General features: G+C 36.1%; 1 protein-coding gene across 1 annotated transcript; it reads left to right on the forward strand.

The window, feature by feature from the left end:
- The first annotated feature begins 22749 nt into the window (after positions 1-22749).
- On the forward strand, positions 22750-59664 carry DPT (dermatopontin). The gene is made up of 4 exons (XM_051999003.1): positions 22750-23074; positions 38571-38696; positions 54420-54527; positions 58376-59664. The coding sequence occupies exons 1-4, from the start codon at positions 22779-22781 to the stop codon at positions 58440-58442; spliced, it is 597 nt and encodes a 198-aa protein (XP_051854963.1). The 5' UTR covers positions 22750-22778; the 3' UTR covers positions 58443-59664.
- Positions 59665-72089: the final 12425 nt, after the last annotated feature.

Here is a 72089-nt window from a genome sequence, read left to right on the forward strand (position 1 = left end):
TATGTATTTTAGGACTATGTCTTCTGGGAGGGAAGTGATTTTGCATTACTCTAATTTTATTCATCCATCTGAATTGATATGTCTTAACAAGCTTACTGGTGGACAGTACAATGTTTTAGCAAAGAGCTATGTGACAGTCTAAAATGAACAGAAACCAATAGACATGTAATTGGTTTTTCCAGGCAATAAATAGAGTTTCCTGAAAGGACTTATATACTACAGAGATAAATTCTGAGTGGGGAAAAACCCCAAATGTCCTTAGTATAATAGACTATCATTTGTCATTGGGTTTGATAACAAATATTGGGTTGGTTTTGTAATAAATTTTTTTTGTTTGTTTTGTTTTTCTATCCTGGAAGCTCAGAATAGGCAATTATTAGTGTTCTTTATTTTTTCTTTTTCAGATTCCTAGAAGTCAAAGGCTCTTCCATCATGGATACCTTACATCCTTTATTCCTCCTCTCAGCTTAGTGAAAGAAATGATTATTAATTCTTTTATTGATAGCTAATTGAGATTAATATTTTTTCCCTTCTATTCCCTCATTCTAAATTAAGGTTCCCAAGGACACTTCTAACATTGCTGCAAAATTTACCCCACTTAGACTATTTTATCTTGGTGGAATTCTTGCTGCACCCAACTAGAAAAGTTACAAAGAGAATCTAATCTAGCATAATTCAGACTCATTGTGTTCTCCTCAGTCCTGGGTGGGGAGTAGATCCTTTTATATAGATTGCCCAAAGGTATCTGTCTAGACAAGAGACTCTCCTTGTCCCTGAATGAGATAATCAAAGTCAAGTTCCCCTTACCCAATCTCTCATTAGAACAGGTCCACATCTCTTTATAATATTCTTTTTTTTTTTTCATTATTAACTAGCCAGAGTTGATTTCTGCCGGACAAGAATATTCATTCTTCCAAGGGCATATAAGCATCCAGAAACTTCCATGATTCATCTTTGGTTTATGTGAGAAAGCCAAATGACCATACTTTTATTATTTACTAGCCATAATTAATAAAATTACCAACTACCCCAAAATTGTTTCTTTTGGACTTTTCATACATCACACCAGGATGACTAAATATTTTAATCAAGTACACAAAATGAAGATCATTGAAGAAGGACACTTTTCCCAAAGTCATCAAAGAAGAGTAGGAGCTCAAAGTTAGAAGGGTACTCAAAGGTTAATGACCTCTAAAACATCCCAGATAAATACTTACCTATCTACTTCTTGGAATACCTTTTAAAGATCAGTTTATTATTTATTTATTTATGTTATTATTTATTATTTTTTAAATAAGTTTTTGATGCATTTTGTTTTAACATAAATTTTGTTGGCAATCTTAGATTACCCAGATCTTTTTTTTTTTTTTAAATAATAACTTTTTATTGACAGAACTCATGCCAGGGTAATTTTTTAACAGCGTTACCCTTGCACTCACTTCTGTTCCAATTTTTCCCCTCCCTCCCTCCACCCACTCTCCCAGATGGTAAGCAGTCTTTTACATGTTAAATAGGTTACAGTATATCCTAGAAACAATATATGTGTGCAGAACCAAGCAGTTCTCTTGTTGCACAGGGAGAATTGGATTCAGAAGGTATAAATAACCCGGGAAGAAAAACAAAAAATGCAAGCAGTTTACATTCATTTCCCAGTGTTCTTTCTTTGGGTGTAGCTGCTTCTGTCCATCCTTGATCAATTGAAACTGAATTAGCTCTATTTATAGAAGAGCTCCACTTCCATCAGAACACATCCTCAAATAGTATCGTTGTTGAGGTATATAATGATCTCCTGGTTCTGCTCATTTCACTCAGCATCAGTTCATGTAAGTCTCACCAGTCCTCCCTGTATTCATCCTGCTGGTCATTCCTTACAGAACAATAATATTCCATAACATTCATATACCACAATTTACTCAACCATTCTCCAATTGATGGGCATCCATTCATTTTCCAGCTTCTAGCTACTACAAACAGGGCTGCCACAAACATTTTGGCACATACAGTCCTTTTCCCTTCTTTAGTATCTCTTTGGGATATAAGCCCAGTAGAAACACTGCTGGATCAAAGTATACACAGTTTGATAACTTTTTGAGCATAGTTCCAAATTGCTCTCCAGAATGGCTGGATATATTCACAATTCCACCAACAATGTATCAGTGTCCCTGTTTTTCCACATCCCCTCCAACATTCTGCTTTATCTTTCCCTGTCATTCTAGCCAATCTGACAGGTGGGTAGTGGTATCTCAGAGTTGTCTTAATTTGCATTTCTGATTAATAATGATTTGGAGCATATTTTCATATGGTTATAACTAGTTTTAATTTCTTTGTCTGAGAATTGTCTGTTCATATCCTTTGACCATTTATCAATTGGAGAATGGCTTGATTTCTTATGTGAGTCAGTTCTCTATATATTTTGGAAATGAGGCCTTTATCAGAACCTTTAACTGTGAAGATGTTTTCCCAGTTTATTGTTTCCCTTCTAATCTTGTCTGCATTAGTTTTGTTTGTACAAAAACTTTTCAATTTCATATAATCAAAATTTTCTATTTTGTGGTCAATAGTGATCTCTAGTTCTTCTTCGGTCACAAATTTCTCCCTCTTCCACAAGTCTGAGAGGTAAACTCCCTATGTTCTTCCAATTTATTTATAATTGCATTCTTTATGCCTAAGTCATGAACCCAGTTTGATCTTATCTTGATATACGGTGTTCAGTGTGGGTCAATGCCTAATTTCTGCCACATTAATTTCCAATTTTCCCAGCAATTTTTGTCAAATAATGTGTTCTTATCCCCAAAACTGGGATCTTTGGGTTTGTCAAACACTATATTATTAAAGTTATTGGCTATTTTGTCCTTTGAACCTAACCTATTCCATTGATCAACTAGTCTATTTCTTAGCCAATACCAGATGGTTTTAGTAACTGCTGCTTTATAATATAATTTTAGATCTGGTACAGCTAGGCCACCTTCATTTGATTTTTTTTTTCATTAATTCCCTTGAAATTCTTGACCTTTTGTTTTTCCATATGAACTTTGTTGTTATTTTTTCTAAGTCATCAAAGTAGTTTTTTGGCAGTCTGATTGGTATAGCGCTAAATAAATAGATTAGTTTAGGTAGTATTGTCATCTTTATTATATTTGCTTGCCCTGTCCAAGAGCATTTAATATTTTTCCAGTTGGTTAGATCAGACTTAATTTGTGTGGAAAGTGTTTTGTAGTTTTGTTCATAAAGTTTCTGATTTTCCCTTGGCAGATAGATTCCTAAATATTTTATACAATCAATAATTACTTTAAATGGAATTTCTCTTTGTAACTCTAACTGTTGTGTTTTGTTAGTGATATATAAGAATGCTGATGATTTATGTGGGTTTATTTTGTATCCTGCAACTTTGCTAAAGGTGTGGATTGTTTCTAATAACTTTTTAGTAGAGTCTCTGGGGTTATCTAAGTATACCATCATATCATCAGCAAAGAGTGATAATTTGGTTTCCTCATTGCCTATTCTTATTCCTTTAATTTCTTTCTCAACTCTTATTGCCAAAGCTAGCATTTCTAATACAATATTAAATACTAACGGTGATAGTGGGCAACCTTGTTTCACTCCTGATCTTATTGGGAATGGTTGCAGTTTGTCCCCATTACATATGATGCTTACTGCTGGTTTTAAGTAGATGCTACTGATTATTTTAAGGAAAAGTCCACTTATTCCTATCTCTCAAGAGTTTTTAATAGGAATGGATGTTGGATTTTATCAAATGCTTTTTCTGCATCTATTGAGATGATCATATGGTTTTTGTTAATTTGATTATTAATATGGCCAATTATACTGATAGTTTTCCTAATATTGAACCAGCCCTGCATTCCTGGTATAAATCCTATTTGATCATGGTGTATTATCCTGGGGATGATTTTCTGTAGTCTTTTTGCTAATATCTTATTTAAAATTTTAGCATCAATATTCATTAGGGAGATTGGTCTATAATTTGCTTTCTCTGTTTTCAACCTACCTGGTTTAGGTATCAGTATCATGTCTGTGTCATAAAAGGAATTTAGATTGCCCAGATCTTGAAAAACCTCTGATTTTTTTTCTTACAATCATTTTTGAAAATGCTTTCCTTTCCTTCTAAGTTAAACCCTCCTTTCTAACAAAGAAAAACAAGCAAGTATAAATACCCAGTACAATGGTTGTGGCTGATGATTTACACATTAAATTACATTGAATCAAGTCTGTATTGGTACCTAGAGATGTTTGGAGGGTAGGGGGGAAGTGATCATTTGCAGAAAATATGGATCACAAATAAGAAATAAGAAATGAGAGATCAAGTCTTGTACATGATTCAGAAACCTCATGCCCATATATCATAAATATTTTATTTGAAATAGAATTAAGAGGTGCTACACATAGATGGTACCAAACAGCATCATAAAAATGAAATTATTTATATATTAAACAAATAGGAAAAGATTCATTAATGATAGGGAATTCATCCCTGAATCAGCTGTCTAGTCAAATTATCATTTCTGGAGTAGAGATAATGATTAAAATTTTTAAACCTGAAAGAATAATAATGAGGAATAATATGGCAATAGAAAGTGCTCGATTTTCACATTTAAACAAATAACTTAAAATGAATAATGGATAATAGATAACAAAAATGACATTGACATTATTTTATAAAGAAGTTTACACAACATAAATCAATTGCTATAACAAAACAACTCCCCCCCCACTTCCTTAATCATTTCATTTACTTGCCAATCTGAAAGACATGACAACTAAAGACATCAATTTAGAATATAAATGCATTTATAAAATTGTACTTAGAAGCATCAGGGATATTTATAAATAGCAACACAACATTGAAGGCTAGATCAAGTTTAAAGAAGCACTGAAAAGAGAATTAATCAAATAAATTCTTGAGGATATTTAAAAATGAGAATAAAGGGCAACAACAAGTAGAAGAAAACAGAGCAGATATGCATAAATTTTTAGAGCAGTTTTCACCATCAAGGACAGTAGGGCTACCATATTTGGAGTTCTTGTTGACTGGCAGTGCCAGCTATGTTTCCAGAGACATAATGGTGCTAGGGAGAACAAAAATGGGCAAGACTGTCAGATGAGGCCTTCAAGTGTGCAGAGTCAATCTGTGTTGAAGATGAATGTTGTGAAGATGTGGAAAGTTATCTAAAGAAAAGAAAGATAATAGAGATACAGGGAAATTAAAAAAAAATCTTTAATATTACCAAAAATTATAATGACAAGGAAAACATTAATCATTATTGACTTATAAGTCTACTTACCCATTTATGCAAAATATTTATGAAACTCACTTACACAACTATTGAGGATATCTTTGTTGAAGATATTAGTAGGGAACCAGACCAGCTTTGGCAAGAAAAACTCTATATCATTACCATCTTGTAATTAATTGTAAAAGTAAAGAGTATTTAGATATAGAGAATATGGAATTCCTTTGTGTTTCTTGTTTTGGATTATGAAAAAGCAGAAGAAAACATTCCCTAAAATATCTTTACCCCAAAACAGGTCTTCTTGTCTTTACATTAAAATCACTTAAGATTTTTTGAAAGGCTGGAGAAAAGAAATAATAATACTATTCAACAAACTTCTGATCTTGAAAGTCAGTCAAGTTCCTAAAACAGAGTGATATATGTTAAGCAAAGGTATTTGTTATTATGATGGAGGAAAAACAGTTCAGAATCCAATTAAAGAGCAATGTCTTATAGATACCAAGCTCCCCCAATACTCCTGTTTGTGACTGACATTATGCTGGCTTGCTAAAGGCCCCAGAATTTTACAGAGCTTTCTAGAAGAAATATTTAACTATTTAATGGAGGTTAACTTCACCATCCAAAAAAGAAAGGATGAAGAATATCTATTGTTCCAATTAATATTTAAAATTGAAAAGATAACCTTTATATGTGTGCATATATTTATGTATAATTAAATATATGCACAAGTATATGCATGTGTACATACAGCATATACAGTGTATTCTATGTACGTGTGTACATATACATACACATATGGATAAGTATGTGTGTATTAATTCCTAGGAGGATAATGGAGAAGTTAGATCAGGAGAATGTGGTTATGATTACTGTTAGTTCACCTTATAGGTTAATGATAGGGGGCTGAGTAAGTTTGTCACGCTAGCAAGTAGTCATCAGGTGCACATAAGTGGAAGAATCATTTGGAGGCTTCGGGCTAGGATTAAGGTTCAGCTGTGGTTGTATATATGTACATACATATATGTACACTAGAAATTACAAATGGACAATATATTAGGTCCAGAATTAAACAGCAAAGAGTGGATAGTAGTGATGTAAAAGCTGGTTTGTCTTTTAATTGTAGAGCTTTAATGACCTCTTTCAGAGACAAGTACTCATCTTTTAATATCACTATTACACAAGTATTGCAATATACCTGTGAAGCATGAAAGACTAATGTAAAATTGAAATGAACATCATATGGAGGTTATAGAAAGATACTCAGTGGGAATACATAGGAATACACCAATAGGGAATATACCAGGGAAGAATTTCAAAGGACAGAAACAAAAAATATCACTAATCTAATGCTAGAAGGGACCTTGGGGATGATCTAATTTATTCCCCTAATTTTACAATTGAGAAAACTTAGGCCCAGGGAAATTAAGTGCCTCAAGTTCATTCAGAAAGGAAATATCAGAGGTGGGGACAGACTGAGTTTCTCATATTCCAGAGACACTGCCCTTTGTCCTGTGTCTCAGTGTTATCAGAGAAATGTGATCAGAAAAGAAGACAAACTGGCTAAAAGTTGATGACAAAGGATGATGGATAAGGAACCCAAGTGTTCCAATGATATCATCATGACATCAGAGAAAAAGAAAAAAAATAAGGAAAACCTCTGGGACATTGGGTAAATACCCCATGGTAAACTTAAGGAAAGTCATGAACAAGAGATATCCAGGATAAGCAGTGATAAAAATGAGAAAAATCCAAATTGATTATATCACTAACCGATTTGAATATGAGAATGCTACAGATTTTGTTCCTCTGTGATTTAATTCTCTATATAATAGATTTCTCAAAGTAATTTAGCTGAGGGCTTTTGTGCTGAGTACATAGCAGGTATTCAATTAAAATTTCTGATTTACTTCTCCATAATACTTATTTTTCCAATAATACAAATATTTCAATCAAAAAGCAGAATGTAAGTTTTTTCTCATTATTTCTGGGATTTAAACCAAAGAGGACTTTAGAAATTATTTAGTATAGTTCACTTGTTTTACAGATGAGAAAATTGAAGTAGAGAGGGGATAATGTGACTTTCTCACTATCATTCTGGTAGCAAGGAGACTTAAATGAAGGTCATTTGGTTCTATATCTTAAGTTATTGTTGGTGTTGTTTACAACATGACACCTCTTCCTTTAAAGACTGCTTATGGGAATAGAGAAAGCTTCAAGAAAACTGACCTCTTCATCAATAACCCAAACTTATTTTTTTCCCCTCACCTGTATATTGGTATATTGGTGCCCCTTTTCCTGAAAGTAAATCTACATTTCCTTTAGAGAGATAACCCCAAAATAAAATAAAAAAGCAAGCCATAGCTTTGTATCATTTCCATTTTCTTCCTGTTGCTTAGCAATCTTCACCCCTCCCCAGATTGTACTTGCCACTATCCTTCTCTGGCCTTACTGATGTACTTGATTACTCAACACATCGGGACCATTTATTTTGTGGTAAACAGAATAAATCAGTCCTCACTTGAGAGATTTGGTTCTTTTGCCTTTCTAATGTAACAAAATAAGACTTTCAAAGCCTGAATATTTCAGGAGAGACTTACTGTTTGGTTTCTGCTGCTTCTCAGAAGTCAAAAGTATTTAAATATTTGCTTTGCTAATAGGACTCTTTCAGTGTGAGTTGTTTCTGAATAACCCAAGCAAGTAGGTCAGTTGATTCCTATAGATATCTCTATGTAAATGAATGTTTCCCATATGGCATACAGCCACCCACATATAAGAATAAGTATGGCATAATGGATAAAATATTAGCCTTGGAGTCAGGATGACCTGGTTTCTGACACATGGTTGGTTGTTTGGTTGTTGTCCTTCATTTTCAAAGAAGATCAAAATAACAGCATTATGTTAGAGTTGAGTTACAGTATGTCTAACTGATCAGATCAATATGAGCTCAGAATGCTCTGCCACAGGTCAGCACAAATCGTCCCTATGAATATTTGGGGTAAATTCTCTTAACTTTGTGCATCTTGCATTCCTTCTTGGCTACTACAGTTCCACTTTGCTCTTAAATCACAGTTCCTTCTCTGAGAAGTGCATGCTATGTGGGAAGGCCCTGTGCCAGTGGTTCCCATGTTGTATAATCAATTCTGAAGTTCTTAAGAGTGTTCTTGAATCACTTTTCCTGACCACCTTGTGAGTGCTTACCATGTGTGAGTTCTCCATAAAATAATCTTTTTGGCAAGTATACATTTGGCATTTAAACAGTGCAGATAATCCAACAAAGCTGTGCTCTCTACAATAGAGTTGGACTACTTGGCATTTTAGTTCAAAAAAGGGTCTCAGGGTCTGGTAACTTCAGAATCTTCCTAAGGCATTTCCAATGGAAGTAATTCAGTTTTCTGGCATGGCACTGGTATACTATCCAGATTTCATAGGCATGTATCAATGAGGTTACCATAATGGCTCTGTAAACCTACAGTTTGGTTCTCAGTCTAATACCTCTAGTCTCCCACACTTTCCTTTGGAACCTCCCAAATACTAAACTAGGCAATGACACATACTGACTATTGGACCCTATGTAAGTTCCTCAGTTCCCAAGCATGCAGTGATAAGGGGAATTTTCTACACTAATGAAATTAAAGTTCCTAATAAATGCATGTACACATTTGTACCTATACATATTTATAATTATATATATATATATATGTAAAACACATTAGAGAGAAATTAAAATGCCTACTATTTTGGTGCCTCATTTTATGGTGGAGGAGACCCTAGTTTCTCAAAATCTGAGCTCTTAGGACTTTTCAAGAATTAAAACATGGACTTGGCAACCAATTTGGCATGCAGGTCTATCATCTGAAAAACAGGTTTGGTAAATAAAGAAAAGATTCTCACCAGACTATTTGTTAATATAAATAATAATCTTTGGCTACAGAAGCTAATGAAAAGTATCTACCATAACTGTAACTAGGGTAGAATAATATGATATTAACTTTTGACACCAAAATTTAGAGGGTACTGACAGGACTTAAATTCTTTTAGTTTTATAGAAACAACAGAAAATGAAAGTTAATTAGTTTAAAATAGCTAGTTAAAAATAGGAAGCCACCAGAGAGTACTTGAATTTCTCCTTAAAAAACTAATTCAAAAATGCTTTTGTTAAGCTTGCCATGCACATAAAAATCCATAGTTCTAGAAGCCCCTAAGATAAAGAAGAGTCTCAGTCTCTATGTCTCTATTATACACCCACAATGTTATAACCATAGATCTAACAGCAGGAAGGCTCACACATTTTAAAACAAACTTTATTATCTTAAAATAATATTACTCTGTTATTGCTACAGAGACAGAAAGGTAGTTCAGTGGACAGAACATTTGGTCTAAAATCAGGAAGTCATGAGTTAAAGTCAAACCAAAGTCACTCACTAAAAAGACGACTCTGGAAAAGTCATTTAACTTATATTTACTTCAGTTGTCTCATCTATAAAAATGGGGATAATAATAGACCCTCCCTTCAAAGGTTGTTGTGAGGATCACTTGAGATGATATTTGTAAAGTACTTTGTAAATATTAAGGTACTATATAAATGATAGCTAATAAAAAACACACAGTAGTAAAAAAAAAAACACACAGATATAATATAAATTATACATATATGGGCAGCTAAAAGATGCAGTGGGTAGAACATTTGACTTGGATCCAGGAAGTCCATTCTTGAGGTCGAATCTGGCCTCAGATACTTACTAGCTGTACGATCCTGGGCAAGTCACTTTACCCTCTTTGCCTTAATTTCTTCATCTGTTAAATAAGCTGGTGAAGGAAATTGCAAGTTGCTTTAGCATCTTTGTTAAGAAGACTCCAAAGGGGGATATAAAAAGATACAACTTAAAAATGACTGAACAACAAATGATTACATATATATATATATATTATTTGATGTTATATCATATACTTATATATTATACATATGCCATATATATTATTGCTTATATTCATATCATGATGACTAATTGGGACTATAGTTAGCTAGAGGTTCTTTCCAATACTGCCTTTTTTGAAAGAGTGTCCTTGGGGTACAATTGTTGTTTGTAAACTTGTTAGTGTTTGTAGTTCGGCCTCTAGACTTATGAATTTCAGTCTATTAGGAATGTCAATAAGATCAGCCAAGTGATTTAGATCTTTCCACCACTAACACTTCTTCTAACCAATGTATCTAGTCGTATCTAGCTGCTTCCATATTACCTTACAGCAATTTTCCCCTACTCATATTCCTTATAGTTTCCATTTCTGTTTTTATGTAGTTGCCACTTAATCATTTTACAGACATCCATCCATTCCTATTAGTTCAAATATCAATGATATTTGTGAAACTGTAGGTCAGAATTCTATGTTAGTGTTTGTGTTTGTTGAAGGGTAGGGAGAGCTACTTCTCTTCCTTTCACTCACAGAAAAAAAGAACTGGAAAGAATTTTTAGAAATCAGTGCCTGGGACATAATATATGTGGTTATTGACTGACTTACCTTTCCCCCAGACAAAAAGTTATCCAGGGACAAAAACTGCACAGCATAGTAGAAAAGGCATGACCAACTCATTTAAAAACATTTAGCAAAGGTCCCTAACTTTTTAAAAATCAATTTTATTGATATCTTTTCTTTTATGTCATCTACATTTTTCCTTCCCTGTAAGCCATTACTTATAACAAGAAATAATATTTTTGAAAAAGGAAGGAAGAAAAGAAGAGAGAAAAAATAATGAAGGAAGAAAAAAGTAAGGAAAGAAGCAAAGAAGGAAGGGGAAAAAGGAGGGAGGGAGAGAGAGAAGGAAGGTAGAAAAGAATGAAGGAAGGAAGGAAGGAAAGAAAGAAGGAAAGAAGGAAGGAAGGACAAAAAAGAAGGAAGAAAGGAAGGGAAAAAAGAAGGAAGGAAAAAGGTAGAAAAGAAGGAAAGAAGGAAGGAATGAAGGAAGGTAGAAGAGAAGAAAGGAAGGAAAGAAGATTAAAAAAGAAGAAAGTAAATGAAGGAAGATGGGAAGGAATGTAGGAAGCAAAGAAGGTAGGAAAGAAGGAAGGGAGGGAGGAAAGGAATGAGGGAGGGAGAAGTAATGGAGGAAGAAAAGGATGAATGTAATGAGAAACGTCAGAAGGCACACAACTAACTAAATGTGATACTTTGGGAAGGGTTACTTCTCTGCATCTTCTCATTTGTAGATTTAGGAGAGTGAACTATGTATTCTTTAATTCTTTCCCACTTCCAAAGTCACAGAATCATGCAATTTGAGAGATGGAAAGGACTTAGGCAACCATTTTAACCACCACATAAACAAAAGAAATCCCTATTATAACCTACCCAATACGTGATTCTCTAATCTCTACTCGTTGACTTCCAAGGAGGGAGAACTCTCCATCTCTGTCAGCAGCCCATTGTACTTCTAGATTCTCTGTTAGAAAGTTTTGCTGTTTTTGTCATTACTGTTGTTTTTTGACTGGGTGGTTTTGTCTGCTTGAGGCTAAATTTCCTGAAACAGGCTAAATTCTTTGCAACTTCCAACCATTGTTTCTGTTTCTGTCTTCTGTGAACAAACAGAGGAGAGTAACATGTCAGTTGTTGCCAACTAAATAGAGGCTGCTTACTTAAGAACACATTGAATCCAGATGAATCACCACTGTTGAGTTCAAAGCAGAACCTTCTCTGTCCAAGGTCACTCATCACTTTCTACCTGGAATATCTAAATAACTTTCTAAAGGAATCATGGAATATTAGAGCTAGCAGGCAATTAAGGGATCATTTTGCTCTAATCTTGTATTTTATGGTTGGAGAAACTGATTGAGACTCAGGTCTTGAACTTGAACTCAGGTTTTCTTATTCTAAGATAGGCATTTCTTCTTCTTGTATACAATATTCACTGACCTCTTGCATTTGAGTCTCCAATTTCCAGAGCAGCTAATGAAAACCCAAAATATTTCATATTTCCCTGTATGTAAACTGAAATGTAATGGCAACAATTTCTTTTCCCAAGCTAGGAGACTTTTCCCGCTCCTTGAAGAAGAATATGAAATAGGAGCAGCAGAAGTACCATAGAAACTTGTGGGAGAGGAAGGAAAAAGAAGAAGTAGCCAGATGTCTGCCCTGGAAACTTGAGACCTTGAGACTGATCTTCATTTTATTGAATCATGTCAATCTAAATTTTTCCTGGTGCAATAAAAATTAAAATGAGGATGATAAAATACTTCCATATTGTGGAGACATCAAAAGGAAGGCCGTACCCTATAAGCATCTTCCTGCTTAGGTGTAATCTCCTGCTAAACAGCATTCTATTTTGGAAGGTATTAATATTCCAGCATTTTTACAGCCTGGCTAGAACATAGTACTAATTAATGTGCAATGAGTCTGACTCCAGGCTGCTGTCAGGAAGGGGGAAAAAGCCCTTAGCTTCTGCCTTTTAATGCAGCACTCGTTCCTGCTCAGTCACTCTGTGCGTAGGAGTGTGAGAGCTGCAAACCACAAAGCAGGCAGCCGACTCTGACTCCTTCCAAACAAAATGATGGTGCAGAGCACTTAGCCTGGTTCACATGCCTCAGAAACAGGAGAGGCTTTGCAGGGTGGTGAGAATGGGGCTAGTCTACTTAGAGATCTCAGCACTGGCTCTATCCTGTACTGGATAGGCAGCACAGCTGGATGAGCTAAGACATGCTTTGTGGAAAATACGTACACATGATAATTGGCTAAGTCTGTGTAAGATGTGATACAATATGGTGTGTGTGTGTGTGAGAGAGAGAGAGACAGCAGAGACAGACAGAGAAAAGAGAGAGACATCTTAGAGAGAGGGAGAGAAAGAAGACATAGGCAAAGAAAGAAAGAAAGAAAGAAAGAAAGAAAGAAAGAAAGAAAGAAAGAAAGAAAGAAAGAAAGAAAGAAGGAAGGAAGGAAGGAAGGAAGGAAGGAAGGAAGGAAGGAAGGAAGGAAGGAAGGAAGGAAGGAAGGAAGGAAGGAAGGAAGGAAGGGAAAGAGAAAGAAAGAAAAAGAAAGAAAGAAAAGAGATACAGAGGCAAGAGGCAGAGAAACAGAGAAGGAGAGACAGAGACACAGGGAGAGAGAGAGTGGGGGTATATAGGTTTATACTGTTTGTATTATTGATTTTCATGTGATAATTTATATGCAATAGTGTGTGGGCGGATCACTGTGTGACTGGATGGATGAGTATTTGTGTGCCTGTCTATGGCAATTCATCACCTTGATTGGCAGGATCATAGATTTCATGTTAGAAGGAATCTTAGAATCCATTAAATGTAACCCCCACATTTTTATAGTTGGACAAGCTAAATTCCAGAGAAATAAAATCAGGTCAACTCATCTAGTATTTAAGCTCTTACCTTCTACCAGGCCTTGAACTAAGTGTTAGGGATAAAAAAAAAGGAAAAAGATCCTGCTTCAAAGATCTCAGAAACAGTTTAAAGAAAGAGACTATGGATGCTTTAGGCCTGAACACTGAAGTTTTAGGGCATTTGTTAGGGGCAAATAGCTCAATCCATTGTTCAGGAGAACTGGCTCCTTCTGCTGAAAGCACCTAACATCTCTGTTGGAACTGAGGGCAAACATATGTCCAAGATGACTCATTCAAAGTGCTCCAGGAATAGATGGTCTCTCAGTAAACCTACTAAAATCTTCTCTGAAGCCTCCTTGTACCAACAATCACTTATCCCCTGGAAACCCAGTGATTGCCTCCATGGAGCCTCTAGGGCTGGAGCCACAGTTCAGAAAGGTCTGCAGATGGATGGGGAAAACGGGCCTGGTACTGAAGCACTATTGAGTGCTTATGACCTAAAAAGAAAAAAAAAATGAGACAAGGCAACTCTCCTGATACTTCTAGGCTCCAGGCTGTAGTGATTATCCTGTGTCTGTGCTGCTTTCATTTATAGGCACATCATGTACTCTACAATGTAATAGAGTGATTTTTTTTATTTTATTTATTTATTTTTTTTAGTAGTTGGCACTTCTGGGCCTCATTCATTCTAATGGATCCCCAAGTACAAATTAGCCACTCAATTCTCCTGTAATCTGTGGACTATTAGTTTTCCCAAGATAATCATCCCATTAGCATTGGAAGGGGCCCTAGAAATAAATAATCTAGTCATATTTCTTCATGTTTAAAGATGAAAAAACTGAGGCACAAAAAGATGATGAATTATTTGACCAAAGCCATATAGATAGTAAGTTGAAGAACCAGAATTCAAACATAGGCAGCTTTTGATTCTAAATCTAGTTCTCTTTGTATGGTGGCATATTGCTTGGAATCCTTCTTATCTTTTGTTTGCTGTCCAGAGCAATCAGTTCCTCTTCCCCAAGGGGACATAAAACATTCATTCTTGATTTGAGAGTTAAGGGCTTCCCTCCTTCCTGCATTTTTTTTCCTTTTATCTTTACTTACATGCCTTTAGAGTGCCCCTGAATGCTGCCACCCTTTAACCTCCTCACTTTTGTATGAGTTGTGTAACCCAGTTGTTCTCAAAATGTCTCAGGCACTCTTTTAAGTGCCTCTAATTGTTTTGCACCATCAAGTCAGGTTAATGAAGATTATTATTGTTTCTATTATGACATATCCACTATGGCGAGTAATAGGAGGATTCATCCCATGCCCATCCCTAAATCCTTAACACTATATTAACTGAAAATATTCTACAATGAGTAGGGAATACTGTAATTATTCAGGATATGAGTTATTTTTAGGTGACATGGTATGGTAAACAGAAAACTGATTTGGGACCAAGATGACATTGAATAAGTCATTTAAGTTTTCAGTGCCCTAAGCAATTCGCTAACAATCTAAATTGCAGACAAGGTGCATTGGTTAAGGAACTTTCCATGCTCAGGAGTCTTCTATACCAATGAAATCATAGTTCTAATCCTAAAGGCACTTTTCCTCACCTTCACCCTAACTGCCCTGGTTGCCATTGTTACTCCTAGTCAAAGGCAATACCTTTCAGCATTGATCATCATTCTAGACCAGAGATCATAATCAAATCACAAAATCTTAAAGATGGAAAATTTCCTACATTTCCATCATGGTTTCCAAAGTGGTTTTTTTTCTTTTTTTGTTTTGTTTTGTTTTATCATTTTCTCCTAGACTACCTGCGATAAGCTGTATTCTTTCTTCACTCTATTCTATATATTACTGCTAGAGTCATTTCCCTAAAATTCAACTCTAACAATTTCGCTCCCTTTCTCAAAATCCATTTATGGTTCCTTAATGACTAAGACCAAACTCTTTCAGGTATTTAAAAACTGCTCCTTCTCCAATCCTTGTGACCCTGTCCTGATTGAATTTACAATTCCAGCTTTATGATGATAGCAAACTGAGGACTGACTTGAAAAGGTCTAGAACTCTAGATCCTAGTCTCTAAACATGACCATGTATGGTCATGGATTGACTGCTTAACCATTCATTAACTCAGTTTCTTCATCTGCAAAATGAAAATAATATTTGCTCTATCTGATTCACAAGGTTGTTGGGAGAAAAGTATTTTTGCAAACCTTAAAGCATGGACAAATATGAATTGTTAGTAGTGATAGTGATATAGGAATAGCAGTAGCAACAGCAGCAGTAAAAGTTGTAGTAGTAGTAGTAGTCGTTAATAGTAATGGTAGCAGTAGAAGCAGAAACAGTAATAGTATAAATGCCAAACCGGACTATTTAGTTATTCCCAAACATTCCCCAGATCCTCTACATCTACACATGTTTAATAATGTTGCTTCTTCCCCATCAGTGCACTAGGTAATTCTATAACACTATAAATTGCATTGGTAGAGGAAGTTTCTATGCCCAGGAATATTCTATACTAACAAAATCATATACATCACACATAACATTTTCTTACTTCTTTCTTTCCCACTGCACCTCTCTTTTCAGCTCTTTTTCTCCTCTAGATTTTTGTCCCATCCTTCCTCTATTCCTAAATTAATATCATCTCCACAAACATTATTTAGTCCTCGTGAAGGGTATCTGAGCTAGAAAGGATTATTCTGCATTAAAACCCCCACAAAATATAATATATATGTATTCGCTAAGCCATCCCAGAAAAGGATTGCTTTATTCCAAGAGTAGTATGGGTGAATAGGTAATGATAATAATAGTAATAATAATAAGCATTTACATAGCACCTACTATGTGCCAGGCATTGTGCTAAGTGCTTTATGAATATTATCTCATTTGATCCTTACCACAGTCCTGGGAAACAGGTGCTGTTTTATAGTTTAGGAAACTGAGGCAAGCAGAAATTAAATTAATTGGCCAATTTCACACAGCTGGTATCTAGAATTAAGTTCAGGTCCTCCTCACTTTAGGCTCAGCACTCTATCTACTACATGACTTAGCTGCCTTGGTGACCACCCAACTTTACAGTGCCCAGATTTACTGTTGGAACAATGTATGCTGAACAATGCATGCTGATCCTGGCACAGAATGGTATTGTGAGTAAAAGTGAGCTTGGTGAGGAGTGAAGCTCATTCAGATCTTATTTCTGGGTCACATGAATCTATAGCTGAACACTGATCAGTTCATAGAGGCCTCATAACAGATCTGAAAGTGATCCTTGAGATTACTGAGTCCATTCTCTTCATGTTTTGGAAAAAGACACGGTTCTAGAAATAGGAAGTAATTTTCCAAAAGTCAAATAGAAAATACCGGGTAAAGCTTGTCCTTCAATCCAGATTCTCAGCTTCTAGAGTCAATACAATTCCCTCTGAACCATTTTAGTGAAGAAGGAAGTGAGTTAAAAAAATCTGGGGGAGTTTTAGCAGAGGAAGGAGATTTTCAACTTATTGAATGTTAATTCTGATTCACAAAGGAGAAGGTGGGAGTTTGCTAGCCACAGGATGGGGATGAGGGTAAAGTACCAATTGACTCCTCTTCCTCTCCCCATTACCCCATAGTCTCTTGTAATAACAGAGATTGTTGTCAGCCTGTCCTCTTCAAACTCCACCGAGCAGGGAGGGGGTGGGAAAAGCAGAGAAATGGATTCAAGCATCTGGTTTAGTGAATTCTTGGTAATTGTGTCTCTGGGGGCCTGACAAAACTCACTTTTGGCTCCAATTTCTTTGCCTCAAGCCAAGATGGTGGAGGATGCTCTGTATCCAAGAGATACCCATATGTAGAATGTATATTCAGCTGTTGGTCAAGATAAGTGTTTTAGCACCTGAACTTAGATTGAGTCCTGACAAAACCCAGAGAAGTGTGCCTTTATTACTTTTTATGGCTCTCTGAGTGATAACTATGTCTAGTTGGCCTTCAAAAGTGACTTTATGAGGAGGCCTCCTGGCCAAATGCCAGAGGGAGGTCCAGCTGAAGTCCCATCCTCCTTAATTCCAGAAAGGCAAAGGATGAAGATAGCACTCAACCAGAAGTATACACATCAGTGGAGGCCCCAATTACTTGGTTATCCCATGGCAAAGGAAGACAAATCCTATCTCACAGAGCTGTTGTAAGGAATACACACACACACACACATATATGCACACACACACACATATGTCATTGTTAAGATTATTAGCATAGGGTTATAAAAAGCCTTGGTCTGGTGTGGACATTGAGAAATAGCTGGAAGCAATATAAAGAACATGATACTTCCAGTTGAAAGACCTAGATTTGAATTTTACTTCTGTTTAATAACTATCACCTAACATCTCTTGGCATCAGTTTCTTGAACTGTAATATAGAGATTAATAACTAAGTCCTGCTTTTATAGGACTAATATTAACAAGAGTCTCCCCACATGGGCTAAGAAAGATTTTCTCTAAAAGAAGATGAAGCTTGACTGATTAGCTGAAAGAATGAACCAAGGCTCAAATTGTATCCCCTTTGATGGTAAAGCTTCTTGGTGTGATTTCCTGTAACCTAATAGTATAAAAAGTTCCAACCATATAGGGTTTGTGCCCTTCAAATTTGGTGGATATCCTGAGTCCTCATAAGTTACTGCACCCTGTTCTTTTGACCATACTATATTTCCCTCTGGAGATGAAAAGGATGTTTCTACTGAAGCCAAATGCTGCTATCCTTCTTGAATATCCTTACTGTGTGAGGGCTAACTAAAGGGTTTAAGGATATATGAGTGCTTCATTTCATCCCAATATTAAAATTGATCCAGGCCTACCCCTATGCTCAAAGGTTATAAGGTTCAATAATATAAAGTAATTGTAAATAAATGGTAGATAGGTAGGTAGGTAGGTAAATAGATATTAGATAGATAGATAGAAGCTATTATTACATATATGTCCATGGATGAATGGAGGGATATTATTGGGGGCGATTAGGATGTCAACAAATAATTTATGACATAAAAAAGGAAAAAGGACTCACATGTGCAAAAATGTTTGCAGCAGCCCTTTTTGTTGTGGTAAGGAACTGGAAACTGAATGGACACCTATCAGTTGGGGAATGGCTGAATAAGTTAGGGAATATTATTGTTTTATAAGAAATGATCAGCAGGATGATTTCAGAAAGGCCCGGAGAGACTTACAAGAACTGATGCTAAATGAAGTAAATAGAACCAAGAGAACATTGTACACAGCAATAACAATATTATGTGATGATCAACTGTGATGGACTTGACTCTTTTCAACAATTAGGTGATTCAGGACAATTTCATTATATTTGTGATGGAGTGAGCCATCTGCATCCAGAAAAAGGACTGTGGATATTATATCCCCACATTGGATCACGACATAGTATTTTCACCTTTTTTGTTGCTGTTTGCTTGTTTTTTTATTTTCTTTTTCATTTTTTCCCTTTTTGATCTGATTTTTCTTGTGCAGCATGATAAATGTGAAATGATATATAGAGAATTGCACATATTTAACCTATATTGGATTACTTGTTGTATAGGGAAGGGGTTGGGGAGAAGGCAGGAAGAAAAATTGGAGCACAAGGTTTTGCAAGAGTAAATGTTGAAAACAATCTGCATGTATTTCAAAAATTTTAAAAAAAAAACATCTTATTTGAAAAATCCCTTACTTTTAAGGGATTCACTAGTGAAATGCTCCAAAAGCAAGATCTAATCACATAAAGTAACAAAGGGACTTTAACAACAAATACTATAAGAAATTTGGTAGCCAGAGGCCCCAGGATAAGATAGACAAAGGACTACAGACCAGATACCCAGGTTTCTATTTTCACTTTCCCACTAACTTCCTATGTGAGCTGGGAAAAACAACTGCCTTCTTTCAACCTTTAGTTTCCTCCTTTAAAAAGGATTGGCTCAGATTCAGGAATTCATAATGATTTAATGTTGTGGACCCTTTTGGCAATCTGATAAAGCTTATGGACCCTTTCTCAGAATAATTTTCTTAAATGCAGAAAATAAAATATACAGGATTACAATGGCATCCAAAAGTTAATGAAATAAAGGCATACTTTTTCCCCCATCCAAGTTAATAGACCCTCTGAAATGAATTCATGAATACTTTGGGATCGATAGACTATCAAATTGATTAGATGATCTCTAAAATTTTATCCAGTTCTTGAGATTCTATAATCTATGGATCTGAGGAAGACAGAAGTCTTGCAAGAAATTCATTAGTTTTCCTGTCCTTTCCACAGACTTTTGGTAAAGGTGAAGAAGTTTCAGCCTCAATAATCTCCTTCTCCCGCTAATCTTCAATATCTTCTTATCTACTCATGCCTTCTGTCCTACTTATAAACATGTCCACATTTTTTCTTATTCTTAAAAAGAAAAGAAAACCCCAAAAAACAATTTCCCTTTCCTTTGCCATGCCCTATGATACTAAAAAAATACACCAGTTTCCTCTATTTCCTTACTTTTCATCTGCTTTCACTCTTTTGGCAATCTGGATTCTATTTCCAGCTCTCAACTATAACTCCCCATTGAGTTAGCTAAGAATCTTTTAACTATTAAATTCAGTGGTATTACTGAACTCCACCTCTGAAGCTTTTGATACAAATGAAGAATCTTTCCTGGATCCTCCCTTCTCCTTTGCTTTCCTTCTTTCTGTTCTTTCATGCTTCTTTTTAGCATGGTGCTGGGTGCATAAAAGAAGGTGGTAAATACTTGTCCAGTGATTTACTCTTTGACTATTACTTCTCAGATTTTTTTTTTAAACTGGTTTATCATCCTGCTCTCATTTCCTAAGTGCTGATGGGTCCCAATCTTTTCTAAGCTGTCTTCTCTCCTTTCCCTATAACCTCTTCTTTTGTAAACTCATCAGTCCCCATGATTTTCATTATCATTTATGTGCAGCTGTTGGCTATATGTCCAACGCCTATTTCTATCCTAAACTGTACCACATGTTACCAACTGTCTGCTGGATGTTTTCATCTGGATATGCCATAGGAATCTCACAATCAGTTATATCCAAAATGTAACTTATTTTACTTTCTTAAAAACTCATGATCTTTCCTAACACTTGTTTCAGTTGAAGGAACCACCATCCCAAGTTAATATTCTTGGATTACTGATTCTGCCCTTTCATTTATCCCTCAGATCCTGATGACTTACTTGATTTGATTTCCATGGTATCACTTGTATTCATCCATTTTTCTCTCCTCATTCAATATTTATGTTGGTTTACCTGCTCATATTCTTTCAAACCAGCTATTTAAGTAGCTTCATAATTAGTCTTTTTGATAGTTTCCTTTTCAAACCAGTCCAATGGGCAATGATTAATTTCTTAGAGTACCAGGTACTCTACTAAGAGCTGGAAAAACAACAACAACAACAAAAATTGTCTCATCTTCCACACAGCTACCAAACTAAAATTCCTAAAACATATACATGACCATGACATTCCTATACTCAAAAGTCTTCAGGCGCTTTATATTCCCTCTTGGATAAAAGGCAAAATCCTCAGTCTAGCATTTAAAGTCTTCCAGAATATAATACTACAAATATACTATTATTTATCTGTTTATCTATGCTCCCATTTACCTTCCTAATCTTTTTTTCTTATTACACAATCAGTTTCTCATAATTTCTGTCCCAATCCACCAGGTTTTCCCCCTTTATGTGCCTTTGAACAGGTAAGGTTACCCATATCTTTAAATAGTCTCTCTTTATATTTATCTTATAGATCCCATAATTTTTTTTCAAGGCTTAGCTGAGGAAGAAGAAGGAGGCAGCTAAGAAGGAGAAAATGAATAGGCCATTGATATTAACCAAAAGATCAACCAATGTGAATAAACACAGCATTTCTCACTCACTACTCCCTACCAATGTGAATAAATGCACAATGTTTCTCACTCTCCACTCCCCAACAATGTGAATATATACACAATGTTTCTCACTCCCCACTCCCCAACAATGTGAATATATACACAATGTTTCTCACTTCCCCAACAATGTGAATATATACACAATTAACTCTCCACCTCTCTAACAATAAAACATCTTCCTGAGGACCAAACTTGGTCATGATAATTTTAGATGCCATTTTTTTTTTATTTTATTGTTGCTGTTTTCTCTCCATTTATATTGTTTCAATTACAGTGTATATTACTTCTTGGCTCTGCTTACTTTATGCTGCAATTTCTATATGTCTTAACAATTTCATTTTTGTTTGTCAGCATGTCCCCAAAGTGCTAGTGAAGTATTAAGTAACTCTAAAAGTTTTTCAGCTTAAAAAAACTGCACTAAAATTTTTGAGACACCCCATATTCTTCAGTAATTTTCCCCTCTTCTGGCACTTATATATTGTGCTTTAATTTGTTTTCCCTGGCTGGTGATCATCTGAGGTAATAATGAATAGAATTCTGGATTTGGAGTCTACAAGGTCTGGATTAAAATCCTCCTTGAGACATTTACTGTCTATATAACCCTAGCCAAATCATTTAACTACCATCTACCTTAGTTTCCCTATCTATGAAATGAGTGGATTGGACTTGTTGATTCTCTAAATCCATGATCTTACATTGCTATGAATTTTGTGGTGTACATGGGACCTTTCCATCTTGGACTTTGTATATGTCTGTCAAAGGATACTTTCATCAAAGTATGTATTCCATTTGGTGTTACCTCAGTAGCATGTAAGTTTCTTGAAGGCAGGGAGAACACTGATTTTGTCTATGTATTCACTGCACTTAGCAGAGCATCCTACATATAATAATAGTTAATTGAATTGAATTGAAGTTTCTTAGACTTTATTAATTGGTAGAGATGAATTAGGAGTCAACTCCATTTGGTGATCAAAAGACTAGAGAATCTTCCTTTGAGGAGACAGAGGTGGATGAACACTAAATGCAGATTCTGCAAATGACCTTGCCAGTGAGTTTCTTTGACCTCTCTGCAACGTTGCTCTCCCAGGGTCTACTCCATATATAGCTCTAGCTTCTGTTGCTTCTAGAAGTCCACCTTAAGAACAGCTCAATGTATTCGTGGCCAACATCTCTGAGGCAGGGAAGTTTTGTTAAAACAATGACACATTGCACTTGGATCAAACTCATCAACATCTGGAAAACACATGTCTGAAGCAGTATAAAGGGGCCAGCCAGACAAACCAAGGGTGAAATTCTGTGCCAGGAGCAAAGGCAACATGAACCTCATGCTTCTCTGCTTTCTCCTGCCACTGGTGTTGGTAGCCAGGGGCCAATACGGTGACTACCGGTATCAGTATCATGACTATGGTGATGAAGGCTGGGTGAATCTGAACCGACAAGGCTTCAGTTTTCAATGTCCCCATGGGCAGGTGGTGGTGGCTGTGAGAAGCATCTTCAGTAAGAAGGAGGGTTCGGATAGGCAGTGGAACTACGCCTGCCTGCCCACCCCCCAGAGTCTTGGGGAGCCGACAGAATGCTGGTGGGAGGAGATCAACAGGGCTGGAATGGAATGGTAAGATGTGGTCTCCTCTCTTTGGGCTAGAGAAATTGCAGTGCTTTCCCGGACAGGTATCTGCCAAAGGGGTCATCAGGCATGCTGAAGATGGGGTGGTAGATGACAGCACCACATTGCAAAATTCGTATCAGGATTGGAAGGCTTCATTGCCACATTTACCTATTTGTTGATTGATGTCTTTAAGGAATTGCTATGATTTAGAGGATATGAATGGCAATAAAGAGAATTAGGTAGGGAGTACACTTCTTAGTTTTCATGTTGTTTCTTCATTTTTAGGATATTCTTTTGTATCCCTGCCATTTGAGCCAAAAGTTACTGCCTCGGATCCTAAATAACCATAGTGCTTTTTAGAGAAAGTTTCTTCCTCATAGCACCCACCTTTCTTCCCTACCCCTACTCCCTCAACCCACTTACTTCATGACTAAGTTATTTTTGAGGAATGAGTGAAAATCTACACCATGTCTCACTTGGGGACAAGCATAAGAGTATTCACTGCAACATGGAAGAAGCACAACTTTACCATGAGCTTTCTCAGAGAGTTTTATCAGCTCAGAGAGCTGAATACAATGAGGTTTAGCTATTGGGGCACTCGTGCAGCCTGGATTTATAATTTTTGATTCCCCACTCCATGCTCTGGCAATATGAGGGGGAGAGAAAATAATTAACACCTTTGGTTTATGCCTACCTTTTCCTGGGTCATCCCTGTTGGACTCCCACTGCCTGGTGACAAAGCAGAGCTCATGATCTGCACAACTATCCTTGACAGATGGATGTGGACTCAGAGTCCAGGGTGTCAGCCATGGCAGATATTCATCCTATAGGTCCTCTCTCAGCAGCTCATTTCCCCTACTTATTCCTTTCCTACTGCCAGACAGTTTTGCTGTGACTTAAACTAAGCTAGCTTAGGTCATTACTTCCCATGTTCCCATAGTGATAGATAATCACCAGGACGCACCACTCTCTTAAAAATCATTTGTATATGGCTGAGACTCCCCTCTAGATGCCATTTCTTGTATGAAGCCTCTGAAAAGGCTGGTGTCTCAAAGCTTACATGGAGACAATACAGGATAGGACTTGAAGGAGATCTGAGTTCTTAATTTGGTTTATCATTGATCATCAAGTCAGAGCTCAGTAAGAATCTAGGAATCCAACTCCATAATTTTACAGAGGCCCCAAAATAGTTAAATGATTCATGCAAGGTCACACAGACAGTAAATATCAAAATAGGGATGTGTCCTGCATGTCTACTAACTTCACATTCTACTATTGTCTCCTTTTTAATCATCTTCTAGCTGTCTTAAACCTTGAGCAAAAGGCATGAGATTAAACATTTATGTGGTAACTACCATATGGTAGGCATTGTGCTATGCACTTTGCAAGTATTGTCTCATTTGATCTTCATAAATACCTTTCAGAGTAGAAACCATTTAACCCCCATTTTAAAAAGTCACATAGCTAGTGAATGTCCAAGGTTAGATTTGAATTCAAGTCCTCCTAATTCTAGATCCAGCACTCTATTTATTCTGCCACCTAGCTGCCTCAAAACATGTTAGTTTTCTGGACTTCACTGTCTGAATCTGTACCATAAAGTATATTTATATGTTGAGTGGTGGGGATCTTTATGGTTTTGCCATATTCTCACTCTGAGAAATTCACTTAAATTCCCTCCCACCCACTCTACCCCACTCCACTCCCCCCTTCTCCCCCCCCCTTTTTTTTTTTGCTTCAATTCCATCCCTGCTAGTCAGATGGAAGCAGTAACCATCTGATTTCAAGCTGTCAGCTTTTGGCTGTTTTTGTCTTCACTCTCAAATCCTTCTCCCTCCCCTCCCACAAATCACAGGAGGAAGAGAAAATGAAGGGAAAAAAACTGCATTGAAAATAGGACTGGAGTGAATAATTGAAAGTAATGTCCCTCATGAATCCTCATCCTCAGCACTGTCATGGGAGAAGACTCAGCCTTGCTGGGTGTGGCAAGCTCTTAGAGCCTCCTGTCCTCCCTCCATAGATCTCCCCCACACTTTGCTAGTGTTAAAAAAAAATGCTTCTTTTAAAGCAGTCTCTGTGGCTTAGAGTGATAACAACCCTTCCACGCACCAGTATTTTTGGAGGCGTTTTTACATTGAGCTCAGTTGAAAATTTGAAAAGAAAGAAATTGCCCACAGATTGGAGACTAGTTATTAAGGCGTTTTGGAGGCTGGGTATTTCGTTATCTGCCTGGGGAGAAGGGAGCAGAGAATTGGAGATGGAATATTTTACACTCTTTGGCTGTCTTGCCCAAATGAATTAGCTTTCAGATTTATTTTAACTATGGGAAGGACAGAGTTCTAGCTGCCATTGGTATGCAAATGATGTTCCTTGGAGAACCAGTGCTGGAATGGTGATTCCATTAGGCACGCCTGGCTTAAAACATTGATGTTTACCATGGTTTATCGGCTAAATGCCCAGTCTGCTGGTACCAGATTCTGAAGTCACTAAGCCCCAGCTGTTGGTCTTCAGTATTAAGGATTACTTGAATTGGCTGCCTTGGTTTTTGGAATCACCAGGCCAAGTCCTGCAATTATGGAGCATGATTTCAGCTGTTTCTCTGAAGGTCCCCTCTGCCTTATGCCTTATGTAAGGAAAATACCATGAAGGATGAGGTGAAAATTAAATGCTAACCCTGAGGCTGGTCAGCATGGTGTGGGGTGAAAAAAACCTTGGAATTTGAACTAGCTCCATTTCTACTACAAGTAGGTAGTGTGGTATAGGGGAAAGAACACTGACTGTGAAATTAAAGGTCATGGGTTCAAATGTCACCTCGGATACTACTCATGTGGCCTTGGACAAGTCAGTCCTCTGAGCCTCACTTTCCTTATCTGAAAAATGAAGGCTTAGATGATATTAATTCTGAAGTCCCCTTTATCTGTGAGTTTCTCAATAGTTGTGTGATCTCAGTTACACATTTCAAATCCATAGGGCTATTTCTGCATACAAAAATTACAGGGCTTAGATACAGTGCTCTCTGTCCCTAATAACACTATTTAAGTTAAGTTAAGTTAAGAAGTTTATGATTTCAGTCAGACCTACTTTTCTACTACATATTAAAGACTTTTAAAAATGACAACCTGATTTAAATTGACCATTTTAGTATATGATTTGACCAATGACAAATCCCTTGGAGAAAATGTCTCCTAGACTTATGTTAGGAAGAAAAGTAAATTGAAGATGAATGAGCTATTTCAATACCCAGGACTTCATAGAATTTCGTTGTAATTATAGTAAGGCACTTGGTATTGTTGTTCCATCTTTATTTAGTTATGAGTGACTATCTGAGACTCCATTAAGGTTTGTTTTGTTTTGTTTTTTTTTTTTTTCAAAGATAAAGAAGTGGTTTGCCATTTACTTCTTCAGCTCATTTTATAAGTTAGGTAATTGAGGCAGAGTTAAGTGATTTGTACAGGGTCACACAGCTAATTAATGTCTGAGACTAAATCTGAACTCAGGAAAATGAGTTTTCCCAATTCCAGGTCTAGGTAGCACTCTATTCAACTTCCCAGGAGTGAGGCACTATATGTCTACAACACATCACAGGAAAATCTTTAAATTTTCATAGAACAAAGAATCAACAAACAATTGATCCTCCAGGCAAAATAAAAACACTAGTATCTCTAAGAACAAGAATGACCAGGCCTAGGTTATACTTAGTTGACTCCTCTGGTTTATTCTGTCCATCTGTGTTCTCTGTTTAGCAACTTATCACCTATTTTATATGGGTTGAGGTAATTGTCTACGCTAACCCTTCCTTCCCCCATCTTTAAAATACCATTATAGATTTAGAGTTGAAAGGTATTTTTAATTTAGTCCAACATCTCATTTTTTTTAAAGATGGAAAAGACTAAAATTGAAAATTAAAACTTAAAAAAAGTTTTGAAAATTATTTTAACATGTAATTGGATAAAAATTAATATTATTAAAAATAAATAAATAAGCAAAGGTGGGGAAACAAGCCTATAGAGGTTAAATGGTTTAGCTTAATCCATATAGAATAAGTTAAAGAAGTGAGATTCAAACCTGGGCTCTGATGTTCAATTCTAATGGCCTTTCAGTTAGACTTCTTAACTTTCATAAAGATGCCATAAACTCATTTTTAAAACACATAAGGATGGAAGAAAATTGAGTGAAGAGGAGGAGTTTCATATGTAGTACATCTTGAATGGAGGAGCCAAAGGCCATGGCAACCAGTTAAATATTTACATGTCTGTTTAGCTATATAACAAATGCCTGCCGTTTTATCTTTGGTAAAGGCTTGGTCACTGCCAGGAAAAGGGCAGATTCTTCCCCTACCCTCTGCTTTATCCCACTATACTCCATTCCTACTATACCCCATAGTCACCTCTTCATAGAATCATTTACAAATTGAGCTTTTTCACACCTTTAATATATGGCCCCTTTTCCTCATTCACAAAGTTAACACTACCCTAGCTCAGACCCTCATCTCCTAGAGTGCTGGTGTTATTGCTTCAACCTTCACACTGGCCTCCTCATGTTAGACTCACCCTTCCTTAATCCATTATCCAAATTAATATTCCTCCAGGTCTGATGACATTACTTCTCTTCTTAAAAAATATTCAGTGACTTCTTATCACCCCTAGCTTGAAATGCAAACTCAGCCTGACATTTAAAGTCTGCCAGATCCTGGCTTCTCCCTACCCTTTAACACATTTCAGATCACTTTACATCATATCCTCTAGGTTCCAATTGAATTGCCCTACTAATGAGTCCCCAAACTCAGTATTCCTTCTCTTGCCCCCATGCTTTTGTGTAGACTATTCCCAAAGGCAGAAATATATGTCTCCCCCTCACTTCTGCCTCTTAACTTCTCTACCTCCTTTCCAACTCATGTATCATGTTTGGGGATAAGAGAGTAAAAACAGCATGGTTCCTGCCCTCAAGAAGCTCCATCTCCAACATATAAACAACTCTATACAAACAAGATCTACACAATGCAAATGAGAGGAAGCTTCAGAGAAAAGATACAAGTCATGGAAGAGACTTGGAAAGGACTCTTGTAGAAAGCCAGATTTTAGCTGAGGCTTGAAAATAGCTAAAGGCACAAATCTGGTCTCAGACACTTAACACTTCCTAGCTATGTGACCCTAGGCAAGTCACTTAACTCCAATTGCCTCAGAGAAAAAAAGAAAGTAGCTAATGGCAGAGGTAAGAAGGAAGCTGTGGTAGACATGGAGAATGGGTAGTGTCAAGTGGGAAGAACAGCAAGAAAAACAGAATAATTGGAGTGGAGAGAATATAAAGCAGAGTAAAGCATAAAATTGGAAAAGTAGGAAGGAACGAGGTTATGAAAGGCTTCAAAAGACCAATAGATGACCTTACATTTGATCTCCTAGAGGTTATTGAATAAGATAGGGGAAGGGAAAGTGGAATAGAAGGACATACATAGACCTGCTCTTTCAGTGAAGATCATTTTGCTACTGAGAGGGGGCTGGCCTGTTGTGGGGAGAGAATAATTCAATCTCTTCTTTCTATTCCCCCATTTCCCTATCCCTAAATTAAGTCTTTCTTTCTGCCTCACCAGCTACAGATCCTCAAATACTTTCATCATCAAAATAAAAATTCCTTGAGGGTGGGACCTGAAATAAAGGCATCTTAAAATAACATATAAATCATGGAGTTTGGAGTCAGGAAACTAGGATCTGAATCCCATTTCTGCCATTCATTAGTTGCGTTGACATGAGCCATTCCACTTAATCTCTAGAGATTTTAGTTTTCTTATGAAAGAAGATAGATTAGAAACCTATCTATTAGACTAGAAAACAACCTACATCCCAATGTTGTTATGAGGATCAAATGAGATAATAATCATAAAGTGCTTAGCACATAAAAAGACCATATAAATGTTAATTATCAATAATCATCATCTCATCATTATTCTTATATCTCTTAAGTTCCTTTTTAGCTCTGAAATCCTATGCTGAGTAATTTTTTTCCCCAAAGATGAGGGTGGAGGTTTCATTCTTCTCCTTCAACACTGTTTGTTTTCTTTGTGCATTTTAAAATTTTAATTAAATTTTATTTTTTTAATCATCAAGCATTTATCTTTCTCTCTTCCATATTTGCCCCACAAATGAAAAAAAAAAAAAAAACCCTCTACCACAAGCATAGTCAAACAAAAGAATGAAGTTTGCATTTTTAACAGGGATCAGACACAAGCTAAAAGAAAGAGTCCACAAGGATAGAATTTTAAGTAAGCCAGTAGGGAAATATTAAGAAGAGGTAGGGCAAGTGTAGGGGGAGAAAAGGGCCTTCTCACTCTTGAAATCCACCATCAGAAAACAGTCACCTTCATCACCCATAAATAAAGTCATATCTACTTGGAATTTCAACAAGCAATGTGGTGAGAGATTCTAGCTCCATGGCTCAGGTATTTCCAGTGTCTGAAGAGAAAATTCATCTTTTGGGTGAGGTAGAAACACAGTGAAATAATTCATCTTAACAGTTTTTAAATGCTTTCAGCCAAGATGGTGTTTTCCCCCCACACAATCTCTCTTTCTCTTTTGTTACTGTTGGAATGAGACCAATAAGGAGCAGAGGGAAAGACTCCATAGACAAGTTCCTAAATAAACCCCAAACAAACATGAGTTCCAAAGTCTTGCCTCACTCCTCCAGCCTGGCTATCCATCTAATGGATGCTGCATATATTTTTTTGTCTGAAGAAAACAAGGGAGAGGGTAAGAGGATAGAGCAAATTATTTGAAATAGAAGGAAGAGTCTCTATGGAGGTAAAGTCTTCATTCTCTATGCAGTTAATATGAATAGAGAATGGTTTTGAATTAGAAACAGGCCATAGGAAGAGATAATATAGTATATAAGGAGCCAGGAGTTCTCCATTCATAGTAACTGTACTGGAGATAAATATCAATCTTCCTAAGCCTCAGTGTACTTTTCTGTAACTAGAATAATATTTGCATTGTCCACCTCAAAGAGCTATTGTGAGGAAAGTTCTTGGTAAAACTGAAAACACGGTAAAATTATGAGTTATTAGTAATGTTAAATTAATAATTAATTAGTGCTAAATGGGCAATTACAAGGATAATTTATATAGGTAATGGAATGGAACTGCAACAGATATTTGGAAGACTTAAGATATCGGGTTCACTTTTCTAGCTTCATTTGAACAATAACAACAATAAAATTTGCTTCTTGAGACCGGAACCAGGAATAATGAGTAGAACTTTCAAAGAAGCAAATTTAATTTTCATATGAGCAAAATGTTCCTAATGATTACATCCTAAAATGGAATGCACTGTCTCATGAGAAAATTGATTCCTCATCACTTGAGATATTTAAACAAAAGCTAAATAACCACTTGTTGAAGATAATAATTATAATATCCAGTATTTATATATAACTTTAAAGTTTACAAAGCACTTGACAAATATTATCTCATTTGATTTTCACAATAACCTTGGGAAATAGGTTTATTATTAGTTTCATTTTAGAGATAAGAAAAATGAGGCAGAAGATCATACAGCTAATAAGCATCTGGGGCAGAATTTGAACTTAGGGCTTCCTGACTCCACGTCTACCACACTACATACTATGTGACTTAGCTCAAGTATGAGGAAGATAATTTTGGTTATGAGGTAGACTAGATGGCCTCTAAGGTTCCCTTCAACTATGAAATCCTATGAGTGTATTATTCCATGATCAGCTTCTGGTTTTATCTCAGAGATGCAAAAGAATAAAGAGTATGAAGACTGTTCAAGTTGGAGAGTCAATCCCTCAATAAAAATGTGTCTTAACTCCTTTCTCAAAGCTGATCTCCTAAAATTATGTTTATGAATATATTATGAATTGGCTCCTTTAATTCCATCATCACTCCCAAATAAATCTCTCACACATACTTTTCTTTGAAAAATAGAGAATATCATTTAAAAATACTTTTTCTTCAACCATTTAAAAGTGCAGATTTATTTCTTAGCATCAGAAAATTTGTCAATAATTACGCAAAGGTTCAAAAGCAAAGACAGATCCCCGTTTCAAGAAATTACATCCTAAAATAACATGATGGTTGATAGTGATTGGCCAAGGAAGGGTATTTTAGTCCAGACAGTTCCAGGATGTTTCAGGAGATCATACAGGAATAATTGGCACATTCTATCCAGGAACAATGACAAAAAAAGGATCTCAAGTCTAATTGTGTTATGAATCTCAGTCTGATAAGGTCTATGGATCTCCCCAAAGTGGGGAGAAGACAACTTCAACATGGCTGGTGGTGCTAGCCATAACAGTTTCCTGTGAATGACTTCATCACTTAGTCTACTATATAATAGATTTTCTTTTGGAAATTCATAATTGAAAAAAAAATTAGCATTAGGTGGATGTTGAAGAATATGAAGATATCATCTTTTCTCCAACAAGTCCATGGACACTGGACGTCCAGAGACATCAGATTAAGAACCCCTGACCAACCAACAACTAACAAAGAATACCCCAACAATTTGACTAAGCAGTGGCCACTATCTCTTCTAAAAGACCTCCATTAAGGAGGAACCCACTTCCTCCATGGCTATTTCATTTCCTTTTTGTCAAGCTTAAGTTGTTAGAAAAGGTTTTTTCCCCCTTATCTTTGAACTTCCAGCCATTATTCCTTTTTCTTTTCTTGGGGACCCAGACAGAAGTTTAATTTAGAGACAGCAAAGTGAGTAGAGTCTGAATTTGAAATCAGGAAGACCAGAGTTCCAATTATTCTCGGACACAAGTTGTCAAGTCCAAAAAAATCCTCTTAATTTCCCAACTTTAATTCTCATCTCTGAAATGGGGATAATAATAGCACCTACCTCACAGGACTATTATGAAGATTAGATGAAATAAGATATAAAATGCTTTATGAACTTTAAGGTATTATATACATGTATATCTATATATATGCACATATGTGTTCTTGTTACTATTATTATTATTATTATTATCTCATCTGAGAGACCTTCAGGTACTTGAAAACAGCTTTTGTATTCCACCATATGTCCCCCTTTTTAGGATGAATATTCCAAGTTCTATCAATTTTCAGATGGCATCACCTTTAGACCATTCACTTCTGGTTGCCTTTTTCTAGATGATTTCCTGTTTGTCTAGGTCCTTTCTAAAGTATGGCAGTCTAAGTATGGTATGAGAAATAGGCCCTTGAGATGAGCTAGATTTCATGTGATCATTTAGTTCCTTGGATGGTTACCTGACCTTGGAAAACACCTCCCTGTTATGCTTCGAGAAAAGCAATTCATTCACACTATTGACATATTTCTGAATATTGAATAGTTTTCTTCTTGACTTTCTCCTTGCAAGAAGAAAAACAATCCTTTCCTTCAAGGAGCTTATATTTTAAAACGAGAAGATAACTCATAAGAAAAGGAGCTAAATGGGTGGGTGGAGTAGTTATAAAGGTACCAGCAAAGGGACATTGTGAATAAAATCCTGTAGAAGTGGATAAGAAGTTCAGTCTACAAATGCAAAATGAATGGGAGCATGGTTTCTTGGACCTCCTTCCCAAAATGGAGGTTTTGGAAGGAACCAGCCAATCAGAAAGATATATTTCAGGGACAGATGATATTTCCAATGCGAGAAATAGTCCAGGAAAGGAATAAGCTTCCAGGGTAAAGAGATTTCTACAGCATAAGAGAAAGTCTTTTAGAGTCAACAGTGAAGACTTGAAGGGGAATTTTTTTATTGTAGTAAGTTTATTTTTTAATAAACATTGCTTCATGAATCATGTTGGGAGAGAAAAATTAGAGCAAAAAGGAAAAATCATGGGAGAGATAAAAACAGAAAAAAAGAAGTGAACATAGCATGTGTTGATTTACATTGAGTCTCCTTTGATTTTTTTCTAGATGAAAATGGCATTTTCTATCCAAAGTCTATTGGGTTCCTGAACTGCTAAAAAGAACCAAGTCTTTCATAGTTGATCATCACACATTCTTGCTATTATTGTTTATAATATATTCCTGGTTTTGCTTGTTTCATTCAGCATAAGTTCATGTCAATATTTCCAGGCCTTACTATAATTAGTCTGTTCATCATTTTTATAGAACAATAATATTTCATTACTTTCATGTACCACAACTTGTTCAGCCATTCCAAAATTTATGAGCATTCACTCCTTTTCCAATTCTTTGCTACCACAAAAAGACTGCTACAAACATTTTTGCACATGTGGTCCCTTTTTCCTCCTTTATGATTTCTTTGGGATATAGACCCAGTAATGGCACTGCTGGATGGAGAAGAATTTAAGGAAGAATCACAAAACCTTGCATAATTTAAGCTTGACGGATCCTGGAAACCATAAGGCTCAGCATTTCAGATAATGAAAAGTCAATGAAAATGCTGAGCAGGGGAGCATCAGAGCAGTATTGGATAGATACAAAGATGAAAGGAACTTCATTGACTAATATGCAATATCCTCTCTCTCTCTCTCTCTCTCTCTCTCTCTCTCTTTCTCTCTGTCTCTCTTTCTGTCTCTCTTTCTTCTCTCTCTCTGTCTCTGACAGATGAAGAAGTGGAAGTTTAGAGATGATAGATGGCTTACCTGAGATCATAGAGGTAGGGAATCAAGTAGGGAGAAAGTGGGATACCTGTTCCTGAGCTTAGAATCACAGAAAAAGAACTCAATTCCTGTCTTTGACACTTATTACCTACAGCACATCATTTAACTTTTTCTCCACTGTTGTTTTTCAACCATTTTTCAGTCATATTCAACTCTTCATGAGTTTTCTTGGCAAAGATACTGGAATGAGTTGCCATTTTCTTCTCCAGCTCATTTTACAAATGAATAAACTGAGATAGACTTTTAAATGACTTGCCCAGGCTCACATAACAAGTAAGTGTCTAAGGCCAGATTTGAACTCAGGAAGATGAGTTTTCCTGACTCAAGCCTTGGTACCTGTGTACTATTGTAGCACCATCTCCCCAATATTCTCCATTGCCTCATTTATAAAATGAAGGGATGATATAGATAATCTCTAAGGTCCCTTGAAAATCCCAATTTACAATCATCTAGTCTTTTTTGATATCCAATTCAGTGCTCTATTCCTGGTGTTTATTTTTACACTTAGACATAGAAATGAGTAAGAACAAAATTTGAAAACGGGAACTATTTTCAGGATCTCAAGTAGGCCAGTGTCAATGCTGAATGGTACTTTTGGGGCAAATTTTGTTGGTATTCTGTTATTGATCCACATCATTTTAAAAATCTGGGACAGTATAGAGGTTATTGCAAAGTGACCCCTTAAAAATAAAATTCAGCAAGGGGATATATGTATGTGTGTATGTGTGTGTGTGTGTGTGTGTGTGTGTGTGTGTAAATGTGACATGTGCCCTTCCCACAAAGGGCAATCACCAACTGGTTGACTAACAGCTGGCAGGAAATTCCTGGAACCAAGATAGCTGGCAAGATCCTAGGTAGCCTATTGAATGTATCAGTGTATCTCTTGGTGCTTATTTTTAGTTCAATGAGTTTCCTTCATGGAATTAAAGACCATCGGTGCCAGAGCATTCGATATTTGAGATTATCTGATCAAACCCCCTGATTTTACTGATAAACTGAGGCACAAGGAAAGAAAGTGACTAATCCAATAGTAAATAGATGGATCCAGGATTAGAACCCAATTATTCTGATTTCTAATTCCTAAAACATACCACCACCACAAGTGCCATGGTGGCACCATGGATACCTCCTTTGGTACCCTGATTTGACAAGAGAAGCCAGAGATGGTAGAACAAGATAAGCACAAGGAAATGAAGTCTCAAAGAAGACCCATGTTATAGCTTTCTCATCAATCTCTCTGCCTCAGATCCCTCCCTACTCCATTCTATATTCCATACAACTTTCAGAGTCATTTTCTAAAAAGATGAATGTTGCTCTCCTGCTCAATAAACTCCATTGCTTCTCTCTTACCTCCAGGATCAAATATTTAAAAAACCATATGTTTGATATTTAAGGTTCTTCACTCCCTTCCCCTTCCTATTTTTCCATCTTCTTCCATTTAGTCTCCTGTCCTGCAGTTCTGGACCCACCCCAAACTCCCTTTCCACTCTATACCCCAAACTCCCTTTCCAGGTCATATGATGGCTTGCTTCAATTCCTGGCAAGTCTTCCTTCTCATCTCCATCTTTTGACACCTCTTGCTTCTGTTCAGACTCAGTTCAAAAGCCCCATTTTGCAGTGAACCTTTCTGAATGCCCTGCCCCCTTCTCAGTTACATGAAACTGCCAAGGTTACCTTATGTGTTCTCTATTTGTGTCTTGTAAGCATCTATTTATTCTCTTATTGCCTCTCCCATTAGTAGGTAATCATTGTTGGTTTTTTTTTTTTTTTTTACTTTCTGTGTTTTTGCTCTTTCTTTATATCCCCAAGCATTTAGCCCAGGGCCCTAATGCATGATCAAAGAATATTTGCTGATTGCTTAAATGATGGTGAAATGTGTTCAACAACATACACATGAGAAATAATACACAAATAATCTCAAAAGTGGCAGCAATATTTTAGGGAGAGCCTTTCTGTGATGTATTTATATATTTTGGCATATGAATTAGTAATATTAACAAAATTTGAACACGGGAACCTTTTTAAGATTCTCAAGTGGGTCAGTGACAATGTTGAAAGGTACTTTTGAGGGAAACTTCATATACCTGAGAGTTTGCAAAACAAATTTATTTCATATGAATTTCACACCAGTCCTGTGAGGTAGATCCTACCAGTGTTTTTTCTTTCAAGATCAGACATGATTTCATTAGTGAAAGAAACCCCTTCTGCCAAAGCAGATCAGCTTCTGCTCTGCCCTTTTGGTGTTAGAGAACTCCACAAAACAGAGAGGACTTTGGTGATATCTCTAAGGTCACATAGCCAGGATATTCCAGGGATGTGACTTAAATCCAGATTTTCTTGAGTTTGCATCCAGCTTTCTAACCATTACACCACACAATCTATCTGTAACATATATCATTATCCTCATTTTATAGAGGAGGGAACTCAGGTTAAGAGAGGGTATCTTGCCCAGGAACAATATCTGACTGGGGGTGGGATATGAACCTGAATATGGATTGAATGAGAGATTTAAACCATCATATCTCACTGAGCTCAAATGTGATGAGGACCATGTGATCACAGAGTTAGTGCTTCTGGAAGAAACTTCAGAGGTCATCTATCTAACCTTTTCATTTTATTTATGAAGAAACTCCCAGAAAGATGGAATGCAAAAGGGAGTAGATGGCAGAGCTAAGACTTAGACCCATTCCAGCTGGCTGGTGAAGAATCTAGGAAGCTTTGCAGGAGGCCATTTTGACAATGATGTCTTTTATAAAATGTAAAGATAAAAAAAAAATTAATGTAAAAAAAAAGATAAAAAATTTGTAAAATGTAAATAAAATATATATATATATATATGTGTGTGTGTGTATATGAATCCCATGCATACCTGCAATGCAAACATACCTAGATACACACAAACACATATCATACATGTATATAAACATATATAATAATACATCATAAATATCATTATATATATTATCACGTGATTATATAGCTGTATATTCATATATTATATATGGTTATATGTTATATGCACATATATCCATACTGTATAATCAAACACATTACATATGAGACTATATAATTAAGTACAATTATATGGTTGTATATAATCATGCATATTATACATAATATACATATATATATGCTTGATTGTATTGTGTATGTGGCCATGTCTACCTGCAAGCTGAGAAAGATCTTTTGAATGCTAAGCACTCCTTAGATTATTTATGTGTATTTCCCATGTGTATTGTTGCACATATTTCACCAGCTGCCAATCTTCCACATTTCATTTGTGTGGAATGAATGACAGAGAGGCAGGGAATTTCTTATAACCCTCATCGATTTAACTTGTCAACCAGTATCTACTTTCTATATATTTAGTATGTAATTTCTGAAGAATTATTATAGTGTAGTCTATGGCAGAATGGTTACGGCTGCCATTAAACCACAGGCGAGTTCAAAACTGTGATCCTATGTAAGTGACTAATTAGCTCTTAAGTTATCAAATCCAGTGTTGTTTTTTCAGTCTTCTTTCTCTTTCACACACACACACACACACACACACAATCTTCCTCTATTAGAATGTGAGGTCCTCTTGGAGGAGGGACTATCTTGCTTGCTTATATTTGTATACCCCTAGTTCTTAATAGAGTTCATAATGTATAGTAAGCACCTAATTAATGCCTTCATAATCATCCATTAATATTTTTGTTTTGTTTTGTTCTTTTAATTAACAAATATTTTAAAGTCAATCTACCATTCCAACTAATTCATTCAGCAAACTTTTTTTTTAAGTCCTCAATATATAGCTATGTGATCTGAAAAAATAAATTCCCAATTGACTATATCTGTAAATATAAATGTATGTCTCTCTCTTTCTACATTTTAAGTTCATCAGCTCTCAGAAGGTAAATAACATATTTTGTCTTCGTTCTTTTGGGCTCATTTTAAATTGAATTGATCAATCTTTAGAAGTCATTTAAAGTTGTTATAATGTTGTTATAACTGTATAAATTGTTCTCTTTCAGTTCATAATGGTCTTCCGAGATTCCTCTGAAATTGTACATTTTAATAATTATTATGGTACAATAGTATTCCATTATATTCATGTACTACACTTTATTCATTTCTCAGTAGAATAGTTAGAAATTTTGGTTTCCGCTACCATAAAGAGAATTGATGCAAATATTTTTGTACACATAAATCCTTTTTGTCTTTGATTTTTAATGTATACTTAGTAGTAGTATAACCAGGTCAAAGATTTGAACTCAAGTCCTCCTGACTTCAGGGCTGGTGCTCTTGGAGTTTTTATTTAATGATTATTTCTATGTAGTACAGTTTGAGATGTTTTTCATCATTATCCTTGCAATTCTTGACCTTTTGTTTCTTTTTAAGAATTTTTTCTAGGTCTATATGTAAAATATTCTTTTGGCAAATTGATTGGCATAGACTGAATGAATAGATTAATTTATATATTATTGCTAATTTTTATTACATTGGCTCTAACTTTCCATGAGCACTTGTTTCTCCAATTATTTAGGCCTGCCTTTATATCAGCAAAGGAGGTTTTACAGTTAAATCAATAACTCATTCATTCATTTACTCTCTTCATATCTTTCCTCAACTGACCAACAAAGGACCTGGAATGTATGGACTTCAAGGTCCCTTTCACCTCTAGATCTAGGATTCTATGGTCCTATGTGGTAAATAGGAGTCTTTATTTTCTTAATTAAGTCATTTCTGGAACTAAATGTTTCTGTGGATGATTTACTTGGCCAACATCTGCATTGTATATTCTGATATATAGAACATTAATGTCTAAGTAAAGACCACATGTGAATCAATCAGTAAGAGTGCTAAATGTGAACCCAAAAGAATAATACCGTGGGGTTGTGTATTTTCTCTCAGGTACCAGACATGCTCCAGCAATGGCCTGGTGGCTGGGTTCCAGAGCCGGTACTTTGAATCAGTCCTAGACCGAGAATGGCAGTTTTATTGTTGCCGTTACAGCAAGAGGTGTCCATACTCATGTTGGTGAGTAGTTATCTTCTGAGAGCACTTTCCCAGCGACTCCTAGGGCTATAAGGGCTGTAAGACCAAAAAAAGGTCTTCAAGACAGAACTTCTATGCATGAAATTCTACATTGGCCAGAACCTCTTCAGTATCCAGAGATTTACAAAGAAAGGAATCTTAAACATTTTCTTAACATATTTAATGTAACATAAGAATAAACATATTCTTAACCATGGGATTCTAGGCTTCAGTAAAAGAGATATAGACTCCAAAGTAAAGAAAGCAACAGTAGCGACTCAGAATTCACCTATATCATTTTATTATAGTTTTAGCAGCACAATGGAATGGTTAAGGAGTTAGTTTTAGAATAAGAAATATCTGGGTTCAAATTCCATTTCAGACACTTAATAGCTATTTGACCTTGATCTCTTTTGAGTCTCAGTTTCCTATCTGTAAAATGAAGAAAATAATAGTACAACCCCTGAGCTCATAGTCATGATCAAATCATATATGGAGCACTTTTGCAAACTTTAAAGAACTATATAAATATGAGCTATCATCATAAATGCACAAAGGACTTTATTAAGACTTTGAAGATTTAATAAATCAGAAATTTCTTGTAGTTATCAAGCAGCAATTTCAGTATGAGAGTGTATTTTCTATAACTTTCGATCAATTGTATGAGGATCTACCATGGAATATCATTTGGGAGAATCTTTAATACTCTCATCAAAGATGCCCTCGATGGGTGTTTAAATGATTTTCACAATAGCGTTATATAATAGCAAAGTCATTTCAATGACCTCAATCCTTTCCCTGATGCAAGGTCCCATCTTTTATAATATAAACATGATGCTGGTATGTGGGATGGTTATGAATCATGAAACATTTCAGTCCATAAAAAAAACTGAAATAGAATATTGATAAGTAGAAGTTCATGTAGGGGGAGCTATTGGTACCATTACAAATAAGGGATCATGCAGGGGAAGTGATATAGATGGTACATAGTGTGTGTGTGTGACTCCAATATACAATAGCTATATGATCTGGGGACAAACCACAGTCTTTACTAACTTTTGGTCAACCTAGACCAAAAGAGGGAATTTCTTCCCTCCATTAGGAGTTCCCTATGACATTAAAATCACAGGTCTATGCCCCATTCTGATATATACATATAGTTTCTTCCCCTTGATTCTGTAGGATCTCTTAGCAGTAACATATATAAACACTCACCTGAAATTAACTTCTTATCAAATTATAGTTGTTCTTCTTTCCTAAGAGAAGTTGGTCAATAAGGCAGGCACCTGGATCCCTTTAAATCATATAAGTCCATACCTTCTTCACATGCTCTTTGATAGGAAGTATCCTCCCACCTCTATCTTGTTAAATGATAGCATCACTGAACTCTTTAATACTCAACTACTTAGGAGGTATAGTGGGTAGAGCACCAGATTTGTAGAAAAGAAAATCTTAGTCCAAATTTGGCCTCTTACATATACTAGACGTATGACCCCAGGTAAATCATTCAATCTCTGTTTGCCTCGGTCTCCTCATCTGTAAAATGTAGACAATAATAGTACTTGCTTCCCAGAATTGTTGTGAGGATGAAATGAAATATGTAAAGTGCTTAGCAAAATACCTGATATTGGTAGGCACTATATAAATGTTATCTATCATCATCATCATCATGATCATCATCATCATTATTAAATGCTTAACTTACTTTGATTTTGTGCCAGAATAGATATAAAGAGATATACTTGCTGCTTGACATACTGCTTTTCAGGACACTGGTGCTGGCCCAGGGCAGGGCAAATTTAGTAAATTGACCTCAAGTTACTTACAATGAAAAAGGGTAAGGCACTTTTTGAATAAAGTAATTTAAAGATTCTGCTCAAAATTCTAGTCCTGTTATCAAGGAATGATCTTTCTGGCGCAAGGGCATAAGCAGCAATTCATATCCCAAGGACCTGACTATTATTCCCTACTAAGTCATGGTGAATTCTGTCTTTCTTAGAACTGTATTCTCTTCCTCTTTATTTAATTTCCTTAAGTATTTGTTCCAATCAATATCATACTAAGAGATGAGGAACTTTGTACAACCAGTCCTTTAAGTATCTTTTTCTGACTGTCTTTTCAATTCAATTATTTTTAAGTGCCTATCATGTGCAAAACTTATGAAGAGGGTCTTTTAGAGAACTAACTTGCCATAATAATTAAACCATGTCATAAATGAACACTGGGGGTGAAAAAACAGAGCTACCTCAAGGAGCTACATTCTGCTCCAAGGAAACAACACATATGCAAATAAATTGACACAAAATAAATAGACCCTGTGGCCCTGAGACCACCCTCTCTTTCAGCTTCAAATTCATGTAAATTGGGTTCAATCACTAGAGAATTCTCAGAAAATCATTTTTTTATCTTATCATTTCCCAATCCAGAGTTTATTCTGCAAATCCTTAAGTATAGCCTGAGAATAGCTCATGTCTCAGTTTTCACAAATTAAGTAACAACAGGGGCTTCAAACCCTAAATAAGAACTCAAGATAATAAACATATAGAGGGTAGTCTTTCATCTCTAAGTAGATGCAGGACTCTCAATAGACTTATGATATCTGATAAAGAAATAAAGGTGACATACATTTGTATGTCATAAAATGGATACTCACACCATTTATTCCTGCAAAAAAAATACAGAATCTATGCTTTCAGTAAAGTCCATGATGAAACAATTGGCTTCCAAATTAATTCCTTATATCTTTTTAATTAATTGTGTTTTCCCCATTTAGTCAGGAGTCAGCCAGCTAGATTGAAACGCTACAACCAGCAAGCAAATGAACCTTTTTATGCTTTAATGATCTCCTACTCCCCTTCAGTATCCATTAAGACTTCAACAAACCAGTTTTTGAATGACGATAGTTGAATTCCCGTTCTTGAGAATCTTTTACAAGAAATTCTTACTGGAATTGTTTAGGACTAGACTGTTCCTGAGATTTGTTCTTTTTCATTAATTCTAAGTGATGAATGAATGAACTGGCAGATCAGACTTTTCAGAGAGCTTCACATTACTCCAAATTGGCCACTGCTTATTCTGTCCATTAATAAGATAAGTCTTATAGGGTAGGACCCCTCACTGGAGATTTGCAGATACCCCTTCATCCACTTAAGTCTTTATGCTTTAGAGATCTAGGAAATGGATTCTTTATAATTGCCTTTGAACAGACCTTACAGCTACATATCCTATATATCCATCCATTCCCTTTGACCTACAAAGGTCAAGATCCAGAATTGTCTTGTAATGGGGATCTTTTAGAGAACTAACTTGCCATAATAATTAAGCCAAATGGAAAGCAGAAAAGTAACAATCATTTCTTAAATATCTACTATGTGCCAATCATTGTGCTAAGTACTTTACAAATATCTCATTTGATCATCATAACAACCCTTGGAGGTAGGTGCTGCTATTATCCCCATTTTACAATGGAGGAAACTGAGCCAGACAGCAATAAGCCTAGCTGAGTCACACAACTAGTAAGTATGTGAGGTCAGATTTGATTCCTAATTCCAGACCCAACATTCTATTTACTATGCCAAGTTGCAACCAATTGACTTTTCCAGTAACACACACACACACACACACACACACACACACACACACACACACACAACTAAAATGTCTTAAAAGTCTATACTCCTTACTTCATTAGATCCTATACTATTTAACAAGTTAGTCACCTGCAGAATATAGCCTCCTCTGGTTGCTGAGTTCTGGCGAGCCAACTACAGTCCAGAGGGCTGCACTGGGGGACAACAGATTGGAAAGAAACAAATCCCCTGAGAGCTCCAATTTTCAAATGTTGACATTTAAAAAGCAGTATATACAGAACAGAAACTCCTAGCTTATTTTGTTCAGGGAGGAATGTGCACTTGCTGTGTCATCCATGCTAGTGTAAGATAGCAATAAATATTCCTCATAGTGTTCAACATGGGACTGCTAGTTCATTTAGCTATGTCCTGGGAAGAGGAGCTAAAGGAAAAGAGGAATAGGAGAGAGAAGGGAAGAGAGAAGAGAAGGTAAAGGAGAAAGAAGGAAAGAAGATCTGGGACTACTTTGATTGCATATTCTAAAATTTAACAGTCTCTCTAATACTTTAAGAGATTGATGATCACATCAAAATGAGGATCCTTATTGACATGAGTCATGTACTCCCTTTCACTAGTTATCGCCAGGCTTATAAAAATTGATCATTTGGTGGCCATCTTTTGGTGATAAGCCTTTCCAATTTTAGCTAGGTCTGGATACCTTTCCAGGTTTGGTAGGTCCAACCTGTGCGTGCACTGCCTTGGCATAGTTTTCAAGATTTCAGAATTATCTTCATGTCATAAGGAGGTAGGCAGTATGAATTCAGTGAAGATTCTGTCTTAAGCTTAATAAAGCCTGAATTATTTTCTCAAAGAAAATAAGTTTCTTGAAGTCAGCCATTTTTTTTCTCACCAACAACTAGCATACCAGGCACATAATAAATGTTTGAATAAGTAAATGAATGAATGCTGTGTTTAAAACAGTAATCAAATTAGGAAACTACAAAATGATAGGTAGGCATTGATAGTAGGAGTCGGGGGGAGGAAGAAAATTATCTCATAAGATTTTAAATCAAAGAACCATAGAATCTATAAGTAGAAAGGAATTCCCTCTCTGACACCCCTAATCTTGTGTTTGTGCAACTTTATTTCCATCCAAGGAAAGGAAGGTCAATATTTCCCTCATTTTACTTTGAGGCACCTTTGACTGTAGAGAAGTTCCTTATGTTGATCTTGAGTCTGCCTTTTGACCTGCTCTTCATTCTCCCTCTGGGGCCAAACAAAATTAGAATCAAGAAGGCTTGGAATCAACTCTTGCTTGTGACATTCATCACTAGCTGTGTTAAGTAAACAAGTTACTTAATCTGGGTCCCTAAGTAACTCTGTAAGACTACATTGCAGTCATGTTACTAATACACATGAAAAAGGGATTTTCCACACCAGGACTTACAAATGAAGTAAATGACGTCCCAACATATATCTTATGAGTCCAAGGAACCTCCAGTAAGGAACTTGAGACTCAGAAGAACTAGGGTTCATTACGGAGCATCTGACCTCTCTCCAGGGATGCATTTTTTCTCTTTGACTCAGCTCCCATTCCAAAGTAACTTCGAGACTTTCTATAACAAAGACTCATATGCACATATTAATGAACAGAAAACATAAGCATTTCATCATACTTTCCCTGAAAGGTAAATGAGAGCATGTGCACGTGCGTGTGCACACACACACACACACACACACACACACACACACACACATCCTTTTACAAACAAAGGAAATTAAAGAACTAAGATTCAGGTACAAATATAATGAATAGCTTATCCTTATCCAAGGTCCTAGCTCCTTTGGTTCCAAAGCTAGCATGTAGGATTTGGAGAGGCTAGAAGGGAAGAGGGAATTTCCAACAGGTGAAATTTAAGGCTCAAGTGACCTTCCAAGCTAAAAAGATTTCTTGAACATAGCAGAGAAAATCCGAGAGAAAGGTCAGCAATGCTTCCTGGAGAGGAATGTCTATAGAGAGATATAATCAGTGTGATAGCGTGTATATGTGCGTATTGTTATTCAATCATATTTCTGTCATATCCAACTCCATTTGCTGTTTTCTTGGCAGAGATATTCGAGTGGTTTGCCATTTCCTTCTCTAGTTCATTTGACAAATGAAGAAACTTTGGTCCATAAGGTTAAGTAATAAAGCTAGTAAGTTTGAGGCCAGATTTGAACTCAGAAGATGAGCTTTTCTGACTCCAGACCTAGTATTCTACTTACTGCACCACCTTGCTGCCCTACACACACAGTGTGTGCACATCCAAAAAGGTAAATGATATATAGATGTGTGGTTATGAGATATATTTATGTATGTATGCTGTATACAATCACCTATTTGTGGATAAACACATACCAAGCAAAAGACTTAGATTTCTTAGCATGGTGTTTAGTAAGGCACAACTATATCTCTAAAGCAGCAGCACATCTGCAGACCATTGATAATCATTTCTTACTCTCCTAACAGCCATGGTACTTGCATACCAGATTACTCTTTTGTATCATGACAATGATGCTGTCCATGTAGTGATTGGCTATGGATCCAAAAGGCTGGGGGCTTGGAAGTGAGTACCCATTTCCTTCCCTAAGCAAGCTGCCAATATCAACATTCAAGGCAACCCTACATTTTCCAAAAGTATTTCCTGCCAAGAAAAGTCATCTAGGCAAGTGGTACAGTTAAAAGAGTGCTTTACATGGTATCAAGAAGATCTGACTTCAAATCATGCCTTAAATACTTATTAGCTGTGGGACCTAGGATCATAGTTTTCAAGCTGGAATTTCTGGTATCTCAAAAACTGACTTGAAGAATGATGCTAATCATTGCCTCAGAAACTAGGCTGGAGTTCAGGCAGACACATGAACTAATAAGGAGACTAAAATACATCAAAGTGATGTCCGCTTCTTATGCTCCATAATTCAGATTGACATTTTGCCTTAATTAGGGGGAATTTTGCTATTCTCTGAATATTTATAGACCATTGTCTCCAAAAATGGCGAAGATCAAATCATATCAAAAGATGGATCACTAACAAGTCATGCGGGTTTGTTTTTTCCCCAAATTTCAGGTTGTAATGTTGAGTAATTAAGTAATAAAACTTCGAGACTGGCAAAGAGGCTAAATAATTTCCTCAGGTCATCCGACTATGTGCCATGATTGGAATTCAAATCATCCTGATGCCAAGAACAGCATTCTCTATATCCTATCTGGTCCAATGAAAGACTCTTGATGCTGGAATCAGAGAACCAGGGTTCAAATACTGTCTCTGACACTACCTATGTGACCTTAAAAAGACCGTTGGACTTCTCTGAGGCTCTGATTCTAAATAGCTAAAGTGATAGAAATACTTGAATAATGCATTTTACACAGTGCTTCCAACACTTTCCTCTCAGTAATCCTTGTCTTTGCCCCATACTTACATATGAGGAGATTGAGCATACAAAGAAGCTAAATGATTTACCTATTATCTAACACAGATAGTGTCAAAGAGAGGATGAACTCAAATCTTCTGTCAAGTGCTTGTCCCATTATGCTGCTGCTTCTCTCTCTCTTTCTCTCTCTCTCTCTCTCTCTCTCTCTCTCTCTCTCTCTCTCTCTTTCTCTCTCTCTCTCTCTCTCTCTCTCTCTCTCTCTCTCTCTCCTCTCTCTCTCTCTCTCTCTCTCTCTCTTTCTTTCCTCTTCCCTTCCTCCCTCTCTCTCATTTTCTCTCTTTCTTAACATTTCTCTGCCACCTGTAAAGAACTAAGTTTCCTACAGATAATAGAATCTCTGTTCTTACATAGAATCAATTGTCCCTTTTATCATTCTGACCTACATTCACATTATCTTGACATATTTATAATTTAGTCATATAATTACTTCCCGAAGATAGATAACTTTCATTGGGGCTTCAAAAACTTAAGAGAATTCATGGATTTGATGGACTATTTGATCATCCTTGTTCAGCCAGAGTTTAAATCTACCCAGGGTGAGCTAGATACTGAAGCTTAGACTCTACCCACCAAAGTATGGCTGCCTTTTCCCACACCTTCTATGTATTGTTAGACAACATTAACCAGCTGGGGTCCATTCAGCAAATATTTATTGACTACTTACTATGCCTAAGGAAGAACTGGAAAATATAATTCATGAGCCCCACCATGCCAAAACTTACAACAGGGCCAGGGGTAAGACTTATAAAGAAAGTTAAACAGCATAAGAGAAAGATGACATATAGGCTATTGTTCAAACAGGGAGGGGGAAATATATAAGATTTCAGAGATAGGGCAGTCATACTTTCTGATGGATTATTCCAGGGTGAGACCCCACTCCACTCCAAGTATCAATCCTTGCCTCAGAAATAAGCTGATTAATGCTGGCTTTGCTAGAGTGAACCAGATGTTCTGGGTACATACTAAAGCTTTGGCTGGGAAGTTTTCAAGGACTTTCTATCTTTTAAACCAAGAAAAACTCTAGAGAGGTGCTACCCTGTGGTGTTTGCACCATTCAGGAAGAGGCAGGAGAGGAATGCAGATACAGATCAGAGCCATAATTTTTTCTTCTAAGATTCTGTCTGGGTCCTTAGGAAAGTGGAATTTGGATCCTTCAGTTTTCTCATTATAACAACTCAGCTGGTTTGATTAGAATACCACACTGATGCAGGTTTCCCTTAGTCCTTTAGTGAAGAGACCTGGATTTCTTTTTGGAATAGGAGCTTTCCTGAATGAATGGTTAACTTGAATTCTACTTAGGAATTGGCTTCTCCATGTCCTTGTGATAGAATAAAATCAGAATGTCCACCTATTTTTCATCTGTAAAATGGAGATAATAATAGCATCTATTTCCCAGGGATCATATGAGAAATTTATAAAGTGCTTTGAATGCCTTAAATCATTATAATTTACCACCACCTTTCCTTTTGTCCTGAATTCTTCTTAGAGTACTAACTATTAATTCTAACACTTGGGACAAGATGGTGTCTAAGGTATGAATGTAGGTCATGGTTGAGGTTTACTGGAACCAGAAATAAAGATTTATTAACTGCCTACTTTGTCCCTGAATAGTGCTAAGTACTGAAGCTATAAAGACAAAAAAGAAATAGCCTCTATCCTCAAGGAGTTTCTTTTCTATTAGGGGACATATACATAAGTAGACATACACAAAATATATAAATTAATACCAGGTAAATTTATGGGGAGGAAGTATTAGCATCCAAGGAATTCAAAAAGACTTCATATTGAAGGTGGCATCTGAACAGCATTTTGAAAGAAACAAGGAGTTCTGGAAATGAGAAGTAAGATGGATAATGCTTGATATTAGCATAATAAGTGTTTTTTATTCATTTAAAAAAAAGGAAATGTGATGGGAATTTATTCCAGGAATATGGAGACAGCCTATATAAGGAATAGAGATGGGAAATGGAGAGTGATACATGAGAAACAAAAAGAAAGCTGGTGCAGATGCTCCATAGACTTCAGGAAGAAGCAGAATATAGATAACAAGGTTGAAACTTTGGAAGGGCCAGGTAGTGAGAAGCTTCAAAAGCCTGCTAGTGGAACTTTTCTTGCTCCTAGAGAAAATGGTCACTGAATGTACAGTAGAGAGGTAATATGGCCAAATCTGTACTTTAGAAAATCATCTGGTTATTTGTGTGGAGGATGGATTAAAATGTGGATACATTTTAAACAGGGAGCATAATTAGAAGGCTAATCAGAATAATTAGCACTCCAGAAAAGAGGAGATGAAAATCTTAACCAAGGTGGTAGACATGGTACCAAAGAAAGCAGATACAGGAGATATTGAGATAGAAAGAGCAATATTTAGCAACTAATTGTATATTTGGGGGTTTGGATAGGATTTTAACACCCTCATAATAAAATATGTTCTGGGAATAATGGATGAAAAATCACTGAGCATGCTCTTCCTCAAGTACAATGTACAATAGAGAGCAGATCTTTTTTTGATATTTAATCCCTTCAAACTGCGAAGGGACTAGAGGTGATGTGGCAAATTCAGAGGAAGCTATTTTCCAAATCTTATCCATTTTCAATTTGACACTTGGTCATTCTTTATAAATATAAAAATGGTAGATTGCTATTATCATAATTTTTTTTTTATTTTTATCAGGCACAAATACAGAACAGATGCTAGGAAAAATAGAATAGAAATGCTTAAGTAACATATTTTAATAAATTAAATAAGGGTCACTTCCTTATATATATCTTCCATTCTCCCTGATAAGGAAGAAGTTTAATTATCTCAATTGGTCTGAGAATATTGATGCCACTTGAGAAGGTTGAGTGAAAAAGATACCTTGTCCAAAACTTGTCCAAAGTTGCCGGAACAGTTTTATGAATATACCAGAATCTTTCTGTCCTCTTACATACTGTCTTCTCTAAACAACAACAATAATAACACACAAAAAGTTATAAAACCCAAACCTTCTATTCAAAGGCTCAGGCCTCTGGTCTTCTTAGGAAACATTGTCTCATTTGAACCCAGAGAGGAAAACTTCATTTCTCTTCCATTTTCCCTACCAAAGAAGGCAATCTTCACACTAAGAAGGATAAAACACAACTAATTGGCTTGTCGATTAATTCCAAACTAATGATATCCTGATTAGAAAGCATCTAGGTATTTCAAAGAAATCTAGTCATGAGATTCAAATGAACTATAGCCTTGGATACAGAGGAAACATATCACCATGATTGTTGAATCCCTCTTAATCTTAAAAAAAAAAAAAAAAAAAAAAAAAAACTGGGATCTTTAAGAAACTATGAAAGCAGGAAATGAACCACAACTTAAATGCTGCAGTTTTCAAATAGGGAAGGCAGATTTTCCAGACTGTAGGTCAGAGATCTTGACCTCAATTCCTGGCAAAATTCTAGACAATACTACGTAGATGATTTGTAAGTACTTAAAAAGGAGTGTTGACCACTATGAGTCAATACAGATGCTTATGAAATCATAGCAACCTAATCTTATTTCATTTTTTTTAACAAGAGTGCCATTTGCTAGATCTGGGAATCAGCATTGTCAGCATATTTGTGTTTAAACAAGGATTAATCAGTCTCAAATCTATGTAGAGATTCTACATCTGTACCTAGAGAAAGGACTGTGGGAACTGAGTGTGGATCATATACTATCTTTATGTTCACTCTTTTGTTGTTGTTTGTTTGCTTTTTGTTTGTTTTCTTTCTCACTTTTTTCCTTTTTGACCTGATTTTTCTTGTACAGCATGATAAATGTAGAAATATGTATGAAAGAATTGCACATGTTTAAGACATATTAGATTGCTTGCCATCTAGGGAAAGGGGTAGGGGGAAGAGAGGGAGAAAAAAAATTGGAAGACATGGTTTTGCAAGGGTAAATGTTGAAAACTATTTATGCACATTTTGAAAATAAAAAAAAGCTTTTAAAAAATGATTTAACAGAGAGCATGTATAACAGATTTGTAGAAGAAATAAAACTGGAAGGGAGGATTACTACAATGAATGATTGAAAATACAGAAAGGAAAGAGAATTAGGAGAGGGTTGGGTTTATATTCTCCCTCTGATACTTGCTAATATGAAATTGGGAATTGCAGTGGTAGTGTCTTCATCACAAAATGGGGAAAGTAACATCTGTAGTTAGGTGGTGCAGTGAAGAGAATGTTGAACTTAAGTGAGGAAGACCTGACTTCAGAATCAGCTTCAGATACTTACCATCTGAGTGACCCTGGACAAGTCATTTAACCCTGTTTGCTTCATTTTCTTCATCTATAAAATGAACTGGAGAAGGAAATGGCAAACCTTGCCAGTATCTCTACTGAGGAACCCCAATGGGGTCACAAAGTATTAGATACAACTGAAATGACTAAACAATAATAATACTATTGGTAATACTAATATCATCTAGGTGTCGTAAGGATATGATGAGATATTGTGTGTGATGTGTTTCTTATGTGTCAGTTACTATAATGGAATAAAAGAAGCAGATTTCAAGTTTGGTATCAATCAACAGTACCATAAGGAGGACAAAAAAAGATATTTTATCACAATTAGTTTTCACAGAAAGATAATGAGGAAGGCTACAGCTTTCACTTACTCTGCCCTTATCAGACTACATGAGAAATACAATTATCAATTTTTTAAGGACAGGGTTTTTTAATGTTGTTATTTCTTTTCTTCTCCCAGTTCAACCCCTCCTGTTTGTCCTGTTTGCCAACTCTTTCTCTAATTTTGGAGTTTCACTCAACTTATTGACTTTCTATCTAGCTTTCATCCTCCTTTTCCCTTCTCCCTCTCAATCAAGGGGTGATTCAAATCCCTCCCTGGCAATTTCTGCTGCTTGTTGTTGTTGTTGGGGTTTTTTTTCCTAAGAAAGATGTCTTTACTTTGTTGAGCTAATGAATTCTCTTCTCCCATATCTTCATCTGATTTTAAAAGATCTAAATGTAGAATTTTATATATCTAATATTAAATTATTCCCCTGTTCAGTTTAGCCCATTGCCTTAAGCTGCCAAGTTGTTTTGTTTGTTTGTTTGTTTTTGCTTTTTGGTTTTTTGGGGTTTTTTGTTTTGTTTTTGGAATTCCAGTTTTGTAATATGATATTACCTACCACTTGTAACCTTGATAAGCTTGCCATCTGTCTTCATCCAAGTTATAATAAAAACATTGAAAACCATATGGTCAAAAAGTTGTACAGTGTTTCCTTAGTAGCATTACTCCAAGTTAACCTTAAGTTATTGTCACACTTTTTTCACCTCAAAATTTTAATCAGTTCCAAATCTACTTGAATGTAGTATTATTCAGCCTGTACCATTCTACCTTGTTCGTAAAGATATGATGAGAAATCTTTGCTGAAATCCAGGTCAATCAATCAAGGCCCCTTCAAAATATTTATTAAGCACTAATTATATGCAAATCACTATGGCAGGCACAGAGTATATAAAGGCAGAAATAAAAATACCTCCTGATGTCAAGAAGCTTCTATTCACTTTACTCTTATTAAATCCCCTTCATCTACCATTTAATAACTGTATCCTCCAAAAAGTAAAACCATATTAGCATGATTAATAAATTTAACCTATCATGGCTAAATCATAGCAATCACTACTTTCTTTGAAAAGATAAAACTCTCTTTAATACATTGCAAAGTTTTGTTAAAAATCAACATGATGCTCACTAACCTAATAATCTGAAGTATTCACCTTCATTTCCTTTTTGAATATCAGAATATTTGTCTTCTTTCAGTCCTGTAAGAGCTGGCCTAGTCTCCATGCCATTTTAAAAGAAATCATAGACAGTGACTCAGCAATTATAGTTCATAAATATTCTTTTGATCTGGGCCTCAGGACTTGACCTTGATGAGATCATTCCAGTGCTCTTTTACTATTTCCTCAATTATGTGTGATTTCAATTTTTTGTTAACAAGTTGTTGTTGTTCTACCCTTCTTGTTCTGAAGATAATTCCTCTTGATTAAAAAAAAAAAAAACAGTGGCAGTATTTCAATGCTCAATGTGGTAAAATTCCTCATTAGATGAATCTGGATGAAGACCAATGTGAATTAGTACAAAGCCTTAAATAATAATAAAAATGTTTCATGAAATATAAACATATTACTTCTAAACATTTACAGCAGTTTGATTTAGATGAAGGAAATTGATGTCAAACAGCAGTTTCATTTTGTTAAAGATAGAATAATATATAAATCAAATTAAGAGCATTTATGTAAATGAAACTTCTGAAGCGTTCAAAAACAGTTATTTTAGATAAATTTATCATCCTACTTTTAATCTTATTTATACTTTTTTTGTCTTCTGAATTACTCCCATTATCACCACTTCTCCCCCACTTACATCATCACAACCATCACATCATAACCACCACCAATACCACCATCACCATCAGCACCATCACCACCCCCAATGCCACTATCAACATCACTACCACCAATACCACCATCAACATTATCACCACCATCACCACCAATATCATCATCAACATCACCACTATCACCACCACCAATACCACCATCAATATCACCATCACCACCACCATCAGTGGCACCATCAACATCCCCACCACCAAAACCATGACTACCACCATCACCCACAATACCATTAAAACCACCACAGCCATCACCATCAATAGCACCACTTTTTTCTTACCATAGGAGGTACTCTATCTAATATCTCGGAATCATCAGAGATCATAAAATTAGCAGGGTCTGTTTTAATGATCCATGTTTGGCATCAACTTTGTATTTCATAAGAACTGTTGTTTTTCATTAGAAAGAGGAAGCCTTGCTTAGCTCATAGCAAACAAAGCCAAACCCAGAAGGTCTGAGTCCATTTGGAAATGAAAAGATTGAATGGATTTCTCAACTTGGCTGAGCTTGATTTCCCACCATGACCACAATAAGTGGAAACACATGCAGTGTATATCCATTTGGGCTTGGCTGCCTGACAGAGGGCTTGTAATGTCTTAAACAGAGATAAAATGCAGAAAAAGAAAAGCATCATGGTGTAGCAGAGAGAAGGAAGTCAGGAGATGTAAAGTCCAGTTCATTCATTAATTAGCTGTGTAACCTTCAGCAACTACCTTGATTTCTCTGGGACTCAACTCATTTTCTTAATCTTCAAAATGAGAGTTTAAATGACATGATTTATAAGATCCCTGCCAATTATAATCTATTTCTCTAAAATTTCACACATTTGCAATTCCGTCATTTAGTTATGTCTGTCTAACTCTTCTTGATTCCATGGAATACCTTCATGGAGTTTTCTTGGCAATGATACTGGAATAGTTTGCCATTTCTTTCTCCTTTGGATTAGGGTAAACAGGGTTAAGTGACTTGCCTGTAGTCACTTAGCTAATGAGTGTCTGAGGCTAGATTTGAAATCAGATTTTCCTGACTAAACTCTCTGAGCCATCTAACTGGCCCTGTAGCTTTCATAATTCACCTCTTCTGCTGAAGTCAGTTGGACAATACAGATAAGACTCTTTATTTCTTCATAGTGTAATGGCCTAGTCATCATGGGACAGATAAAATTTTTGCCACTTTGGAGAGGAGATTAACTCCTGGACAACTTTAGAGTACAGATACAGATCTTAGAGGTCCAGTTTAATCTACAGGAAACACTCTGGTCTGGGTCAGCTCTTTTCTGAAAGACTCTTTATAAACATATCATGAATGAGTTGTCCTTGAAATTGATAACTACTCAGAGAGGAACCACTAGACTTTGCACCTCAAGCTTTCTCTTTGGATAGATACATATGGACTCAGATCTCTAGGATGAGGCTTGGGAATACTATGGGCTACATTGACTAGCCTAGAAAATAAGAGAAAAATTGTTAGGGTAAGGAGGAACACCTACAATAATAATAGCTAACTTACACTGCATATCCTATATATTTACATAAATATAATTACATACATTTAATCAAAACTTTAAATTTTTCAAAGTGATTTCATATATTTTAATAACAATTCTATAAAGTAGGTGCTATTATTAGCCCTAATTTATACATGAAGAAGCTGAAGATGAGAGAGGCTAAGTGACTTGTCCCAGAATTACACAGAAAGTATCTTAGGCAGAATCGGAACTCAGAACTCCATGATACCAATTACAGAGTTCTATCCATTGTACCACCTGATCACCTATGAAATAATTTATATCTTTTAATTGTAATTTGATAGAAGGAAGGGAGGACATCTCCCCCTTAACTTTTCTTGGTGCTTCCATGATAATTTGCCTGGCTTACAATAGACAATATTCATAATTCCCCTACTCAACATATTCCTTTACAGATGGTGAATATTGATTTTCCTGCCAGAATAATACCAATATTTTCATTTTTTCCCTTCTTCCTTTCCTTTATCTGTCTTTCTCTGTCACTCCCCCTCTTTCTCATTCTCTGCCTGTCTCTGTCTCTTTGTCTTTCTGTTTTACTCTGTGTATCTCTCTTTGTGTTTGCTCTCTCTCTCTCTGTATGTTTCTGTCTGTTTCTCTCTATATCTCTGTTTCTGTCTCTTCTGTGTGTGTGTTTCTCTCCTTCTTTCTCTCTGTCTTTGTCTCTCTTTGTTTGTGTCTCTGTTTCTGTCTATCTGCTGTCTTCCTCTCTCTTCTTCTTGTTCTCCCTCTTCTCACCAGGTTGACAACTGAATACCCAGGACACTATGGTGAAGAGATAGACATGATTTCCTACAATTATGAATACTATATGCGGGGAGCAACAACTACTTTCTCAGCAGTAGAAAGGTAAGCAGAGTTTCCCTTTGAGTGGAGAAGGGAAAGGGGGTGGGGGGCACATGGGAATGTCACTATACAATAAAAACAATAACTCCCATTTTACTCTGCAACCTGGTAAGGAACCTACCTAAAAACATTTGTTCAGCTGAAGCCACGCAAGCAAACAGAATCAAGTTATTCTGTTGAAGTAACTAACCAAGGTGGGATAGTTTTAGACCAGGCCATCAAATGTGTACCAGTCTTACTATGATAACTTTCAAACTTTTATAACAAGTAAAAGTTATCATGACCTTTCTTCTATAATTTCCAATTGCTTTCCCCATTGGTGGGCCGAGATTATTAGAACATTAGAACCTGAACATGTTCTGATCCAGCTGCCAAAGTATGCCACAAAATCTTTGCGCTAAAAAATACACTTTACCCATGAGAACCCCTTTACTTAAAACCTCTTTGTTCTTTGAAACACAATCCTACCAACTTTAGTTATCTAGTTTCCCAACCCACAGTAGCTCCAAAATTCAAGATTATATTGCCGGAGGCAGGCATACATATATCAAAGAAAAATGGAAGCTAATAACCTAACTATAAGATAGAAGTTCAAATATTAAACAGAAAAATCCAAAAAAGACTGCAGACTAGAACCATTTAGTACCTCTAAGGCTTCTGAGATCATTACTGCATTATAATATAATGGAATAACTGATGAAGTATGTTGGAATGAACACTGGATTTAAAATCAGAACAGTAAAGTTCTGAACCCATCTCTATGGATCACTACCAGGGAGAGCAACCAAGCTTGTCTGAAACTCAGTTTCCTCATTTGTAAATGAGGGTTAGGATGAGATGACCTTTTAAATCTAGCTTTAAATCCAAGAACCAAGTCAATGACCATTATTAAGTGCTTCTAATTTGTCAAGCATTGTTCTGGGAATACAAAGAAAAGCAAAAGGCATCTCTATCCTCAAAGAGCATTCAAATAGGAAAGAGGGAAATACCATGTAAACAACCATATACAAATAAGACACATATGAGATAACCTGGAGATTAAACTCAGAGGAAAGACACTCATATTAAAGATTGGGAAAGACTTTTTGAAGACAATAGCATTTTAGCTAAGACTTAGAGGAAGATGAAAAAGGGAAACATTCCATGCATGGGGTTTTGAGGGTACTCATCTTCAATACTTAGTGTCAGGAGATGGAGTGTCTTGGATGAAAAGCAGCAAGTAGAGGGGAGCCTCCAGAATCCCATCCACATAATAAAGACTCGGATACATAAAGAAAAAGTCAAAGTTTCATTTTATTTAAGAAAGCAGGTGAATGTGTGATTATATTTTAGAAAGATTTCCATTGTTAACAAAATGTATCATCACTTAAAGGAGTAAACTTCAGTTAAGATTACCTGCCTGAGCCCTTTTTGTAGTGGCTAGAAACTGGAAATTGAATGGATGCCCATCAATTGGAGAATGGCTGAATAAATTGTGGCATATGAATATTATGAAATATTATTGTTCTGTAAGAAATGACCAGCAGGATGATTTCAGAGAGGCCTGGAGAGACTTACATGAACTGATGCTAAGTGAAATGAGCAAAACCAGGAAATCATTATACACTTCAACAATAATACTATAGGATGATCAAATTTCATGGAAGTGGCTCTCTTCAATAATGAGATGATCCAAATCAGTTCCAATTGTTAAATAATGAAGAAAATCAGCTACACTCAGTGAAAGAACTATGGGAAATGAGTGTGGGCCACAACATAGTATTTCCACTCTTTCTGATATTGTTTGCTTGAATTTTTGTTTTTCTTCTCAAGTTACTTTTACATTCTTTCTAAATCCAATTTTTCTTGTGCAGCAAGATAACTGTATAAATATGTATACATATATTGTATTTAACATATACTTTAACATATTTAACATGTATTGGACTGCCTGCCATCTAGGGGAGAAAGTGGGGGGAAGGAGGGGAAAAGTTGAAACAGAAGGTTTCACAAGGGTCAATGCTGAAAAATTACCCATGCATATGTTTTGTAAATAAAAACTACAATAATTAAAAAAAAAAGATTACTTGCCTGGTGCTGAATAAGTGAGATATGATGACTTTGTTTTTGCTCACAAGAAACTCTCCCATACCCTGAAGTTTGTTACTGTACCCACCAATCAAGATTTAGAATTCTGCCATTCTTCTCCTGTATCCCTATGGCAACCTTTCAGAAACTTCAGGTTGAGCAATACTTCCTAAATGTAATGCATTTGGCATATTATTAGTCTCTAGATGAAAACTGCTTCTTGTTTTCCTTTAAAGAAACACTGGGAACAGAGCCCCTGGAATGCCTTTTAAGACTGCCTCTGAACATTGCCCAATACAAATTAACAGCCTCTTGAAGCAGTAGTGTGAATGCCCAGGCTTGGGACCATATTTGTTTATAATTTTTGGTATCCCAGATACCCACCGTCTTAACACAATCATGCCTGATAAATGAACTTACAACCAACTGGTTAATCTCCAACCAAAAACAAGTCATCCCTTATAGTGACATTTGCAAGAGCCAAGGCCAATCAATAGTGGGCCACCCAGGCTCTCAATAGCTTTGGCCAGGTCTCCAAATTGTTCTAAATGAATAATCTTAGATCAGGGGATGGAATGAAAAGGACTGCTTTGAGCCATTTATATGGTTTATACAAGGGCTGAAGGGATATTGATAGTGATCCCTCCCCCCTCCACTTTCCCATTCAAATAATGATATGAAGGGCTGTCTGCAATCAGGCTCAGGGGTCCCATCTAGGGAAGAAAGAGATAATTCTTGGAAAGGGAACATCCTCTGCAGATTGAAGGGACTAAAGAGGGGCAGTACCAGAATTGGACACCCACCCCACAGAGCAGTAGAAAATTTCCTTTGTGATGTGTTGAATAATCTGAATTTTTATTCTTTTCCCTGATCTTTGTGGCAGGGAAAATAATAACCAATGTCCTGAGAACTTTCTCCCTAACTGCTTTGTTGAAATTCTCATAATATAATAATACCAACAGAGGTTATATCAAGGTTACAAATTCCAGGGTTCCATGGCTACATATATGGTAGGGCCAAAGTAGACTTTCAATGATGTTTTGTGCTGAAATAGAAGAATTCACATGATTTTGATTGAGGGAGGTGGGAAAAGAGAATATAGTTCTGCTAAGGTGAATAATAATAGTTCACATTTATCCAGTGTTTTAAAATGGGCAAAATTTTTAGTGAAATACATTTTATTGTTGCCCCTTAACCAGAGGAGGAAGGCTCAATGAGCTTTAGTTTTTTCCTCTCAGGAAAGGAATATATATAACTGGGGTCATGTAAAAATTTCTCAAGCGAAAAGGGAGCAGTGAGAGGAAAACGTTTCAGAGGCTTTGCTCTAGGATACTATCAAAATCTTCTAAAACCTAGGTGATTTAAAGCTATAATCCACATATATTGAATAAAGTTTGTCCTTTAAATTGGTATGTGGCTTAGACAAGTCATGACCAAGGTTCTGTGAGCCTCAGTTATGACTCAGTTTCTCTGAGCCTGTTTATGACTCAGGTTCTATGAGCTTCAGTTATGACTCAGGTTCTGTGAGCCTGTTTCCCACAGTGTAATATATAATAATACTTAAATTACCTATTACATTTGAAGTTCAAAAGTGTTCTAAAGTTGCTGTATAAATGTACCTATTACTGTTGCTTGCTTCCCATAATCCCTCTATATTCTCTTTGACCAGAAGGTCAGTCATCACTGGCTCCTAAAGAATTTGTCTTCATTTCATTTGCCCCATTTGTGAAATAGCCTACCATGTCTTTGACATCTCCCTTTCACTTTTTTCTCTTTCCCCACAGGGACCGTCAGTGGAAGTTCATAATGTGTCGGATGACAGACTACGACTGTGAATTTGAAAATGTTTAGAATGTCACATAGCAAAGCTGGCTGGAGAAACAAGGACCTGGGGAGAATCCAAAGCCTATCTATTCATCAGCAGACCAGCAGGAGCTCCAGCAGAAGGAACTGGTCTTCTCTCTTTCCCTTTCTGAGTGTTACTGCTACATCAGCCCATTTGGTCTTTCTGCCTAATACCATCATTCTAATTAAACCCATAGATTTCATTAACTCTTCTTTCTCATTGTTGATGCTTTGATTGGAGACCATCTTATATGTCTGTTAATGGCTTCCTGTATTATATCATGTATGCATTACAGCTGTTCCCTATGCTACAAGAGTCTATTTTTATGGAGTACCTGCTATTATCTGCAAACAATTAATATTAAGAACTATAGCATAAGCAGAAAGAAGGGGCAGAGGGTTCTAGGTGGGGGATGAAGATCATATCCAATCATCATCTAGTTGAATCAAACTTTTTCCCATCATTCTATCCTAACCAGGAATGTCTTCTTGCCATGTTGCACCACAATGGGGTATTTGAATTCTGTGCTCTGGTAGTGATGAGGATAGAAAGGAAATCAGGGGAGGCTCAAGGATTTGAATAGAGAAAATAATAATAATTCCTGTCTTTGGGAGAGAGAGATGAATTATTATGCCTGATAATAATGGTGTGTGTGTGTGTGTGTGTGTGTGTGTGAGAGAGAGAGAGAGAGAGAGAGAGAGAGAGAGAAGAAAAGAGAAAAGAATAAATGGGAACCAGACTTGGGGAGATAAAAAGATATAGTTGATGAAGATAACATACAGGGAAAAGAACAAAGAGAGAACTTGACAATTATGATCAGCTAGGAATTCTGGGGTGACAAGCAAGGGAGTTCTTATCACCATCAGTGTTTGAGGTCATTCCAATAAAGTTCTGTTTTGGAAAGATGGAAGGAGAGAGGACATAGAAAGGCACATAGGAGATATTTCCTAGGATAGCTGCCTTACTAAACTGGTTGTCTGAGACATTCTTCTCTTGTAAGAAGGAATTCATATGCCCTTAGCTGTGGTTGGAAAATGGACCTTGGGAACAGGACCGTTTCTCTATATAGTACAGGATTTTTTGACAAATGATAATCATAGATGTGGGAAACATTATAATTTCTCTACCTTCATTCCAACCCCACCTCCAACCATCTTTGGTATCTATCACTTGGTACAATGATAAAAACCATAAACAGAATAAACAAACTACTAAGTAAAAAATCCACTATTTTGCAACTAGTCAGTTTTTTCCCCTTTTCTCAAATCTCCTTCTTCCCAGTCTTATTTAACTCATTCTTTTTTCCAATTTAACTCTTTCTTTTTGGCATCTTTCTCCACTTTATCCAATGGTCTTTTCTCTTTCTTTTGCCAGGAATTTTGCCAGGAAAAATATTATTTTTTTTGTCTTGTACTGTTCTTTCTGTTTTCTCTTTCCAAAAGGTTCCAGAAGCAGGATGGAAGCAACAGCAAAACCAGAGAAATCTGTCATCATCCTGTGTGCCCTCTATAAAAGAAAATATTCTGATCAGACTTTTAGAGAAGCCTGAAAAATTCAATTTACATGGAGACTCACAGGGAAAGCTCTGACAAATCTTGTTTATTAGTTAGTAAGAATGTAAGCTCCCTGAGGGCAGGAACTTTCACGTTTGTATCCATATTGTATAAGCATTATACTAATTATTAATAATAATAGTTAATTTTTTGCATCCTAAGGTTTGCAAAGAATTTTATATCTGTTAAAACATTTGATTTTCTATATTATCTAACATAGTAGGTACTTAATAAATGTTTATTGAATTATTAATCATTAATATTAGTTAAATGTCTGATTAGTTATAACTTTAGGCTTACAGAGTTTCAATTGTGGCATCTTTTTAGAATGAACCAGACTAAGCAGGAAAAAGAGTATCCTAATTTATCTTAACTCCTGAACAGGGACTTTTCTATCTTTCTTCCCTTTCCTCCTCTTGGAGATTTTATTTTGCAACAAAGGGACTCGGAGTGTTGTCCTTCACAAAAGAAACCATTAATATTTCAGAAACTGCAGCACTGGTTCAGTCTGAAATCCAGGGTGGAGGATGGGAGGGACCCAGCTGGATACTGAGACAAATGCTACTGATTGGCTGACTAGACAGTCCCCATGAAAAGGCAAGGTTAATGAAAAATGCTGGAGCACACAGCTGGAGAGAGGCTGGCAGAGCTTGTACGAGAACATCATGGTAGGAAAGGACAGCTAAAGTTCCATGATGAGAGGTGCCAAGTAGAGGAAAGGGGGAAATGCCTTCCTGAAGTATGATGGCTGGTCTGCAAAGAGGGTGATGAAGGTAAGCTACGAATCAACTGACTACTTGGTTTGGGGCCAAGTAGCTTATGTCCTTTGTTATAAATCCACCTGAACAAATAAGTAATAAATGCTTAATGTGAGCTGAACCCATTTTGCTAAGTGCTTGTCGGTCCCTGTTGCTTGCTGGAGTACTGGTATCCAGAAGTGAACTATAAGTCTGGAAGTCAGGAGACCTGGGTTCTAAACTTGAATCTTTCTGAATCAAGTTGTGTAGCCTTAGATAAACCCATCCTTTCTAGGTCAGATTTTTTTTTGCCATACTTTCTTCATATTATCATCATGAGGCTATAGAGAAAAATAAAGGGCTTCTAGACAATTTGAAGTAATTTGTAAACATTATTCCATGCAATAGCCTTCTGAGGTTGGCCTATGATTTCATATCTCCACAAATCCAGAAACGAGCATTGAGTTCTTACTATATACAAAGCCAGAGGAAAATGGCCTAGAAAGAGATAAAACAAGAATCAGTCAGAAAGGTCTGGATTCAAGTCTTGCTTTTGACATACACTGACTGTAGGACCTTGGAAAAAGTCATTTAACATTCAATGTTCCTAAGCAATTTCTCAGACAGGGATTCCTAAGCTTTCTTTTTTTTTTTAATTGCTTTTTTTTTTCTCTTGGATCCTCTCTCAGAATAGCACTTTTTAAAAAATTGTGTGAAGTCCGGATTAGCTCCTTGGAGGGTTTAGAATCAGCCAGAGTCAGGATAAGCAAAAGTCCTTGGTCTTTAGAGGGAGAAGTGAAGGGGATCAACAAAACTGCCACATACTCTCCACCAACCGACCTCCCTTCTCCTCTCCTCCTCCAAAGTGACTCTGGTTTGTCTTACTCCACCCTTAATCCCTCCTACATTTGTCTGTGTACACCAAAAGATTGAGCCAGCATGGAATAGTGAGAAGGAATTTTCCAAGCATATGCTAATAGAGTATTGTCCAATAGGTAATTAGCCTTAAGTGCCCTGTTGTCTGATTTCAATGTACCTATTCAGTTTCAGCCCTTTACAAAATTGTATTTTATTTTTTCGAATACATGCAAAAATAGTTTTCACTATCTACCTTTGCAAAACATTGTGTTCCAAATATTTCTCTCTTTCATCCTCCAAGACAGCAATCTTATATATGTTAAACATGTGCAGTTTTTTAAAATATGTTTTCATAATTGTCAGGCTGTGAAAAAAAATTTTAAAAATCAGGTCAAAAGGGAAAAAATTCAAAGAAACAGAAAACAAACAAGTAAACAAAGCACAACAAAAAGGTAAAAAATACTATGCTTTGATCCACAGAATAACATTTTTAAATGAATATAAATTAAATACATTTATCAAAATGTGCTGCCTAAGTTTTTTATAAGACATCTCTTCCATTAAGCTGTATGCTTCTCAAAGGTAGAGAATGTCTTTTAATTTTCTTCAAATTCCCAGAATTCAGCACAGTGCTTGGCACACAGCAAGCACTCCATATGTATTGTTAGGAATTTGTTAAAGAGTTCACAGATTAAAAATCTCTATTGTGAGATTATACTACATATTTCTGATATGACAAAGAGAATTTCCACACAAGTTCTCTTCTAAAATGAAATTATAGGACTTCCTGCCACCCCCAGATGATCAACAGCACTGCTGTAAACACTAATAATATAAAGATGAAAGATACTGCAGTACCAGCTCTCAAAGAAATTGCAGTCTATTGATTTACAAATAATGAAATTGGGCCCAAATGGTTCAGCAGTTCAATGGCTAGAAGGGTCTCAACCCCAGCTGAGGGACAACTGCCACTATCCTTAATGAAATTAAGACAGAACGGGTGTGAAGAAAAAGACAGCAGCAGAGGAAGTATACTCTTTCCCTTCAGTATTTCTCTTGTAAACTGTGTGGACTATACTTAAAAAAAAAATGACTCCTGCAGTTCTGGCTTTTCCTCTTAAAAGGAAATAATTCAATTATTTAGTGGGTGTCTTCTCTTGGCCCAACACTGTGCCAATCACTGCAGAAAAGCAAAAGAATTTTCAAGCACTATTTTCACTGCTGATGAACTTAGAGTCTACTGGAGAAGGCAGGCTTGCATGAACTAATTGGAGAACAATACAGTACCATTAATATTGTACTTCATGTAATAGCAGCTACATGCATAGAAGGCAAAACTTCTCACCCCATAGATGTATCCATCCCTGGACAAGTTAAAGAATATGTAGTGTATCTAAGCATCTCTTTCTCACCCCTTTTCTAAAGGATACTTTAATTCCTGCCAGAAAGAGAAGGAAAGGTTTTGGGCCAGAGCCTGGCCATTTTGCTCATCTCAGAAAGAGGGAATGCCAGGCTATAGTTATACCAAGATGCTCCCTTAAATATTCTTAGTTTAGGAGAAGTAATTTTAAGATTCAAGCAAAAATGTATGACTATTCATTAATGGGAAAAATAAATGGGGAAAGAAGCAAACTATATCCAAGGCTTGACCCCTTTCCCATCAGATGCCTATTCTACAATGAACAAATATAGTAAACAGCAAAGAAACCCATTTATCAAAGTCAATGGCAAAATTGAAATCAAAGAAAGGATACATAGGGGCATATAGACCAGTGAGTAAATATTGAAGGAGCTCTCTCATTGGGAGCAAGATAGCTCAGTTCAACCAAGAAAGATTATCTTAGATCTTACCCAAAGGAAAAACTCTTCCAAGGTCTCATATATCAAGTTGAGGTTAGGAGATCTGCTCTTCTCATGTCCAATTTTTTTCCTTCAAATTTTTTGCTCCTTTCAGTGACATTGAACATCTGACTCAAAGCTAGAAGCTAGAAAATCTTGGAATTTCTCTCCTCTTTTGCTCTCATCAACTCTAATCTATTCTTCACAAAGGTGCCAGACATTGATTTCCATCAGTGATGAAAGAATCAGAGTCTCAGGACTTGAGTTAAAAATATATTTATATATATAATATATAATATAATTTTAATTAGGCTTTATTGTTGTTGTTCAGTCATTTCAGTCATGTCTACATTTTCATTACCCCATATGGAGTTTCTTTGACAAAGATAGTGGAATGGTTTGACATTTCCTTCTCCAGCTTTAGCAATATGTAAATATATTGCTAGCCTAGGAGAGGATTAAGGCAATTTAGGTGAGGCTATTGATTAGATAATCATTGGGGTTGAAGATTTGTGACTCTGAAGGGTTAGGGATAATAATGAAAAGAAAGTAGAAAGGGTGGAGGGTTGGAAATCTGAAAAAAAAATATTTCACCTCTCAGAGAAATTGGGACCAATAGAAATTAGATGGAGGAAAGGAGTGGTTATTGGAAAATTTTTGAAACTGAAGATTAGAGAAAAAAATTGGCTTCTTAGATTAACTGAACAAGAGTTATATGTCCAGGAAAGAGAAAAACTAGCTGAGAGAAATAGAACCTGGATAGATAAAAGGTGTGAGTATTAGAAAAACTCTGAAAACTGGAAAACAGAGGAGAAGTGGGCATCTTGGGGTAACTGAACAAAAGCTATATACCCAGGGAAGAAAAGGTCTAGCTGAAAGAAATTTCTGGGAGTTAGAAACCAGGGGAAATTAATACTGTGGCAGGCAGGACTTGCATGACTGAAAACAATAATTTTGCATTTGAACTAATAGGTAGAACTGGAAAATATCTGTATAAAGGACTTTGGGTCTGTGTGGGATGAACAGAGTAAAGAATGTGGGCCATAGGAATATGACTTCAAATTATACCCTAATTGTGATTTGAGACTTTATAATAAAAAATTGAGCTGTAGCTAAAAAGCTGCAGTTGTTAGTCCACCCCCCTCCCAGTTTCCCATCACTTCTGTAGTATTTAATTTTTTCTTTTGTTTCTGGGATAGATTTCTCCTTTTAGAATGTAAACTTGGACTCACCCAAACAATGGAAGAAGAGGGAAGGATTTCCACTTTCAGGCTATTGAATCTTGTGTTTTGAAGTTTTTGCTTTGCACTCCTTTACTGACAAACACCTTGTCAGAAGCGAGATGCCCTTTCTCTCGAGATCATAATAAACTCCTTTTTTTTTGCTTTTTCTTAATCTGAAAATTTCTGATTGTTTTTGTGGTCACTATTGTTCCACAGAGAATCTCAATGATTAAGAGGGCTAAAAGACAGATAACTTTAACTTGACCCAAGAGTATAAGAAAGAGTAGAACTAAATATAATAGATGTTAGAATTGAATTTTAACTAAGTAAAAAGGACAAAAGACTCATAGCATCAGGGCTAAAGGTATGACTCAGCCTAATATAAACTGGAACTTGTAAGAGTTTGGTTAATAAATTATTTAGTTCATGTAAGGAAAGGCTGAACCTAAAAACCCTGTTTGAAGCATGTACCTCCAGTCTCCTCTTAAATATAGAACTTTTTCATTCTTACTGGTTGGCTAAGGTTGTGTTTGCTGAAGAATAAGAAAGCAGGGAAAGAAGTACAAAGGGAAAGGTCATAGATCCTACCACTCTCTTTGGAAGAGAACATCCTCTTATCCATTACTGGGGAATTAGCAATAGCAATGCCAAAACATCCATCTGATTATGTTCTGGGCCCAAGGCATCAATGTACTGTAAGACTTAAGTGAAAAGAGAAGGCTAAATGGAAGCTGGGACAATCATTATGACCACTGTTGCTATTGCTACTGATACTGCTGCTACTACTACTATTACTATTTTAAACAGCTGTCATATTCTTAATGGGCTTGGTTATTTATGATTGAATTGACCAGGTAATCTAGACAAGCAATCTATCTGCCAATTCATTTATGTAAAAAAAATTTTAAATCAGTCATTTGATAGATGTGGACTGATGTTGGCATTGTGATTTAAGATAAATTTCAGCTCGAGTATGAGTTGGATTCAATTGATGGTTATTAACCCAGCTTCTTGGTTGGCAGTATCCCATGCCTGGAATAGTGCTCTTCCTCATTTCCACCTCCTGGCTTCCCTAGCTTTCTTCAAGTCCCAGCTAAGAACCCATCTTCCACAGGAATCTTTCTTAGCTCCTCTTACTAGTAGTGCCTTCCCTATGTTAATTATCACCTATTAATCCTGCATAGAGCTTGTTTAAACATAGTTGCTTGCATTGGAATAGAAATTCTTTGAGAAATCAGACTGACTTATGTTGTTCTTTGTATTTCCCATCATTTATCATTGTATCTGGCACATAGTAGGTGCTTGATAAATGTTCATTAGCTGACTTAATAGATTTCACGAGGTCAAAAACTTGAAAGGAGAAAAAAAATTTGATTTTCAATAACCTCTAACTAAAATTTAGCATTTTTCTCAATATTAACATAGACAATAGATACAATTTTGAGAAGAGACCCATAGGCTTCACCATATTCTATGATATAAACAAGAATAAGAACCCTAGACTCTGAATTCTCCTCTAACTCTGAGATTATAAAATTCTATGAATGGATTCAATCTTAAAAAAAAAATCTTCCCAGTTTCATGTGTATAAACACATCCCAATGATAATGATATTGAGAAATATTCTGTAGATAAATCCTAATATGTTTGGATACATATATAGAATATTCCAATGTGATATGAATTGGGTTTCCTCTTCTTAAAATGATTTAAGATTACTCAGTTCTCACATTGTAGAATGAGCTATTGAGCTCACCAGCAGGTATCAGGGGAAATAGGAATTTGAGCTATGATGAGGGCCAAGGGTCTAATATAATCTTTCATGGTCTTTGGTCTTTGCTTTTCTCAGTGCTGCTTCCAATTACAATCAGATGCTTGGAAAGGAAGAGGGGAGGTCAGACTTCTGGATAGAGAGTTTGCATTTGTAACCACCTATTTTCCCTGAATCCTAATGCAGCAATTGGGACATTCTAAGGAAAATATAATCTAGAAATAGAGTGATCAAGGGCCCAGCTCCTCCCCTCCAGACTAGAGTTGTCATAGAACCATGTACATCAAAGCTATCAAAGCTCAGAAAATACAAACATACACCTGCTAAGCTGCCCAGTTCTGGAATTGTGTTCCAGGGGAAAAGGTAAGCAGATGGTGACTCCATGGAAAGAGAAGAGATCATTAAACTGGGGCTATCATTTAAATGTCTTCAGGCTGGGTGCTTATTTAATATGCAGAATGACCTGCTCTTTTCTGAGTCACTCCTGCATACAACAGGAAATCTAACAACTGTCAAGCCTAACATCTGGCTACATGGGGAAAGAATATGTTAAGGAGATACCAAGAAAGCAGGCAAAGACATGAGAGAAAAGTCAAATCTCAGGAGATTGAGGCAACACCCCTCCTTTCCCATTATACAAAGAAACTCCCCTTATTCTCTGTGATGGGGGATGTTTATACTGAATAAAAAAAACTTCCTTCAAAGCTTTTCAGAAAGCAAATACACTGAGATAAATAATTATCCTGCTCCATAGTTCAAACCATGACACACTCCTTCCTCAGAAATTCTCAGTGATCCCCTATTGCCTGCAAGACAAAATATAAACTCTTTTAAGGCACTCAACAATTTGGCCCCAATCTACCTTTCCAACATTATGTGAAACTATTCCCTTCATGTATTTCATGTTGTGACCAAAATGACCTACTGGTTGTTCACCAATCTCATCCTTTCTAGTCTCATATATTCCCACAGTCCATCTCCCATGCCTAGACCATATTCCCTCATGGGAGTCATTTTATTCTCTAAAACTGCTCCTAATATTCCCTTTCTATTTAATGACCATTTACTTAATCACTCCTCTTGAAAATTTAGGAGTCAACTTTAAATCTTCCTCTACCTCACTTCTTCTCTTCTAATAAGCTAACAAATTTATTCAATTATACCTCCAAAAAATCTCTTCAAATATTACCTATTCTAGATATTTTAAATCCATTCTGTCATTCATTGTTCGTTCGTTCGTTCCTTCCTTCCTTTCTTTTTTCTTCCTTCCTTTCTTCCTTCTTTCTTTCCTTCCTTCCTTCTTTTCTTCCTTCCTTTTTCCTTCCTTCCTTCCTTCCTTCTTTTCTTCCTTCCTTCCTTCCTTCCTTCCTTCCTTCCTTCCTTCCTTCCTTTCTTCTTTCCTCCCTCCCTCCCACCCTTCCTCTTTCCCTTCCTTTCTTCCTTCTCTCCTTCCTTTCTTCCCTCCCTCCCTTCCTCTTTCCCTTCCATGCTTTCTTCCCCCTTCCCTCCCCTTCCTCCCATTTTCCCTTCCTTTCTCTCTTCCTTCCTTCCTTCCTCTTTCCCTCTGTCTCCTACTTACTTTCCTCCCTCCCTCCTTTTCTTTCTCCATTCCTTCTTTCCCTTTCTTCTTCCTTCCCTTCCTTCCTTCTTTCCTATCTAGTGTGTATATGTATGTGTTTGCATATATTTAAATGTGTGTATATATAAATATTTCATATATATGTACATATACATACTTATGTGTGTGTGTGTATATTTCCTATTAGACTGAAAATCACTAGGAATAGAGTCTGCATCCTATATAATCTTTGTGTTTCCCTTATGTTCAATATGTTACAACATGTTTTATATAGAAAGATGTGTTTTTAAATATGTTGAAACATTGTTGATGTTAAATAATGGGTTTTGAATATGAATACATCAATATGTCTTTCTTAAATTCTTATTATATTCTAGACACCATGTACCAGGGACTAGAGATGGAAAGTTCAAAATTTGATAGTTTTTGGCCTAAAGGAGTTTAAATTTTATCAGAGAATAGATTATGTATACACATACACATGCATATATAATATGCAAAAAAGTAAATATAGGGTTAATATTTGGTGGGATGAGACACTTTGCTGTTATTGATAAAGAAAGGCAATATTCATTCTGACTAGTTTTCTCTTAACCTGTAGCAATGGCTTCTTGTCATATTTGTTCCCAGAACAGAAATAATTTGGTTCTCCATATATATTGTAGTGTAGGTAGTACTTATAAATAATGTTTCTGTCTCTCTGAGGCCCCTTTTTCTTTAACTGTTGGGTTGTGGCCAAACCTGGTGGGCATCTATTGTTGACAGATTCAGACATTGAACTAATTAGGCAGCATTCCATGGAAAAATGCTCTGGGAAATCAAACCTTCTCTGAGTCACCTAGCTGTCCCTTGTGGTTTCAGTAAAATGGTGCATATATTGGTTCTGCTGTGGGCTTCTGCATAAATGATACTGAAAACCTCTCAAAACATGGAACAATCCAATCAGAGTCAGAAAAGCTGAAACTCCTGGAGAAAAATATAATGTGAGGCAAATGGAGTACTATATACATAACAACACTTTGATTATCAAGTAGCTAATACATGCAGAAAGAGCACTATAGATAAGAAGAGAGGCAGAACCGATGGAGGAAAGAGGAAGGTAAAATGGTATGTAAATGAAAAGCTATAAAGGAAATAATATAGTAAGTGCATTAGAGGTGTAAACAACAATAAACAAAAGGAACTGTTAGACCTTAGAGGAAGAAGATCCACATTAATTGGGGGATGGGATGGGCTATGATGGAAATGAGTCATCTCTCGAAGAGGTCATGAGTTAGGCTTTGAAGGTTAGCTCAGAATTCAGCAGGTAAAAGTAATGGAGGATATCCCCAGAATGATGAATATGAAAAATCAGGAAAGTATAGGGTATGCATGGCAGATGGTAAGTAATTTATTGGGAGGGGAAAGTTAGTGCACAAAATATGGAGTGGGATAATGTTAGACAAGTCTGGAAAAGTAGAGCCATTCTAGTTTGTAAAGAACCTCTTCTTACATAAAAGAAGGGAAAATATATACTCAGGTATATGGAGAAATAAATTTAAAAGATACATGATGTATTGATAAGGGACCAGTGTCCACAGAATGACATTATGTTGAAGTTGACAAAAAGATGGATTTGGGATCAGGAGGACCTGAGTTTCAATTCAGGCTCAGGCACTTAGTAGTTACAACTCTGGGCAAATCCCTCAACCCTTGTTTGCCTTAACTTCCTTCTTTGTAAAACATGGATAAGAATTGAGTTAGTCTCTATCCTCAATTGTAAACACTGAAGTGCTATATAAATGCTAATTGTTGCCAATTATGATGAGGATGATTATGTCTTCTTATATTAGAATGAAAGCTCTTGAGGATAAAGACTAACTTGTTTGTACTTATGTGTATCCCTAAGATTTTTAAAGTAAGGGAAGACTTTAGTATATAAGTAATAGAAAATGAGCCAGAAAATAGCAATAGATTGGAGTAGGGGATGGTGTGATAATGGAAGTAATATTCAAGAGGAGAAAAAAAAAGGATGATATTATTAACAGATGAAATAGTAAGCAATAGCTCTATGAAAGAATGATATTAAATAAAATCAGAAGATTGAAAAAATAAAAGAAAATATAAGTTATCTTTCAACAGAAAACAACTGACTTGGGAAGCATATACATTGATAGTTGGGCTATGAATTTGTCTAGCCATTCTGGAAAGCAATTTAGAACTGTGTTCATACAGTAACTAAATTCAAATATCGTTTGATCTAACTATACCACCAAATAAGTCTATACTCCAAGGAGATAAAAGAAAAAGGAAAAAAAATAAATACACAGACACACACACACACACACATATATATATTTATATTTATCACAGCTCTTTTTGTGGTGTCAAGGAACTGGAAACTAAGGGGCTATCCAATTTTGGAGAATGTCTGAACACATTAATTGAATGTGTGAATGTATTGGAATGCTTTTGAGCTGTAAGAAATGAAGAATTATATAGTTTTAGAGAAACTTAGGAAGACATATATGGACCAGAGTTAATTGAAATGAGCAGAACTTGGTTAGTAACTTATGTTATAAAATCAATATTATAAAAATTAATAATTTTAGAAGCCCTAAGAATGTAATATTATCAATCATAATTACAGAAGAATGTTACCTGTCTTCTAACATAGAAGTGATAGATGAATATGCAGATTGTAATATACATTGTTACGTAGAGTCAACATAGAAATTTAATTTGCTTTACTATATTTATTTGTTTAAAAGATTTAGTTTTTCTTTTCTTCCACTGGGAGAATATTTTGTAGTTAAAAATATATATGATTGATAATTGGAAAACAATTTAAAAATACTCTTTACCACTTCATTCTTTTATGTATTTTCTCCTCTCTTGGTTTCTGTTAAAGGAAGGAAACAAGCATTTGTATTGAAGTCCTATTATCTGCCAAACCCTATGTTAAATGTTTTAAAATTATTTCATTTGATCTTACAACAACCCTAAGAGATAGAAGCTATTATTATCCCCATTTTATAAGTGAAGAAATTAAGTCAGTCAGAGATAAGCATCTTGCCCAGCATCCCACTGCTGGTCTGAGGTTGGGCTGGAATTTAGGCACTTTCTGACTCCAGGAATGCTCTCTCTATTGAACCAAACTATTATACAACTCTCCCAGTTTTCTTTTTTTTTTTTAACTAAGTGATCACACTTCAATCTCTTTTGCTGGACCACATTCAATTCCTTCTTTATCATAAATCTTTCTCACTTACCAGTCATGAACCATCTTCTCCTCTGTTTCCAATTGTAGATTGAAATAGCTCCCAAATTTTAGGTATCATTGCTATGAAAAAATTGCTGAATCCGCACATCTCATTTTCTTTTCTGAACTTTAGTCATGCACCATCAAGTTGCTATTGGATATCTCCTCCAAAAAATAAGTCACTCTCAATGAATTAAATAATATTAAATGTATTCCCTGGAATTAGAGGAGCTTCCAAGGAGATTGCTTAGAATAAAACACACATACTCACAACACAGGGCAGAGACAGCACTAGCCCCTGGCCACAATAGAGTCAGAGTTCCTCAGCCAACAGCTAGCAAACATGCTCACTAGAACTGTCTTGTACAGTGCCCTTTGATTCTGGGAAACAGAAAAAGGTAAGTACGATACAAGAAAGAAATAATGGGCTATGTAGTCACAGGGAGAAGAGCTGCTTCTGGATATGTAAGGGTTAGTTGTCTTATTGGCACATCTGGTTATTAATTGCCTTTGGTAGTGAGGCGTTGCCCATAGCAACACCTCTCTGGGGCTACAGTTGGAATTCAGAAGACCTGAGTTCAAAAAAAAAAAAAAAAACAGAAGACCTGAGTTCAAATTCTGCTTAGATGTGTGAACCTAAGCAAATCTGTCTCCGGTTCATCATTTATAATATGGGAACAATAATTGAATCTCCTTCCCACCAAGAATTATTGTATAAATAAAATACATAATATTTGTAAACCATTTATTAGTTTTTCCTTTGAAAACTGCTGAGTATTTTCTTTGACCATATTAAAGAATTATTTGAATAAGAATATTTGTACACAAGCACTACCACAATGATCAGGGGT

Source organism: Antechinus flavipes, chromosome 4, assembly GCF_016432865.1.
Source record: "Antechinus flavipes isolate AdamAnt ecotype Samford, QLD, Australia chromosome 4, AdamAnt_v2, whole genome shotgun sequence".
Lineage (NCBI taxonomy): Eukaryota > Metazoa > Chordata > Mammalia > Dasyuromorphia > Dasyuridae > Antechinus > Antechinus flavipes.

Bases quoted from the DNA above. Each gene is read 5' to 3' on its own strand.
- DPT (XM_051999003.1), top strand. From the start codon at position 22,779: ATGAACCTCATGCTTCTCTGCTTTCTCCTGCCACTGGTGTTGGTAGCC. The intron at 38,697-54,419 runs GTGAGTAGTTAT...TCTTCTCACCAG, and splicing joins AGGTGTCCATACTCATGTTG to GTTGACAACTGAATACCCAG. The intron at 54,528-58,375 runs GTAAGCAGAGTT...CTTTCCCCACAG, and splicing joins ACTTTCTCAGCAGTAGAAAG to GGACCGTCAGTGGAAGTTCA.